Source organism: Pogona vitticeps, chromosome 4 (genome assembly GCF_051106095.1).
Source record: "Pogona vitticeps strain Pit_001003342236 chromosome 4, PviZW2.1, whole genome shotgun sequence".
NCBI lineage: Eukaryota > Metazoa > Chordata > Lepidosauria > Squamata > Agamidae > Pogona > Pogona vitticeps.
This window is the reverse complement of record NC_135786.1, coordinates 64,301,502-64,373,590: the sequence shown is the minus strand read 5'-3', so window position 1 is coordinate 64,373,590 and position 72,089 is coordinate 64,301,502. Positions and strand designations below refer to the sequence as shown.

General features: G+C 40.9%; 1 protein-coding gene and 1 long non-coding RNA gene across 2 annotated transcripts; one reads left to right on the top strand and one right to left on the bottom strand.

The window, feature by feature from the left end:
- The first annotated feature begins 30,005 nt into the window (after positions 1–30,005).
- DMBX1 (diencephalon/mesencephalon homeobox 1) lies at positions 30,006–70,029 on the top strand. Its single transcript, XM_020807512.3, has 5 exons — positions 30,006–30,120; positions 57,701–57,867; positions 59,925–60,103; positions 60,975–61,329; positions 62,662–70,029. Exons 2-5 carry the CDS (start codon positions 57,714–57,716, stop codon positions 63,060–63,062), a joined length of 1,089 nt encoding a protein of 362 aa, XP_020663171.3. The 5' UTR covers positions 30,006–30,120; positions 57,701–57,713; the 3' UTR covers positions 63,063–70,029.
- LOC144589039 (uncharacterized) lies at positions 41,828–42,941 on the bottom strand. Its single transcript, XR_013544896.1, has 2 exons — positions 42,816–42,941; positions 41,828–42,013 (listed from the first exon to the last, which is right to left on the bottom strand). It is a non-coding gene; the product is annotated as an uncharacterized LOC144589039 (long non-coding RNA).
- Positions 70,030–72,089: the final 2,060 nt, after the last annotated feature.

Genomic DNA, 72,089 nt, shown 5'->3' with positions numbered 1-72,089 from the left:
ATGCTTGGTGTGGTCATCAGAAAAAAGCAAACCATTTGTGGTGATCGACCTTGTTGTCCCTGTTTTATTTATCCCTCACCAAGGATCACGCCCTTTTTCCTTCATGCTGCCACCAGGTATTCTCCTAATACCAATTACTGTATGTTATACACGTGTGCTGCCAAAACTGAGGGTTATTGAACTTAGGAGTCAGAGGTTTAATTAACAAATATTCTTTTATTGCCAAGTAAATCATAAAGGTAAATCACGTATGAACTGTTTCAGGTGTTAACACGGTTTCGATTATGTATGCAATCCCTTTTATTCCAAACTACTATATACTTTTGATCAATATCTCTCTTATAGTATAAGTACTATACTTCATACAGTACTTCATTCCTGCTTGTTCAATATTGTTTAACCTTCTCAATTCCCTCTCCTAACACTCTCAGCTCAATTCTTTAACCCTCTCCTTCTCTCTTCTAAACCCTAACTGCCATTTCACATTCCCCTAACTCTCTCTCTAACTCCGCCCCTCCTGCCTTATCCCTGGCTCCTCCCTCTTGGGCTTCTGTGATGGACAGGCAGGGATGATGTCACATTTTGGCATTTCGCTACACCATCCCCCACCCAACCCGGAGCAAAGCAGGGACAAATACCTGTCTGATCACACCCAGAAATATAAATCAAACTTCTAAGAGCTACACACTCAAAAACTTCTGCCTGAATTCCTGACTGTTATAGTATGTTTTTTCTCAGTTTTTAAAGGAAACGATGTAATTATTTTCATTGATGTCTGAAAAGATTTTCAGACTTTTGAAAGTATTTTAAAAGGAACAATAGAAGCATTGTTCTTCACCCATAGAAGCATTTGTTCATCCCAACCTTTTGAATGTAAGAAAAATTTTGACTTATACAGATATTTTAGACAAAGATAGGAGATTAAAGCCAAAACAAGATCTTATAGACCAGGGGTTAGATGCATCGTGGTGGTCTAGAATGCAAATACAATCAAGATATGAACGGGACCTAAAAATGTATGATTTTTATAAAGAACAGACAACTTTTTGACCAAATAATGTTAACATCAGATGATAAATTAATTAGGAAAGTATATAAATTCCTTCTAAATTGGAAAATGGAGGATGAACAGGTCAAAGAAACGATGGTTCAATGGGCAAAAAATTTTGGGTACAATATTGACTTAGAAAAATGGCAAGGGCTGTGGTCTAGAAACTATAAGATGACAATGGCAACATCTTACAAAGAGAATTTATATAAAATGTTTTATAGATGGCATTTACCTTCTGATAGATTGGCTAAGATGTATTCTAACAGGTCAAGTAAATGTTGGAAATGTCATAAAAAAACTGTAACCTATTATCACCTCTGGTGGACTTGTGATAAAGCAAAAAAAAATTGGAACAAAATACATACATGGCTTGTTAAAATAATCAAAAAGCATGTAGATTTTAGGCCAGAGCTCTTTCTGTTAGGTATAATACCAGAAAGTGTTGATAGACAAAATGTATATTTAATATTGCATATTCTAACAGCGGCGAGGATTATTTATGCACAGTACTGGAAAAATGAAGGAACACCTACGGATCAAGAAATAATTAAAAAGATATTGGACTGCGCCGAAATGGACAGACTAACACTGAAAATCAAAGGAAAAGAAGATACAAAATATTATCAAACATGGGACTTATTCTATCAATGGTTAGAAGGATGTTGTATAGATTAGGAGTGTAATGTGAATAGTAGTTGTTTTACAAATTATTATAACCTGTACCCTGGTGACACGATGTTAAATCAGTATAGATGGATTTATATAATAATAATTAAAAAAAATTGAAAAAAAGGAACAAAATAAAATTATCATCCATCAATCTCAGATCCTGCAGACAGACTGTTAGCATCAGTTACTATTCATGGAATAATAATAATACAGTGGTGCCTCGCTTAGTGATGTTAATCCGTGCAGCAAAAATCGCTGCTAAGCGATTTCATCGCTAAGCGATATTAAAAAGCCCATAGAAACACATTAAAACGCCATTAATGCGTTCCTATGAGCTTAAAAACTAACCTTAAGCAAAAATCCTCCATGGGGCGGCCATTTTCGGTGCCTCTAAAGTGAGTCAACACAGCGGACGGCCATTTTGTTTACCCGGCGGCCATTTTGGAACGCTGATCAGCTGGCCAAAAATGGGGGCTTTGCGATGATCGCTTCCCTGAGATCATCGCAAAGCGAGTTTTCCCCATAGGGACCATCGCTAAGCGATCACAAAAGCGATTGCAAAAACATTGTCGCAACGCGATTTCTTCATTAAACGGAGTGATCGCTATGCGAGGCACCACTGTAGCTGATCTCTCAAATTGTTTTTATAGACATGAATGAAAGAAATACAAAGCGATTACAATTCCCTCTGCAAAAGATCTCCAAAAAGAAAATCTACCCTGAGTGCTCACTGGAAAGACAGATCCTGAAGCTGAGGCTCCAATACTCTGGCCATCTCATGAGAAGAGAAGACTCCCTGGAAAAGACCCTGATGCTGGGAAAGTGTGAAGGCAAGAGGAGAAGGGGATGACAGAGGATGAGATAGTTGGACAGTGTTATTGAAGCTACCAACATGAATTTGACCCAACTCCGGGAGGGCCTGGTGTGCTCTGGTCCATGGGGTCATGAAGAGTCAGATACGACTAAACAACAACTGCAAAAAATGTAGTACTGAGTTTTTATCTGTTATATCTCTGAATCTGACAAACTGCAGTATGCACTAAGAAAGTTTACCTGTTACTGCAAAGATCTATATATTTGGAAGCCAACCTGTTTTTGTTTATTTTACCTGTCTTTCCTCTAAGTTTCTTCTTGTCCTACTCGCATGCTTACACAGGGAGATGGGAACCTATCATTCTAATTTTTTAAATAGCAACCTAATATGGCTACTTGGCGAGCCTGGATGTCTGGGAAGCTCCTTTTTATCTGTCATCTATTGTGTCTATACAACATGAGAATAATCCTGTGCACCTCTAACACAGTAACAGGCTTGTGTAGCTCCATCCCAGCCCTGTCTATTCGGCTGGAATGGAAAAAGAAGAAAAAGATTTGTAAATATTTTAACCAGATTAACAGTGGCAGTTGAGGTGTTTCTGGGATCAGCATCTAGTGGAATCGCCACCGTCTGCTTTGACAATAAAACAGCAGCAGATTAAAGGGTGGCGGGATGTGTCACCACCCATACCAGCTAATTGGTTCACTGTGATCAGCTATGCGTGGTGGCAGACAGCATTGGAGCTGAACAGAGGAGTAAATGCATAATGGATTTTTAAAAATAGGTGGGTTAGCCAGATGGCTGGAGGAAACCACATCTTTGGTCAAGGATCTTTCTTTATATTATGCTGCAGTACATCTTCTTGCACTTGAAGAAGCAGAATACAGTCCATAAAAGATTAGACCAAACACAATTTAATAATCTTTAAGACTCCTTGGTGTTTGTGCTACAGTAGTACCCAGATCCATGGGTCAGTAAGTTATTTTGTACAAATTGTGTATTATATACTGGGCATGAACTGAAAAGCCAGCAGTATTGGCTCCGTCTACTCAACTTCTACTGCAGAAGCTGAAGGCTCTTAACCTCTTCTTCTTCCTAAGAAGAATTACAAGCCAGAGAACCTTGAGCCTGTCATTCTTTCTAAGACTGCCCTATCTCACAGTGTTATCATAAGGTTAAAATAGGGAGGAGGAGACCCATGTTTGCCCTCTTGGGCCATATGTTCTTGTGCTACAAATCCTGACCAGGGGTGGTGCTAGCTAGAACTTCTGAGAGTGGTACTGTAAGGATATCTAGGCCCTGAAATTTGGAAACTGTGGTCCAGTTGAACAGATTAAGATTATTTGACTTTGTGTTATGTATGTAATAGAATATGTTAGGCATTGTGGACCAAGAGTCTAGTGATCCTGAGCACCTCTGAACATATAAGGTATAATATCCTCCAAATAAATGAATAAATATATGTCAATGCCACATGGAAGTGGAGACAATATTCAGAAATGTTTAAAATGCACCCATATCTTCCAATTTTAGTGTTTTAATTTCGAGTGCAAATTTTCACCATCAAATTCTGATCTAATTGCTTTAAGAGACAATCCCATGTGGTTTTAATAAGCAGTTAAGTCCTGCTAAAATCTCTGGAAGTTACATTGAGTAAATATGGTTGCCCTATGTTTCATTCATTCTTTCATTCATTTGTTAGGAGGTAAGAAGTCGCCAAAGGACATTTGAACACAGAAGATTTGGAATATTCAAGATATAATCTTATGTTATGCACAGCCACCAAGGAATAAGTGTGACTAAAATTGATGGGGTTTACATCCAAGTAGACTTATGTGGGATTGCACTGTAAAAGAACCCTAAACCAATTTTTTATTAAAACAAGCAGGTATTTATGAAACTGCAATTAGTAAGACATAACTTCAGTAAAACACGTAATAATTTAGTAATATAGAAACACATTTATTTAAGAGTGTGTTCTAAATGAAAAGTGCTTATATCTTGTAAACATGTACAGTATTTAGTTGAACTGGTGAGAGGCATGACAAATAAAGAACTATTTACTGGTGCTGAAATGAAGACAATGTAGGTACAAAATGATTTGGAGGACAATCCCACAGAACATCAGTGTCAAAAAAAAAATCCCAGTCATCAGTCATTCACTCTCTGGAGGAGCGAAGCAGAACTCAAAGATCAGGGTGATTCACACGGGAGCAAATGCAACTCCCTGCTTCCAACTTGTTTTGAGCTTTGCAGTAAAATCCAACATTTAATGAGATGTAAGTTATATGATTCTTAATAAAGTTTCTGCCTGCTTTTAAGTATGACTAGGGCTCCAGCCTTAAAGCTAAGGCCTGCATTTTGAAGTATCTCTGCAAACAAATGGGTAACAGGAACAGCTCTTTTAACAGCAGTGACTTAGACATGTTCAGACTAGCCCTTCCCAGTTAGCAGTCTAGCTACCATCTCCTGAACCAGACAGTTAAAAATTTCTGAAAAATATTTGAAGGCCTATCCATCAAGTTACACTTTTCCATTTAGCCATTTATTGTTTCATACAAAAAGTTTTCTTCTGACCTTAAACAGATTCATGGGCCCTCAGAAAAATCAAGATGGTATTGGCCATTTTTCATAATGAAAAAATCTGAGTGCCCTGGTCCAAGAGAGAAGAAAAATGGTCCCAGACTCTCAGAAATTGCCAGCTATAGTAAAGTAATCTAGACATTACCAGGACATAACTAATTCCATTTGAAGAAGAGGTCTCACAACTGGCATTCCAGACTAAGCTGCTAATGTATGAGAAAGGCCTATTAGTATTCCAAGCTAGAACCTATTATTTTCAGAGACACAGACTCCAGTTCAAAAATCAGCAACCTGCCTACCACTGGTTCTTAAAATCAATAACCTGCCTACCAAGGGAATTTCTGTCTTGCCTGGATTAAATTTTAAATTAAAGTAACATATATTTGAATTTGTGAGCATTGAATAATCATGGTACCATTTGTTGCTGAATAGAACTTGAGCATGCTTATGGTCTGTCTGCAACCATAGCCAACGCCTGTCTAATCTGTTACTGCTTTTGTGCCATTTTAAAAATTTATTTCAATGGCCTTTTCATGGCACAATTGAAGTTGATTTAGGATCCTGAGTCATGCATGTGATTATTGTATATAGCAGACCATTCGCAGTTGTGGAGTGCCCTAGCATATTGCTCCGTGAAAACGCCAGGTTGCCTGACACAAGTTGGAGATCACCCCCACTGAAGCTGCTGGAGCTCAGACTTGCATAAAGGAAACTAAAAACTCCTTGTACAAATTGAAGGGACAGCTCTGGAGAAAGTAGAAGAGATTCTAGAGTGGAAGGATGTATTGCTAGAGACAAAACTCGAGATCTTCTATACTATTCCTGATTGCCGTATGCGGATGAGACAGGTGGACAGTATGGAAAATAGACAGAAAAAGAACTGGCTCATTTGAAATGTAATGTTAGGAGGAAGAGTTCTGCTATGACCTGCCAGAAGGATAAAGAGGGAAATTCTAGGGCTGGTGAAGCTTAACTCTCATCAGAGGCTAACATGATTGAACTTAAGCTATTTTACTTTACGTACATCATGAGCCACTAGAAAAGACTAACACAGGAGTCATAGAGCTGCCTGCACATAGTGGAAGGGCTTGCACTAACATATTTTGCCCTTTTTTTTCTCGTTTGAACAGTTGCCCCCACATCATGTCAAATGTTGCTTTTTGAAGATTTTCTCTCATCTCAGAAACAGTTTATTGTCATATGGTCTAAAAGAGAAACACACAAGTTGGTTATACTGAAGAATCAACTCACTAGAACCCTGGGATTGAAGTTAACCAGGATTAACTTGTCCTGCTGATCCCTGTGGATCTGCTCTATGAGTGATCAAGCCTGGATCCAGCCCATGAGTCTTTGATTCCTGGTCCAAGGAAGTGGTAGAGACATGTAGCTGTAACTGGAAAGTTCTCAAAACTGACACAAAATACAAACTTCAATGAGAAGAGGTAAGTCCAGAAGATACTCACAGCTTGGTTCATATACAGTCTTCCACTCCAGATGCAAATATGCTGTTTGAGAAGCAGCTTATAACATGGACACTCAACAGGTAAATACATATCTGAAAGAATATGCCTAGAGATTCAATATCACTATATTGATCTATTTCTTGCTGGTATCAGCAAGAAAAAAATAACAGATAAAATAAATCAGCAATTTGCAGTGCGATCCATGGCATGTTTACTGAGAAGTACTGTAAATGAGATGAAGGGAATTTATGCCCAGGTAACTGTTTGCAAGATTGTAATTTTAGCATCTGGATTAAAACGTACCATTATTTTTTTGTTGCAAGATTGTAATTTTAGCATCTGAATTAAAACGTACCATTATTTTTTTGTGCACCCATTTTATCTACCAAAGAATTTCAGATTTGATTGCACTGCAGTTAATGGTTTGGGAATGAAGTTTACTAGTTTCAATCCTGCACACTCACAAGTTACCCAGAAGAGTTTACTGTATTAATAAAGAGGTGTTCTTTAATACAATGAAATATTTTTTTTAAAATCCAACAAATTTCAATATTCTTTCTTTGTGTGTGTGTGTGTGTGTGTGTGTGTGTGTGTGTGTGTGTGTGTGTGTGTGTGTGTGTGTGTGTGTGTGTGTGTGTGTGTGTGTGTGTGTGATATGATCATTGATTTTCTTGTCTCGCCTTCCTGGGAATGATATTCCCACATTTTACTCCCTTTTTAAAGATCAAATGACATTTAGGCCTGGGTGATTTGAATCTGAGTTGGTCAGTGAATTTAATACAATAAGAGTGAGCTTAAGGGGAAAGCAGTTAAACCCTAAATATATTTCTTATTATTGCATAGAAAACCTTGAATTGAGAGGGAAGTTTGCCTCTATTTTCCCCGTTGCCTATTTTAAAGGCTGTCAGACTTGGTTAGTCTCTCTCAAAATTAGTCCTTTGGATCATCTTCTTACTAAAAACAAAATCTGAGCTTGCTTTTTTTTTTCCTTGAAGCAATAGCGGATTAGGGCGAGAAGCTTTGTTTAGCTAAAGCGAGGGATTAAAAGAGATTTGCCCCCATAAAGTTGTGGTTTGATGGTGCTTTTATCCCTGGATGTTGCTAAAGCTGTGTTGCTTCAGGATTAGGAGCATACAAAGAGTTTCCTTGTGCTTTTTCGCAGCCAAGAGGGGGAAAGCAGGGAGGGGGGAAAGAAGCAGGGAGACAGGGGTACAGAGGCAAAAGGACTGGGCTTCCTTGGTCTCACAAAGCCAAAGTTTAAATCCACTGACACAAACTTCACCAGACATGGTGTGAATATAAGAGTTCTGGGGAGGGACGGAATGCGGGATGGCGAGGCCATTGTGCTTCATGAAGACAGTGAAGGACCATGGCCTTCTTCCATGTTCATCCCTCCAGGAAGCAAACATTTTGCCTTGCTTAGAATGGGAAGGATTAAAAGGATTAAAAATATTAAACTCAAAGCAAGATCTCACGGTGACCAGTTCTGGTGATGATTCTGGTTAAGGCAGCTGTGAGTTTCTGATCTAACTGGACTAGTGGGTGGCAGAGTTGGCCGCTGTGTGTTTGTGAGCCTCTACAAGAATGAAGAAGTAGAGCAGAGCAGATATCCATTATCTCTGCTCTCATACTGCACAATAGGGTTGGTGCAAACCATATCCCAGGTTGATTTTTCAGTTGCAATATTTGTGCAAACCTAGGCCTACCACATAGGTTGTTTAGGTCAGATATGTGGAGAAACTTGATCTGGGTTAGTGGTGGAACATGGAATTTGGTGAGGATTTCTGATACCACTTGTCTAACAGTACCAGCAACAAAACAGCCCATTGCTTCAGATTACATTCCTGAATTGAAGAGGATTTGGGTTAACTAGGAGCAGATCTTTCTGTGGAAGACTGTGAGTTTTGGGCAGTTCTTTTCTTATATTCAAAACAATTTCCTGGAGTCAAAGTTCTTTAATTCTAAGTGTGTCTCTATTTGAAGGCACTGTTGCCAACACAATGCTAAAAAATTGTCAGGATCTTACTAGGGAGTTACACCAGCATAGGCGTGAGTGCAAAAACTGCAGCAGCAAATTATTGCTTATTAATGAGCTTCCATTTGCATTTCTCATTGCAAACCAAGGTACACAACTCACCTGTGACCAGGAATGCAAGCAGCTACTTGTTAATAAGCAACAATTCACCCCTATGATTTACAGAATTACACTCTCACTGATGTAGGATTCTAATCAGTGTCAGAAAATTTCAGGCATCTTTTGCTCAACAGCTTTAATACAATAAATGGAAAACATTCCAAGACATTATCTTCATTTCTGTCATGCTTTCAGTGTAACATCGGGTAGCCCCCAAACATTGTTAGACTAGAACTCCCTTTGGCCTTAGCCAGGACAGCCATTAGTGAGGATGATAGAAGTTGCTTTCTAGCAATAGCTGACAGCCATACACACATACCAATTTCTGATACCATATAGGGGTTTGGTGGGGTTGGAGACCTCACAGAAGTTGATCCTGGGCAACAGAAGGGATTCTCCACCACCTCCATAAAACCAGAAAGAACTAAGACATCCAATTACCCAATAATAATCCAGGTCTTTCTATGGGTATATTTGAAACACAATGGAAATACAGTACACATGCAAGCAATTCTGCAAAATCTGTAACAGCAAATGTAAAGAAAAAGCATAGCAAAATGTTGCTCTATGGGCAGTCTGGAGGTAGACAACTAAAGTTGTCCACATGTAGAAGACTGAATAATTTTAAGAAGCAAGGAATCTTTAATTCACTAAAATAACTAAAGAAGAAGCAGATGTCTTGTGCAAGAAAATATCAGGGAACTAGGGCTACAACACAGGACTGTTAGCATTGACATACATTCATACAGGGTAAACAAACTTGATTGTGCGTATTGGAAGGGTCACCCCAGAAAGTACACCTCATGTTTTATGCTAGAATACACACATTATGTACCTATATGAGCTTTTGGGAATTATTAAGATGTGAATCTCATCAAAGGAAAAATGTTTTGTGCATATGATTTGGAGAGGCAAAGAAATGTTTGAAGAACAAGCTAAACAATAGACATACAGAGACTTCAACCCCATTGTATGTATCTGCATGTAATACATAGTTAGGACATGAGGAATTAAAATGGGCAATGAGAATACAATGGAATGAAAAAGTTTATGTGGAGGTCTTTGACAAATTTTAGAGGCTCTGAGTTGCAGACAAAGGCGGTCTCCTGAATTACTAGTTCCTTCCAAAAGACAAAAACTGTTAAATGGAAAGTCCTATGCCACACAGCTCTTAAAATGTCTTCTGCCACTGAAAATGTATAAATGGTGGGTGATGGGTTACATCAATCCTTTCCTTAAAAACAAGAAGGATTCTTTTATTTACCAGAATGTGGCTTGGAGTCTTCTGCCTTTCTCATTGTTTCATGACTTTCTGGTCCCCTTCTCTGTGGAAAAAAATATATCATTACTCAGAGATTTGCTGCCACTGAGAGAATGCGGTACAAAAGAGGACTGTATGGCCAGTTTATAACATAGATATCTGTGTGAATTTCCTGAGTCCAATTTTGTGTGGCATTGCAAGTGATTTATCTATAATCTGGTTGGCATAATCCATGAGTGTAATTTCCTTGCAGTGCTAGCATGCATAGCCAGTGTGCTACTATATTGGTACAGAACTGGGTTCTGTACATCATGCCTGACTACTCATTTAATATAGTGCCTTTATTACAATGAATACTCTAGTTAACTTCTCTCACATCACACTGATTCAAGATAAACTTGATTGGAATGTGTGTGTGTGTGTGTGTGTGTGTGTGTGCGTGCGTGCGTGCGTGCTTGCGTGCGTGCGTGCATGCGTGTGTGTGTGTGTAAGAACTGCCAGCAAAAGCAAATAGATTCAGAAAAAACAAATACCATCTCTGGCACAGAAAATTAACTATGTTACTGGAGGATTACTTTATTTTGCAAAAGGAATGTCGTTATGCTGCCCATTACTCTCAATAATAATGTGTTACAGCTAATATTGTTACTTATCACAATTATTTCCAACCTCTGTTCATCCAAACCACATTTTATTATATGATTTTTCTCCGGTTGTTGGACCCAAACTGCCTTTTCTTTGCCTGTACAACTGGTTCTATCAGGCTACTTTGCTGCAAAATTTGACAGCATAGTATTTTTAGGAGAACCCTGTTACTTTCCATTCAGAAATTCCATTTTGCCTTTAAACCAAAGTATATAGATATGGCAAAAGGTGATCTCAGGTGGCCCCTCTTTTGTACTGCCAGATTTCCTCAGCAAATTCTGACATGTAGACCCTGCAGTGGTGAGTATGAAAATGGACGGAGAATCTTCATCCATTTTGTGGGCCATTTGTGGTGTCAGGATGGGAAAATCACTTATATTCTGTTTCTCCAGATCAATTTTTGTTTGTCAAAACTCAGGAGACATATTTTTGACTGAATGCTTTCCACTGGCAGAAACAAAAAGCATACCAACAATTTAATCTATCCTTTTCTTAGGTTTGGTTCTTTACGATATTATAGTTTCCATGTGTACATTCTCTTAGGTGATAATCTGAATGTGGTGTAGGTAATTACTAGTTCTTCTTATTAAAAGAAATGTACCCATTGTTTTCCATGTATAATCCATGTTTCCAGCACATATTTTTCACCAAACTCTCCAAAGGCTCCTTTTCTCCATCATATTATCAAAATCCCTGTTGTGAAATTTTTGTGTTGCTCACAGTTCTGAATTCTTCCTAGAATGTTTCTATGCTTTCTTCATCTTCATCAGCAATTGGATCATATACTTATATCTAGAATTTTGATTTATGTTCATTTGGATATTCATTATCCAAGCTGAATACGAAATGCACTTATATCTTTTGTTACCATGTTTGCAACTTATAATTGTCCTGTGTATTATAACTGCCCAAATAAAACATAACATACCTGGTATCCCAACCAATAAACTACATTTATTCCACTGTTCTAAGCGTCCATACTTGCAATTCTTTTTTATTATATTATACATTTTTCATTTCTATTTACAATATGTATGCCATACAGTCTCAATTCCAATTCTAATTTTCACCTGGGGATTCTTAGCACCTTCTGGCCACCTGAGCAGTTTTTATGTATCTATCTAGCCATGACAAGTTGACTTAGAAGATATATTATGGTTTTGCCATGTCCTTCCTTGTTTCAGTGCTACAACTGATTGCAATGGCAACAAACATGTCTACAGTTCTCCATATTGAAGCTTGGATCACATCCACTGGCTAATGTTCTACGGAACTTCTGTTGAATAAAGAGTCCCACCAGCATAACACAGGATTGCACAAGCACTGCTCTTGTGCAAGTGGCAGTCTTCATGAAGAAAACTAGATTTATGTTTGTATAATGAGAATATGTGTGCAAGCAGAACAATTCCTTTATTATGTTGGTCAGCCTTTCTGCTCAACAGAAGCTCAAAGGGTACTAGTCTTTATTTGTGGCTTCTGGTTGGTATTGACATTGTTGCTCCCCAATGTCAAATTAGTGGTAGGGGCTCCACAGACCTCCCAGTGAAGGTCCTCTAACCAAAACTGTTGGCTATCTCAGGGATTTATTTATATATTTATTTATTATTTAAGTTCCAATTATTTTTTGGTTACATTCCAAGGGATCCAATTAATTAACTGATTCTTGCCACTTGGTGTGGCCGTTAATGCATTATTCATCCTTATGCTCCATTCTTAAAGAAATGGCATTCAAAACTGCAAGCCTAAACTCTAGCACAGACTGCTGTCCTCTGAAGATGCCAGACACAGAGACTGGTGAAACGTTAGGAAGAACAACCTTCAGAACACGGCCAAAGAGCCTGAAAAAACCACAACAACCACTAAACTCTAGCCTTCCTTCAAACAGCAACCTCAATATGTTAGACTACAAGCCCATCATCCCCACCCAGGAAGATAGTTCTGATCATATAGTTGAGAGTAAGTGTCGTTGAGACCAAGGAGGCTTACTTTTGACTAAATTTATATACGATTACTATGCAAAAGTAGTAGAATAGAATGAAGAGATTGATGGTGGTGGTGTTTTTCTGATAGCTAGAAATGTTACCCAGTAGCTGAAGCATTTTAGACTGAACTTTGCTTGTGCCTCTTGATTTTTCTTCTCCCAAATACTCTATAATACTTGTATTTTGTCTCTTTAAAGATTATCTCTGATTGATTAAAAGCTTTGTATCAACCCCTGCTATAGCTAGCTGAAAGACTTATCAAATCCCAGATAGCAGATTCATTGTGATTTCAAGAGAATAGCACTTTTATCCTGTATAAGTCTTTGGGGCATTTCAGATTTTGTATAGAAAGAAGGATGTGAGTAAAAGCGGCTAAAACAAAGGAACAAAAAACCCAACTCAAAACAAACAAACAAACAGGAGGTGAAAGCAGCAGGAAAAAAGCCAGTTAAGATCCACAGGCAAAAGAAAATACAAATAGACAGAAAACAGATGCTCATGGACAGCAAAAATAAACCAATAAGCAATCATGTACATTGTTACAAAAATAAATACGGAGAAACTGAATCAAATGCAACTTCTCCAGGTGCATCATTTTTAATTCTCCACCACATGAGTGGAGCACTGAAATCCGGCACATATCAGAAGTTCCCTCAGGCTACCAGGGTTGTTTCACACCTGGTAACAATGAACAGGTGAACAATCAGACCATGTACTCTGAGCCTTTAATGCAAATCAGAACTCTAATATTAATTTTTAAAAATGCCTAATGTGCATACACAAATGTGAACTTTATGAATCTGTTTCTGGTGAGTTCTTTATTTATTTATTTATTTATTTATTGAATTTATATCCCGCCTATCTGGACTATAAGTCCACCAGGTAGCCACCAATGTTTTACAAATTATGCACAAAATGTTGGCAAAAGAAATGCCCCCTCCTTGGCTATTTAAAAACAACAACAACAGATGGGGTAAAATATAGCAACGAAAAATCAATTTTGTTTATGCTGAAAATTTCTGTTGCTCTGCTCATATGTGGTTCCGGCCTTTCAGCAGCATAGCCATCAAACTGTGTTTTCCAGAATAGCAACATAATTATACTAGCTTTAAGTTAACATACATGGTGATCAGTTTCTGTTATGGAGTCATATGTTATTGCACATGTATCATCAAAAACTGCCAAAGGTGCAAAGCTTACAATGTGCACTTTTCTTACAGAGCCTCCAAAATCACATCATTTACACTCAGTGATCATTTTCACATATCCTGGTTTGTGGTACAGCAAATAAGTGAAGATACACAAGTGATCAAAATCATGTTCCTGTTTAAGAATGGTCTAACACACGAAATCATATACCAGTCCTGCACTTCTCTACGAAAGTACCACATTTGCACTATTTGTATCACCATTGTTTTAGATACAGAAGCATGTGATACTGCAAATATATGCATGTGGTTAAAAAAACTCGTATAGCAATTTTAAACATTTACATAACTTTGGAGTCTTGGTGAAAAAAACAAGCACACCTTTTATTTGAGCCACTATGCTTTATGCCATGTGCAACTGGCTGCAGATGAGGATACATGTGCAATATCATATGTCTCCATATCTGAAAGGCATTGCTTTGGCTCATATCAGTCTGGTTATTTTCTGCAAAAAAGCTATGCTATTTTCACTTTTTAAATGGATTGTGTTGCTCCACCACAAACAAAATTGCCTATCTTGCTGTGCAAGATATTAGTTCTACAGAGAACCATTAAAATTGCCCAGAATATCATCGGGCTCCAGCTACCAACCCTGGATGACATCTTCACATCCCGCTGTCTAAGGAAATCACATAGCATCCTGAGAGACTCTTCCCATCCTGCTTATAACTTTTTTGAACTGTTACCATCTGGCAGAAGATATAGAATAATTAAGACTCGGACCACACGTTTTCTCAATAGTTTTTATCCCAGAGCTATAATTGCAATTAATAATGAGCTTAAAGACCACCAATAGTGAATAATTAGTTGGACTGTGTAACTTGGCCTGCGGTGTAGATGTTTGTATTTTTAGTGGGGGACTTTTAGTGGGTGGGGAGTGTTTGGGAATTTTATGTGTGTGCATGTGTCTGGTCTCTGGGTGTCTGTGAATTTCGTTGTATGTGTATATACTTACAATGACAATAAATTATTATTATTATTATTATTATTATTAGTTAACTAATATACTCCCAAAAAGTATGTGATTAGTTGTACATGGTCAAAACTGTTCTTGCTTAGTACCTAAGTCACCCAAAGAGTGTGGCAGCCAAAACACAGCAACTTTTACCAACAGGGTAACATAAGTTCTGGACTGTATGTGAGAAGCTTCCCCTCCAGTCCTCCTCCATACCAGAGTCTGTGGGTGATATGTGTTGTGCCACTTTGAATGTTCCTTTGACATAATGTGCACATCAGCAGCTGAATAACCTTTCACCTTTAATCCAGTTGCTTCATTAAGACCAGTGCTGCTTCCCGAGGGGCTGATCCAATGCCTTCCAGACTAGCAGTTTCATCTTCCAATACTATCTGTAGTTTGGATTGTCTTGGTTTCAAGGTGTAAAGCATTAGAAACTTATCAAGGAGGAAGTCCCACTGAAGAAGGCAGAAACAGGCAGAGCATTACACTTCCAGCAGTTCTTTACGTGGCAAATTAGCTTAGTTTTGTTCAGTGATTGTTTCAGCAAGAGGATTCATTTGCAAGGTGATTGTGCAGGCTTGGAAAGCAAGCAGTGTATATTTGGATAAATAAATATTTATCAGCGTCACACTCTGAACTTGCCATCTTACATGTTTCTGCCCAAAACTGAACTGTGCTCTAAAAACTCAGAGCAGAACACATGGGTGGAAGTCCCACTGAGCAGCTACACTTGTGAGCAGTCGCTCTAATTGTGCCAAAGTGGAAGTGCTATTCTTAAGGCCTTCTGCAGGCACATTGTGCAGTCCGTGCAGTCCAATGGGAATTGTGTGACCAACTGCACAGTTGAATAGCATAGTCCTTGTTGTCTGGGTTTAACACCTGGAAAATTTACTCAACCATAAATTTTTGTTCCACAAAGACAAGTGTGATTCTAGCCACTGTGTTCTGATACAGACTAAGTGGGCTGGACACAACATGGTAAATTATGTAAAACAATGCAAAGTGTGCTGCTTATATACTGCCCCATAGTGCTTAAAACTTTCTCTGGGGAGTTACAATTTAATTATTCAAGTATTGCCTGCCTCCCCCCTGTGAGCTGGGTACCCAGTTTATCGACCTTGGAAGGATGGAAGGTTGAGTCAACCTTGAGCCATTCATGAACAGAATCTTGACTGCAATATTGCAATTTAACCACTGTGCCACAAGGCTTATATCACATTTAGAATCACATCTTCTCTGTGAAGTTTAGTAGTTTTTCTTTCCTTCACTTCTAACACATTTTTTTCTCCCTCTCCCAAGTACTACTTGCATTACATTATTACTGGGCTTCAAAAATTGTATTTTTATTGCATATTACTTTGTCTATTCTTTTATTGTATTTCCTTATTTGTGTCCTGCAAAATATTTATTTATTTAAGATATTTTTATCCTGCCTTTCTCCCTAAAAGGGATGTAAGTATCAATCTTTTGACAAGAGTAGCACATTTTTAATAGATACATACACACAGTGTGTGCACATGCACATGTTTACATGCTATGCATTAGAAATCCATTGATGCATTAGAAATCCATTGTTTTCATTATACAGTAGTATAATGTTTCTATTATTGTGATCTTTTACATTCTGTAGAAGAAACCTTTGTATTAGGTATAAGGAAATGGAAGGAAGGAAATTGTAGTCATGAAAAAATGGAGTCTGTTAGGTTCTATGTAAGATGAATTTAAAAGAGATGTTTTTCAGGAGCTTGTTGTGCAGAGTTATTTGTCAAAGTCACAAGGTCGGACAGTCCAGGAAAAGAAGACAAAACAAAAGTCCAAGATGACACCTGGAGCCTGGAGCATGAGAACTTTGGGCAGTGATCAGAGTGATCTGAGTTACACCCACTTGGACTTAATTGGGTCTCAGCTTGAAAGTGTAATGAAGAAGGAGGTCTTAAGAGTTGTAAAATGAGAGGGTTTGTGTATGTGAAATAAGGTACATGAATGCTGTGGAATGTGAGACAGAGAGGCTTGTTTTTCTTTTCCAGAAGAAGGGGGGGAATAGCCCAGCCTCCAGAAGCCAACATGTAGGACATAGAGCAAAAATGATTACCTAGCTGTTTTTATTTTAATTAGAAAGGTTTAAGTTTATTTAAACATTGTAGTAGTCTGCGGATGCTCAATGCTTATGCTTTCAAGCTACAACTGTATGCTAATGAATCTACTTTATTTTCTTAATAAAACAAATATAATTTTTCAACAAGGTTCTAGTTTCTTGATACAATAAAACTATCTAAATCCAGTGTGGATAAAAGAAAATTAATAGTTGCTGCTGTAAGTTAAAAGGTCCTAGTGTCCTACTTGGTAAGGCTGCTGTGTATTCTAAGGAAACACAAAGTCTATGTCTTATTGCTTTGGAAGCAAATCAAAGGTACCTTTCAAGGTTCAGGCTTGTCTATAGGGCTTACTATAGACCCCTGAGGCCTAGAGGACATACCTCAGGAAATAAAAGTGGTAGTTTTGCACCCAGAGAGACTCCCTGACTACAATCGTTGTCTCTTAGGGAGACTGGATCATTACATTAGGGATGTGTACTTTGATCAAGTCTGCATCCCTAGATATATTTTTTTCCATTTCCATGTCCATTTGATGCCAACATTTCTCCAAATGTTGTTGTTGCTTTTCTTTTAAAGTATGACAAAAATTTCCCCTGTTTTAGGAAGGTATATTTATGAGTATATGCATCCATTACGTCATTTGACTAAAGCATGTTTGTGATTCGTGTGTTTGTTTGTTTTTTTGGTACACATTTCAATTATTTAATTATTTAATTATTTAATTATTTAATTATTATTATTATTATTATTATTATTATTATTATTATTATTATTATTATTATTATTATTATTATTATTATTATTATTATTATTATTATTATTATTATTATTATTATTATTATTATTATTATTATGCTGCTGCTGCTGCTGCTGCTGCTGCTGCTACTACTACTGATCCCTTCTGGCATTTTGGCCAATCTTACCAGAGTGAAATGCCATCTGTGAAACATTATAAGGATGTTTTCTCTAAGATTAACTGGTTTGATCAACTTATAATTATCTTTCCACATTTTTGTCCAGTCATCAATATCAATGTTATAACCAAAGTTTTGTGCCCATTTGGCCATCACCTCCTTCACCCTCTCATCATCTAGGTCATACTCTAATAGTTATGTATACATTTCTTTTATTATTTTCTGGGGGTGGGGGGTTGGTGCACGTTTCAGAAAGTGCCTCTTTCTTGTGAGCACTTTTCATCAGTTGTTTATATTTTATCAGAAGTATCCACAAAATTGTAATGTGCAGTTTCTGGAACCCAAAAGCATTCACCCAGTCCATTGAATCCAGTGATGAGAGGAGCGTCTGCATTAAAAACACACATCATCATCATTATTTGCCATAAAATAATGGCTTATGGCAACTCTTTTCTGGGTTTTCCAGGTAGAGAATACCCAGAAGTAGTTTAACCATAACTTTCTTCTGAGGGCATCCTGGACCTGTGCAGCTTGCCCAAGGCCACACAGGCTGGCTCTCCCCACAGAAGTCACAGTGGGGAATTAAATTCACTACCTCTGTCTCCACAGCCAGGTACCTAAATCTCTGAGCTATCCAGCTAGCTATCAAAAATCTGTAGGGTTGGATTTTTCATATATCCCTAACTAATGTGCACAAGGATCAGCTCACTGTCTTAAAAGGAATGGAGAGATGATCAGATGGAAATCTCTCTGTGTGTGATTGACAGCCTTTGTGCATTCTTACATGGACTCAAAAGCAGCACCTACCCCTCATCTCCCATTGGTTTCAATGGGGTTTGTGCATGAAAATTTTCAGATCAGGCTCCTGACCTTTACAGAGAACTGACCTCATCCACACATTGCCACAACTATTTTTGGAATTCTGATTCCCTCATCCTTTAGGGGAAAAAATGAAAGGAAAAGAAACAAGTTAAAAGAATGTTTTGCTCCTATAATAATACCAAGACAGCTAAGTGGTGCACTAGACTGGGCCTGAAAATCCACACATATTTAATTCCATAAATAGCTTGGAAGCAGGGAGGGAGACTAAGCTAGAGCACCATAATTCTTCATCATAGCTTTGCAGGCTTAGCAGCAGCCCCACTGCTGAAAAATGCTTCAAAAAACAAAATTAATGACCTTCTAGTTACAGAGGTATTGATTTTGACCATATCCAGTAATAAAGAGCAAGTCACCTGTAGGTAAAACTCTTGTAAAATATGCTTTATACTCCATTAGTTCTAGAGTCAGAGTTATATGCAACTGAGACAAAATGAGCAATGGAAAGATGACACATATATTCTCTGATATGGTATCTGAGACTGGATTTCTGGGATGTTTTATCTGAGGCTGTGTGGAAATCAGTGTCCTAGACCCTGCTTTACAGAATAGCAGTCAGTTTTAAAATAACACTCCCCCTGGTCCCTGGTCCATGCTATACTACAGACAAGGGCAACAAGACCACCAAAGCAGTATCAGAAGCTTTCAACCGAATATGGTACATGTCATGAATGCAGTATTAGGGAAGTGCATATCAGTCAAATCTCTGTCCTCAGTCTTCCTCTTTTACTCACTTCCACATTCAGTTGGTGACAACTTCCTTCTGGTTGTCATTACTTTTAAGAGGCTAGAATCCATTTGTGTTGGGGGGAGGTTCTTTCTTTCTTTCTTTTTGGATGGGTGAATATTTTGCATGCATTCTTTCACATCATATTGATTGCTTTAGTGAGCTGAGCCAGAGGCTGCAAAGTTAGAGGCTGGGGGGTTAAATTCCCCACTGTGCCTCCGGGGAGAAAAGCCAGCCCTATGTAGCCTTGGGCAAGCTGCACAGTCCCAGGATGCCCCCGGAAGAAGGGAATGGTAAACCACTTCTGGATACTCTAGACCTAGAAAATCTGGAAAGGGTGGCTGTTAATTGGAACCAACTTGACAGCACATAATAATTATTATGATCCACAGCATGCATGCATTCACTGTATAATAAGCATATTTGTGTAGTTGCTCTGTCCACACCTAAAAGGTGTATGTTTTGATGTACATACTTTTAAAATGTGCCCATTTGGTCAGACTATCTTGCAGCCTTTGAGCCATGTGCTTATTCAGAAAAATAAGTTCCATCCGTGTCTAACCTGGTGAAGATGAACCTGAAAAAGACTGCATTAAAAGTACACCAGATCACATCTCTACTCAGAAAGTCCTTTTATTTATTTATCTATTTAGTATATATGTGAGCCACCTTTATCCCAGAAATGGTACTCAAGATGGCTTAACAAACGTTAAAATAGGGTTGAATTCATTATATTATTGCATCTAAAACACTTTAAAATGTTTGAATAAAACTACTAACAATAATTTATTTTAAAAAGAAAGTCAGCACAATTAGAAAGTTTTTACTGATAGATGTCAAAACAATTTCCTCACGCAAGGCCTGTGATGTTTTCCAGCCAGTTTCCACATACAAGGCAGATGACATTTTCTCCAAATGTTAAAAACCACAAGATGGGGCATATCTAAGTGCATGCTTTTATTAAGTAGGTAAGTCACATACACTGCTTCATCTATCATCTTCTACACAAGCAGACAAGGGCAAGTTCATAAATTAGCCTCTTGGCATGAGCAACATAGGCAGCTAGCACTGGCAGTGGCTCTTGATATAAAGAACTGCCCCAAAGCTAGCATGCTTAGAGACTGAATATCTTATCCCCAAAATTAAGGGATCCCTTCTCCTGTCCTCACTTTAGTAGCATGCTGTGGTTGTTGCTCAAGGGTGTCACAAAAACCATGCCATAGGAATCGCCTCCAACTGAAGGGTATGGTATAGTCATCACTCTCACTGACCAAGTTTGTAACATTGACAACCCTTCCTATACACCACTAAGATAGTATACAAAATCTGATGAGTTTATCTGTTTCTTCTCACTTCACAAGCATATAGTTTAGCCCTTTTAGACTGTATCACCACAAAAAGTGAGTGAATGCAAGTTTAAACATTCACCACAACTGCTCCCTTTGCATAGGCAGGGTATTTAAAAACAAAACAGTAGAGAGATGATTAACTATGCATTTCCTCCATCTACAGCAAAAAGTGGTACATGCCCATGAGAACTAAGCTATCTGCTGAAAAGCACATAGTTTCATGTATGCATCAGTCCATCATTTACACAATCCAAGAAATCAAGATTTTTTTCATTGTGCTTTTTACCAGTGTGAGCCACCTGTGCATTGAATTCCGAGATTTCCCCCACACACCCCGCCCAGGGGAAAAGGCCTGACAACTCATACAAATGATAGGGGACTTTTGACAGAATAACTATGAGTGCATATATGTGCCCACTTGCACACACATGATGTAAGGGATCTATTATATGAAAATAACCAAGTGCTGAATATAGCAGTGGGATCAAATTCATGGTACACTTGCACAAGAATGTTATTTCTTAGATGAATTTAGCATTTTAGGGCAGGTTAATGGGACTGAAGGAAACAATCCACACAGAAGAAACAAGGCAGTCTGGAAATGAAGATAAGGTTGCCCATTCTGTCTGCCATTGCCTGCCCTTCCCCCCCCCCCATTTTTATTTACACATCTCTTAAAAATATTCATATCCCACCCTTCTCCCTCAAGGTGGTTTGTAAGCCTTATGCCACTGGGCCAGCAGGAGCTCAGCTCAGTATACTTAGTTTGCAGAAGCTGATGCAACAAACAAACAAACATCCTGATGATAGCTCATTCTTTTAGTATGGGTATTCACAGATATGCCAGTCATCTAATTCCATAATTCTTTGACCATAATAAAGTATTCATTTCATAGCATATGCATACCATTTCAATTGATCACGGCCACCAATTGTGCTTTTATGAGTTTCAACCAATTGGCTAAAACTTATGAAGATCTTTGACACATGCGTGGGTAATCTTTTGATAGCCACATGTGACTCTATTCCCATAATCTTGATGATTATAGCAGTCATCAAGATTATTCACCTGTCTTGAAAGAGGACCAGAAACTCATCAAACGTATACATTGTCTTGGCTTATGGCGTGGCCCCGTGTATACCTATTCAAAGGTAGATCCATTGTCACTCAGTTGTGTGCTTATGATGGCAGGCTGGTTTCAAAAAGCTTCCTGCAACATGTCATGTAGGTACAAAGGGAAGGGAAAGGAGGAGGACGAGGAGGGTTGTTGGTTTTCACCCAGAAATACTATACTACTGTAGTACATAGAAATTAACCGGTTCTACTTCTGACCTTCTGGTTATGTTGTGGCAAAGAAGAGGCAAAGGCAGAAAGGAACTACAGAGAACAAAACAAAACAAAAACCCAGACGCACTGGAAGAACCCGCAAACCCCCCCCCCAATGCCTCCTGACCCTGTGATCACCTTGCATTGGAAATATATAAATCACGAAACACATGATGCAGCAGCAGTCAAGGTGCCCACTTTCTGTTAAAAAGAGGGTGATCAGATGCTCATTTCGTGAATAAGAAAGAGGGCTGGAAGTGGTTCAGAGGAGGTGGGAAAGCAAAGTAGAGGGGAAAAAGCTGGCTCCTTTAAAGCAGGTACCTTGAAGAAAAGGAGGGGGAGAGACCTCTTTAAGATGAAGTCTGTGCTAATAACATGTCCAGAAGATGGCTTCTGGCAAATTGCTTTGTTATTCTTGTCAAAAGAGGGGGGGAAAGTCCCTTGGAAGCAGTCAATTTTAAACCATATATCAAAATGATTAATTGCCCTTAAATGAGCAGATGTTGAAGTACCCTTGAATAGAGGCAAAGAGGCTAAACCCTTTGGAGGGGGGGTGCGGTTTGCAAACCTAATGTATTCATCGCGTTGGCAAAAATATCATTAGGGCTATTAATTAGCTGTAAGCACCCCAGCTTTGGGAGAGTCCAGAGTGTTGGTGTTTGGGTTTCTCCCTCCCTCCCCGCTCTCTCCTGGCTTTTGAGCTCGAGGGGAAATAGGCTTCCTGGGATAAGGTTAGCAGGTATGTTCGCCTGTGGAGAGAAAGGCTTGATGTACAGGTTGCGTTTCCTTGTGTACTGGGAAGCCCGACTCCAGCCTCCCCTCCCCTCTCGGGGACCGACCACTGCGATCCTAAGCAGCGGCGCAAGGAGAACGGTCCTTTCGGCCCGGCTTACTTGCGAGCAAATGTGCGCAGATGGAACTGGCTGTGATCTGGGGAGGGGTGAATAGATCCTGTGGAATGTGGGACTGGGGAGCCTGGTGCTTAGTGGGCTTCAAAGAAAGATGCCACCTTCCCCCACGAAATGTGCATACTAGGGAAATCAAGTGTCCCCCCCAAAAGGGAAAGGAAGGAAGGAAGGAAGGAAGGAAGGAAGGAAGGAAGGAAGGAAGGAAGGAAGGAAGGAAGGAAGGAAAAGAAAGAAAGAAAGAAAGAAAGAAAGAAAGAAAGAAAGAAAGAAAGAAAGAAAGAAAGAAAGAAAGAAAGAAAGAAAGAAAGAAAGAAAGAAAGAAAGAAAGAAAGAAAGAAAGAAAAAGAAAAGCGATCGCTTTTGTAAAATTGCATCCACGTTGTCGGTGTTCAGAAATCCACCCCATCAGAACCAGAAAGGTGTCAGTGCAAACCTGACCGAGGCTAGGCGGGCAGGCGGTGGCTGTGGTGGTGGTGGGAGATGTGGCATCCACAAATCTTGGACTGTTTGTCCTAACTTCCCGAAACGGGTTTGGGGAGAAATGGAGAGAGAGAAAGAGAGAGGGGGGGGGGGATCAATCCAAAGCAGTTCAGCTTTTGGGTATCAGAAAAATCTTTAGCCCTCGCCTGCTCAGGTTTCTTTTGAAATGCGGCATCAAATATGTTTTCAATGGATTCATGGAAGTGGGGCTGGGGGTGGGGTGGGATTGGCGTGGAGAGAGGAGAGGGGGAGAAAAACTTTTTAAATCTGTTTAAGTTTATAAACAAGATTAAAGAGACAATGTCAAGAGTCTTATGGAAATGGTGATCGTGCCCCTTTAAATAACAGCAAGCGGAGATTTTCTATATCACTGTGCAGTTTAAATCTGCCTTGATGGACTGGACATTAGTCCTCCTTAAATCCTTCAGAAAGCAGCTTTAAGGAAAAAGGCTGAGAGGAATTTCTTCTCGCTTTAATTGCTTAAGAAACGGTTCCCACAATGAGCGGTGGCCTAGATTCGCCTCTCATTTAAGTTCTGATTTTTAAAAGTTCACAAGTTAATCCCCTTTCAGTCTCACACGAATGCAGTTGGCAGAGAGGACAAAGTAATGGACAATATGGAGGGGGGACACGACATTTCAAACCATTTTTTTAAGAAAAAGAACCCCAATTTCCCCTCCCCATAAAGAAAAAGAAGGGAGGGAGAGAAACGGCGTGGTATTGATTTGGTTAAGTAGATATTTTAAGACCTTGTTATCATTAGAATATGAGGTGACTTTATACTTCATGAGGAACCGTCTAATGCAGGCAAAGAGAGAGGGTCCCCCGCCCCCCTTAACTTTGGGTTTTCAGGCTGCGAGGGCGCGGAAAAGCCCTGTTTTGAGACAGAGATGCATACATATCCACACGCGAACTGCGACGTCCCTCGGAGAAGCGCATCTTGCGCCATTAGTTGGGAGATGTAAGAAACGTATACAAGAAAGACGGGTACTTGGGGAACAGCAATTTTAAACTGTTTAAAATGGAAAGAGTAAGAGGCCTCTTTTTAAAAGACAGTTTTGAAGTTGTCGATCCCCCGAAAAATAACGTCGAGCAATGAAATAGGTACTGCTTTGAATCTGAGTAATACGGGAGGCTAACTGTGGGATGAAACGAAAAATAAACTGGATTATTTCACTGAAATCTTAAATCTGTAGAAGGCAAATTTGACTTGGAAATGAGAGAGGAGAATTTAATTCTACTCAGAACGCAAACCTTTGGCGGTTTCTCATTCTCATGCAGGCACCTCGAAATCTCGAATCAACCAGGAATATGAAAGGTTTTGTTATAAAGAGGGTCTAAAGCTGGAGGGGGGAACAGAGGGAAATAACCCCTTGTTAAATCTTAGGAATAGAATAACGAAAACGCTTCGGGGTTTTAGATAACAAATGTATACCAACTCAGTACCACCTGTTTCCATACAGCAGACGGAAAGACAAGTTCAGAGAAATTTTATTTGAAAACTTTGTCATATCAGAAGAAAAAGTTTTACACTAAAAATTAAGTTTAAAATACTTTGTATTGACTTCCTTTTCATTCGTTCGTTCGTTCGTTCTTTCTTTCGTTCGTTAATTAATTAATTAATTCATTACAAAACTGTTGTCTGGAGAAAAATCGAGAGTTTGATCAAACAAATATATTATTTCAGGATAGATCTGATGGTGGAAAACAAAACGAGAAATAAGCCTTGCCAAAATAATTTTTTTAACATTCAGGAAAGGAAGTCGTGATCTGAAAAAAGAAAATGCTTCCTGTTACTCTGCCTAACGCCTAGAATCCATTCATTTATTTACAAAACCCCAAACTCCCTTGTTTTGTTGCGCTGGAACAGTTGCGTGCATCATAGCACTGTATCTGCATATTGTAATCAGAACAAATTCCTTACACACCAACCAGCAAGTTAAACCAGAATAGGGTAACCTAACTGAATATTATGGTACTATTTTATGATGAATATTATTTATTTCTGACTTATTTCTTCCAAGTTTTCAATGTTTTAAAAAAAGCTTCGCTATTCAAAGTACAACTCAGACCAGAAGAGTTATTTGGCTCATGGGTTTTCCCTCTTGGAAGTCCATTTCTCTCTCTCTCTCTCTCTCTCTCTCACACACACACACACACACACACACACACACACACAGAGAGAGAGAGAGAGAGAGAGAGAGAGAGAGAGAGAGAGAGAGAGAGACGCGAACTCAAAAGAAGACAGGTTATAAACAAAAGACGCAAATTGGCGAATGGCATGGCCGTGTTAGGGTGTCGCAACAAAAACAAGGAAGAGTCTTTTTGCCCTGAATGACTAAAAAGTTTGGTGTGGAGTCGCCCGTTTTTGCAGGTGCAAGAAGGCGGAAAGAAGTTCTACCTAAGTGGCTTCTACCCAGTCAAGACGAGTCCTGGATACTGATGCCTGCAAGTGGGCTCAGCAGAACCACCCACCACGGGCGCAGCGCGTAGTTGCTACAGGTTTTTGCTTGCAAGCAAACAGCCGTGGCTAAAGGGAGGCACCTGGAGAGGAGGGAAGAGTGGGGATATAGGCGCTCATCTTGAGGAATGGGGGGGACATGGGCGCCCACCGCAAACGAGGGAAGCTCCCAGCTCTTTCCCCTTCTCACGCCCAGTTTTAAACACCGGCAGCCTTTACTGATGTGACGTGGGTGGACGAGGGACGTTAACACAAAGCACTACGCATTTCCTTTTAACTCCCTTGCTTTCAGCCATCTCGACTTCTCTATACCTGTTCTGCTTTGAATGATGGCGTGTGTTTTTTTCCCGGGAAAGGGTGTCGAGGGGGTGGGGAGGTGATGGATCATGCGTGCCCGGAAGTTTCCCGCATCCGCTCCCGACTCCAGTGCATTCTGATGATCTTAAAAAGTGCTTCCACAGAATACGAGGGGAGAAAGGTTCAAGGTGAAACTCAAGAGACTTTTTCAGGCTACGGCTCCTTTCGACCACTTGGTTTTATCCCCCCGCCCGCTCCCCTTCCCATGCTGGGAAAATCTGCAACGTGCGTATAGCACGGGTGGAAATATATGGTTCTGCATCTGGCCTGAGCTCCAGGTGACAAAAAACTTATCGGGAGGGTGCAGAAGAGAGAGAGGAATGTGATCACATGGCAGAGCAAAACGGAGTTGGAAGGGGCCCATTAAAGGCTATGGAGTCCAACCCCCTGCTCAATGCAGAAATCCAAGTCAAAGAAGATCTGACAGATGGCTGTCCAAATTTCTCTTGAATGCCTCCAGCGTTGGAGTGCTCACCACTTCCCCTGGTAATTTGTTCCATTGTCATACTGCTCTAACAGTTAAGAAGTTTTTCCTTATACAAAATATACAAAATTATACCTGGCTTCCTGCAACTTGAACTCATTATAATGTGTCCTGCACTTTGTGATAACTGAGAATAGATCCCACTCCTCCTCTATAGGATAACCTTTCAAGAATTTGAAGAGTGCTATCCTATCTTCCTTCACTCTTTTCTCCCCTCAAGGATAAACATGGCCAGTTCTTTGTCTTTCTTCATAGGGCATGGTTTCCAGTCTCTCAAACATCCTTGTCCTCCTCCTCTGAATTTGTTTCAGCTTTTCTTCATGCTTCTTAAAATGTGGTGTCCAGAACTGCACACAGTATTCTAGATGAAGCCTAACCAATGCTGAATAGAGAGGAACTAGCACTTCAGAGGATTTGGAGGCTATACTTCTGTTAATGCAGCCTAAGTGAGCATTTGCCTTTTTTGCAGCCGCATTGCACTGTTGGCTCACATTTGGCTTATGATCTACTACAATTCCACAATCTTTCTCTCTTATAGTATTACTGAGCCAAGTAGCCCGCATCTTGTAATTGTGTGCTTGTTTTTCCCTCCCCCGGGTTGTAGAACTTTGCACTTATCCCGGTTCAATGCCATTCTATTGTTTTCAGCTCAGTGCTCGAACCTATCAAGAACTTTTTGAATTTTGTTTTTGTTATCCATCCAATTTTGTGTAATTTGCAAATTTGATGAGTACTCCTTGCACCCCCTTATCCAACTCATTAATAAAAATGTTGACGTGTGCTGGGTCCAGGACTGAGCCTTGTGGTGCCCCACTTGTTACCCCCTCCCAGTTTGAGAAGTAGATCCACCAGCGCTCTTGCATTAGTTTTCTTCCTTTACTCTTATTTGTCGGAAATACAGTTCAACAGACCTGCGTTTTTTGTTTGCTTGTTTGTTTTTTGGGGGAAACATGCTCAGGCCACCTCTAGTTCCCTAAATCTTAATTTCGCATGTTTTTGTAGCCCAACATTGCACCAATTGAAGATCTCCAGGGACTCCGCCCCCACCCCATTTTTTTCCATCAAAACTTAGTACAAAAATAAATAAATATGCAAGCGTCAATTAAAAGTTACAGCTTCTCCCTCCCCTGCTTCCCGCAACTTTCAGCCTTTCTTGTTCCCTTAATTCCTGCCTAAACGGTTTTGCTCTGGGAGAAGAAATCTTTTCTAGAGGAAGGGGGGGGAGAGAAACCCTCAAGAAAAGAAGGGTATTATTGTTTTAATCCTCTTATCCGCAGTCATTTTAAAACAGGGTGTTTTGGAACCTGAAATGGCGTCTTGTCCTCCCCAATCCCACCCTAAATCCTTCTGGGATGGGAGAGATTCCTAGGGGCTAGGGACCCCTGGCTTCTATTAGCAATCGCTGCAAAAGGCTTTCCACAACGGCACCGTTCGACTGCAAAGGCATGACAAAGCCGAAAAGCAAATAAAACCAACGCTGCAGTGAGTCGAGGCTGCCGGTTTTGGCAAGGGGGGGGGGGAGGCAAGCCCTCTCCTGCCTACAGAGGTAAAGCAGAGAGACCCACAGGCTTGCTTCTCTGTGTGAGAAAGAGTAAAAAAAGAATTATTATTTTTTTCAAAAAAATGTATCTTTTAAAAAAAGAGGGTCCTATTCCTCCACATAGCCCCATTGTGTCTCTTTTACTTCCCCCGCCCCACTTTAATCCTGCCGGATTAGGGAGGAATCAAAATTTTAATCCCACCCGCCGCCTTCTCCTAAACCACGGCAAGGGGGGCAAAACTGTGAGAGGCCACCTTTTGTCCGCGATCACGATATCGGGTCGGCTTCTCAAATAATTCCCGGTGCCTTTTAGGGCCCAGGATATTTTCCTTAGCCTTTCTGTCTTGCGGTTCTATTCAACCCACTCCTTTCCGGAGGAAAGTGTTTACATCTGAGTAGACAGGTAAAAGGTTGCACCCCTAGGCCTGTTGAGGTTATTCACAGAGAAAGATGGATAGGCAATGGGGGCGGGGGTTGACGGAGGGGCAGAGTGCAGGACTGAGATCATCATTTTGAAAGTGATTCAGAAGTTGAAGAGTCGGAAATGTATAGCAGGTAGCACAAATTGGGGCTACAGCTGCCCCAGGTATGTGAAAACTGGACAAAAGTAGGAGGGTGTCCCCCTCTGATGGGTAAGATGCCTTTCCGTCTCTATCAGGAGAGAACTGGTATAGGATACTAGTGATAACTCCTCAACCCCAATAGCTTTACATGGAGTTATTCCTCCCTTTCAACTAGTGGCGGTACCCATCCAGCTGAAGACCAGAACAGAAATGATGGGAAGAGGTCAAGATTTCATTGCATTGCATGAGCAAAAAGCTGAGAATTGGGCGGATGGCAGCGATCTCAGTGAGTTGACCAGCATTTCCTGGAAACGTTTCCAAGCATCCCGCAGGACGAAAACTTTGCTCTTACAGACACGGAAAGACTCAAGTGGCAACTTTAGAACTTCTGCCAAGGCTCTGATCTGGACATTGACCTCCCCGACAGGAAAGGCGTCATGAAACTATTCAACTGTGCTTAAAACAGAAGGACCAGGAGATCAACCAGCAGTGGGGAGCAGACACCCATTCACACTTTGGAGGGGAAGGTGAAGGATAGGGATGATAACAACTATTTGGGGAATCAGGAGCGGTAGGGTTTGGAGGTTAGTAGGCCCCGTCTTTGTAAATAAGGCCAGTCCTCGCCAGAGTGGCCAAGAGATGCCTCTGCTTTGAAGAGCCCCATGGAAATCTGGGGCCCCTTTTGCCTGCCTGCCTCCCTCACCCACCACCGTCTCCAATTCTCCTAGGCCAGCTTGGCTGGCGGGCTAGCGGTTATTATTATCTCCCAGGGATTCAATTAGACTTATACACCTGACTAGGCTTGGAGTAAATGACCGGAATGCGAGGATGGAGGCGGGCGGGCGGAACAGTCACAAAACGGCCCCTTCTCGACTTGCGATCAGAGAGGGCGGGAGATGTGGCGGCGGCAGGAGGGAGGGAGGGGAGGAGACCAGCGAGCCTCCCGATTGATTGACAGGGCGATGGGCCACTGAAAGCCGCGCAGGGGAGCTCCTAAGTCTGTGGGAAGCTCCTTTTAAAACTCCTTCCTGAAGCCTCCTCCCCCAGTAGATGGCAGCTTGGCAGGGCCGGGAGACAAGCCCGGGAAGGAAAGAGGCGGGAGGAGGAGGAGGAGAGGCTGGAGTAAAGCGCGCGAGCCCCGTCCCCCCCTGTCTGGAGGGTTGGCAGGCGCGCCAGACGGAGGAGAGCCTGAAATCCTGCCAGGCCGCCGGCAGGCAACCCAGGAGGAGAGGGAAGCCGCCGCCGCCCCCCCTGCCCAGCTGGAAAGGTAGGCTGCGTCCTCTCGCCGCGGGACAGGAGGAGCCTCTCGGCCCCGAGGCTTTCCTCCCCCCCAGGAGGGGCGCGCGCGGGGCTGGGGCGAGGCAGAGGGGAGCGAAGGAGGCGCCGCTCCGCGCCGGCAACTCCGAGAGGAGGGATCGCGGCGCCAGCGGGGTGGCGGTTGGGGAGCATGGGTCGGGTTGTCCTCCTGGCAGAAGTTTCCAGAGCCCAGTCCCGGGGCGCTTGGTGACAGCGCTTTCGGATCTGGCACCCACCTGTATCTCCTCTCTTCGTCCAAGAGGGAGGGGGGCGCCTCCGGCTCGCCTCCTCTTTGCCTCTGGAGGAGTCCGCTGCTCTCGTTTGGGCCGCCTTGGCTTCATTCGAGAGGTACTAGTGTTCGCCAGAAATGTTTTCTCCCCTTTCTTTGACTTCGAGACCATTCAAATGTAATTTTGAGCAGATGGTTGAAGGAATAACATTCAGGCGCACAGATTCGTTTGGTCAATGAGTTTTTCCTAGTTTAGGAGGCGGCAACCCCAAATCGTTTCAATCCCCTGGGGGTGGAAATGTTCAAATTTGTCAACGTCTCCAGCTCTTCTCTTTGAACCCTTGAGCTGTTGCGGGAAAACGAAGAAGGTCAAAGTTTAGTCTTGGCTTTTGTTCAGTTACCTTTCTTTAATCTTTTAGCCACACACAACCGTCCCGTCGATGTTTCTGGTCCTCCGTCTGCTCTGCTTTCTCACTATCCCAAATAATTTGCCGAAGGGCATGTAGTGTTAACAACGCATCTCTTCATTTGTAAAGGTCGTAGACGGTAAATTTCACCCCTATTTACATAATGATGTTTTAATAAGTTAAACGGTCTTGGGAGGCTCATGGAGAGCGATCGGCGCGGCGCTGGGAGGGGGAAGAGCTGAAGGCAGAGCAATGAGGATCCAGGCAAATCCCACTCAAAGCAGAAGCGGCAGTGCCGGGCCAGCGGCTACTCCGATGTTGTGTTTTGTGTGGGCTAACAAGAATTTAAACAGCTGGGCGTCGGAAAGGGTGTCAGAGATTTCCGGGCTAGACTAGATGTTCTCGAGGTGTCCCAAGTTCCACTCTTAAGACAAATTAACTTTAAACTCCAGCGATTCAGTGCAGCACAAACGGCCTAAGGATCTAGAGCAGTAGGAGCCCTATGTAATTTGTTAACCACATAATTTGCATGTATGAAAATATTTACTGTAAAGCAAGTCAAGCTGTGTTCAGCGGGAGTTTATTCCCCAAGTAAGTTTACACGAGCTGGCTGGATAGCTCAGTGAGTTAGGTGTCCGGCTGTGGAGCCAGAGGTCCCCTCACCCCAAGAAGAGCCAGCCTGTGTGGCCTTGGGCAAGCTGCACAATCCCAGGATGCCCCCAGAAGAAGGAAATGGTAAATAACTTCTGGGTACTCTTTACCTAGAAAACTCTGAGGACAGTCACCGTAAGTCAAATTGACTCGACGACACACGATTATTGTTAAATTTACACGCGACTAACCGGGCTCTGGCCCAGCCAATCTGTCTTTTTTGTTTTCTTCTGCTCCGTCCATCTCACCCTCCGTCCCCCCCCCCCTTCTGCGCTCGCCGGGCGCCGAGATGCAAGTTAGTAAGCTATGGTGATAAATCCGCAGCTGGACCGTTCAAACCTATCTGCGCCGTCGCCCGGCTGCGAACTCCAATGAAGATCAGTCGGCGCCCTTTTATGTCAAGAGGAGACTTCGATAATCTGAGGCCGAGTCTTCCTCGTGACCCGGGAATAACGGATAGGCGAGGGAAGGAGAAGGATGAACGCGGATTTGGGGCAGGACAGTGTGCCTTGGGTCTTTTTAAGGAGAAAGGCGGAGTACGAATATTTTACGTAAATAAAGAATGCGTAAGGGCAATCAGTTTGTTCCAGGCCACCCAAAAATGTTAGTGTTTGATTAAGGAATATTTCTCTCCTTTTTCCTGATAATCGAGCCACAAACAGAAAAAGCAATTCTACAACCCCAACTCAATTGCGCTGGATCCAAAGTGTGTGCAGGATGTTGTTCCAAAATCTGCGCGTCTACTTTGGATCGAGGCAGATGTATATTTGCATGGCACCTACGTTTCTTTCTGCCAGGCGGATCCTGTACGTAGGTTTTATAACTTTACTTTTGAAGCCCGTAAAATTTGATGAGTTTCACATGCATATCTTAACGCATTCTGCTTTGGAGGCAATCCCATTGGTATTACGCTTCCGCGTAAATCTTTCTACCTACCATCTACGGAGTAAGACCTGCTGCAAATGAGTCGGTTTCGCAATCCTAAAGGTACTTAAGCAGTAAATTCCCCGGAATCGGGCTGAACTTCCCAGTGAACCCTGCACAGGATCGCACTTCTTTACCCCACCCCCACCCCCGCGACGATCGTGGTGCAGGAAATTTCTAACGAGTTAACTGAAGATCAGAACCTTTTATCCTCCACAAGGATTTAAAAGATTCAAATGAGTCGGGGGAAACTGGGTACGTGAGGGGATGTTGCAAAATAAAAAGAAAAAAAATAGTTTTAGAACTTTTTGGTTTGCTTGGGTTTTTTTTTTATCAGTACCAGTAATTTTGGTTTTGGATTCGCTTATCTTCCGGTTTCTGAGCGGTTCAAACAATGCCTTCGGGACGGTGGGGGGTGGGGAAGTTAGAGAAACTTTAGGAAGTAGTTTTCCAAAACTGATTTGGGAGCGGGGGAAGGAAATTTGGAAACCACGAGGGAAGCGGGGGCACCTGAAAATATTTATCAGTGCTTTCAATGGTTACTGATGTCGCCTTACATATTTTGGTTGCTGTCGTTTAGTTCGACGTTCCGTTGAAATCGATGGGACTTACCGACGTTGTCTAGGACGGTTAGTGCCACCAGTGTTTTCCTTCAGGTCTGTTAAGCAGATACATCGTGTAGCTTTATGGGCAACTAGTCTCATCCGTCTATTATTTTAGTCTTAAAATAATTTTAAAGATTCAACGAGTGCATTTACCTAAGAGTAAGTCCTTTGGATAAGTCCCTGATCTCCATTAAACTGGAATTCAAAAGCTTGGGCAGCCATGTCAAGTATAGCGGGCCTAACAAAAAAAAAAAGTCCGTAGGTTTCAACAGATAAATGTCTGAGCAGAGCAGCCCTGAGATAAGGAAGCAGAGGTTCCCAATTCTGCACCGCTAGGTCAGGAATGAAGGAAAGTCTCTTTGAAACAACAGATGTCCCAAAAAGCTGCACTCACTCATTCAAAGAATCAATCAATCAAGAACTGAACTCGAAACAGTTCACTTTTAAACTATCAAGGTTTCACCCTCAAGCATGCAGGGCAGACACGGTTTTAACGCGCCAGAGGCTCTGTGCTATGCTATATTATTTGGGTTGTGAAGAGAGTTATCCCTAGCCTAGTTAAGCCGGGGTAATTGATGTAAACCCAATTGGTTGCGTTGGTGTGTGAAAGGAAGCCTTTTAAACTTGATTCTTTCTTGGAAACGGCAAATGGAAAGCAATTTCGTAGAATTATTATTATTTTTTAAGGTGGGCTTATTTTGATTGGGACCAGTTTGGGGATTTAACGATATGTCCGTTACCAGACTAGTGCTGTTGCAGATAAACGCCCTGGCTCAAAGGATCTCATTTTCCAAGAACTGAGATCTGGTGTATTTTCCGGTGTCTTTAAGGGAATGAGTACAAATATTATTAATAATAATCATCATCAAGGGACGTGGTGGTGCTGCGAGTTAAACCGCAGAAGCCTCTGTGCTGCAAGGTCAGAAGACCAAGCAGTCCTCAGATCGAATCCACCCCACCGGGTGAGCTCCCGTCGCTTGTCGCAGCTCCTGCCAGCCTAGCTATTCGAAAGCATGTACTGTAAATGCAAGTAGATAAGTAGGGACCACCACGGTGGGAAGGTAACGGGAAGGTAACGGAGTTAGGTGTCTAGTTGCGCTGGCCACGTGATCACGGAAATTGTCTAGGGACAAACGCTGTCTGTATGGTTTGGAGATGGGGATGAGCACCGGGCCCTAGAGTCGGACACGACTGAACTAAATGTCAAGGGGAACCTTTACCTTTACAAATAATGTCTTGTACATAGACGGTATATAAACAAGGGTGTGTGTCTTACGTTGTTTCTACGTTTTGCATCGATCTTTTCCAAAATCCTAATAGAAAACAGATCACATTCTTTCCGGGTTATTTAATCCCGGTGACCAAACAGATCCCCCGATTCACCCTCTGTATTTGCCTCAAATAAGAAGGAACGCACAAGGGGGGAGCTATTCCCCCCCCCTCTCTCTCTCTCTCTCTCTCTCTCTCTCTCTCACACACACACACACACACACACACACACACACACACACACACACACACACACACACACACACACACACACGTGTATGTATCGGTCGCTGCCCCGTAAAACGGATCTTTCAAAATTCTATTGCAAGAAAATATACAGTATATAGATGTCCAAAATATGAACTCTCATCTGATCCCGAGAGTGTTTGGAAGGTGTGTTCACCGGACCACAAGGAGAACTCCTTTTGAAGAAACTGCCATTTGCCAACATTATTCTTCCCGTCCCTTCGTCTCTCACAAATCTTCTCTTTAAAAATAAGAACACAATCAAGTCGTGCCGTCGCCATCTTAATGCAGGTTTACTCACTAGGAAGTCTCACTGACTGCAGTGGGGCTTTCCCCCCTCGGTAAGCATGCTTTGGCAGTGGAAGACGGGAGGGCCTGGCGTGCTCTGGTCCATGGGGTCACGAAGAGTCGGACACGACTGAACGACTAAACAACAACAACAAGCATGTTTAGGATTTCCGCTTTAATGAATTAGATCAGAAGGCTGAAGTTTTTGCTTTTTTTTAAGAGAGAGAGAGGCAGGTTGAATAAGGTGACGTTTGATTTTGTTTGCTTGTTTTTAAGTGTTGCCCTGGAATGACAACTGGTCAACACGCACACCTCAGTGTGGCGCGTTCTTTGAGGGCGACCTCAAAGGGCCTTTGCCCACAAGCGCCGTTGATTCCGCGAGCTCACGGTTTTGTTCCGCTGTAAAACTTCGGTGTATTTTGTTTCGCGGAACTTCACGCTGTTCCTCTTTCTTAAGCCCAGCTGTCTGAATAAACAACACGAGGACGTGTGCCGGAGGTTGGCTCTGCTTTCCATTGTAGATAGATCGCCAAACATCTCTCCCCCCCCCCGGCGCTTTCCCTTTCGGTTCCACTTGGTTGACTCTTCAAATTTTCCATGTAAATGACAGTAATAAATATCTAATCATGTCCCGCAGCTATCTACGGCTTTCTGAGCGGCCCTCATTAATGAAACATCAAGCCAAGAGGGGAGGAGGGATTTTTTCCACCCCGCTCCACCCTTTCCCCCTCCCTTTCTCAGGAGTTGTAGAAAAAACGGGGTTGAGAGTCCCACAAAATTCATTAAACAGCCCCGGAAAGCTTCGGCTTTAAAAAAAAACACCACACCAAGCACCAAAAGCATCTGCCGGGGGATTCTGCTTCACGGCGAGTTTCCTCTCCTAGACAGAAGGGCTTCTGGTCTTGACTGCATGAAAGGGAGCGGCGGATGAGGGGCTCAGCTAAAGTCGCCATTAGAAAGACTTGAGCTGGCGGGGCCGGGTGTCGGGAGGAAGTTTTCATTTTCCTGAATGGGCTTCTTCGAATTGCACCGGAACGGCGAAGGAAGTGGCTCTTGCACAGCCTTGGCTTCTTTCCGGCGTCTTTGCAAGAGAACTAGCGCAAAGTTTTCCATGGGGAGAAAAACGGGCATAGGAATGTAAATAAATAAATAAACTTCTCTGGTGAATTCTGCCTGTTGTAATGCTAAGACAGGGAGTAGTGAGAATCAATAGATTCTCCTGCGCAAGCTCCTTCAAAATACATGGGAGTGGCGAGTGTGTAATTCTTGCGCATCCCCGGCCCCTTGCAGTGGGTCTTGCGCAAAATAACTTTCCGAGGGGTCCTGCCTCTGTCACTCGCCACGGTTTTAATCGACGTTGGTGCAACGCTGATCCCACCAAGAGCCTCCGAAGTCCGAAAAAGTTAAGAAATGCAACGGAGTTTCCTTTTAGAAGGGAATCCTCAGTCTGAGAGCTGACCAACGGCCAATTAAGAGGCAATGGAATGAAAATAAAGGGTACATTCATCCTTTAATCCACTGGCTGCCGGTGTAAAACAGTGCAAGCTTTGGAGGTCACGCAGATCTGTTCGTCGGGATGCCGTAATCGCTTCGCAACAGGAAGCTACCACATCAACATTGGCGTGAAGGGGGGGCATTATTTGCTGACAGAAGAAAATGTAGAAAGTTGAGAAAGCAGAGAATGATAAGAAAAAAACAAACTGTCGAAAGCAAAATGTGTAAAATGAGCAGACAACAAACATTTTAAAAAGCGAACGAAAGCAATGAAAGGGAAATATTTCTCCCGTTTTTTGTAACCAATAAAAAACACACACCCTAATCCTTAACTTGTCTCTATGAAATATTAAAAAGCAGACCCTTAAAGTGAAGTTTTTCAAACAATTCTGTTCAGCTTTTCGATCAGGGCAGGAAATCTGCTTCCCCGGGGACTATTTCTTGCTGCCCGAGAAAACTGACATATGCCCATCAATGGCATGACTCCCCAAACAATTAATTGGGCCCACAAAGCGCTCTTAATGCCAAAAGGAGAGGGGGAGGGGAGATAAGTCTGAAATTAAAGCATGCGAGTTGGATATTGTTCTCCTAAAGCTAAACAAATGGAGTGATTACATTCTCTCCAAACGCATCAGTCACACTACATTAAGCAGCAGAGAGCTAATTATCCCAATTAGGAGGCTGATTTATAATTAATGGCTTGGACCAAGTGATAATTGGATGTTAATGGATAACAGTTTTGTCTGGAAGTAGCCCCTAGCTTCCCCAAAGGCCTTTTCCTTCTCCGGCACCTCTCCCTTGGCTCACAGAAAACGCAGGGGAGGGTGGGGGTGTGTGGAATTAAAGCGCTCTTAGTTGAACGGGAGGGAACAGGAGGGAAAGGAAGGGAAGGCTGGGGTTTTTTTTTTAATTATTCTGGGCAGTGTTAAGGGGATAAGACTGGAAACAAGGGTTTTCGATAGTATGAAATTCTTGGTTAGAAAGAACTGTAAGTTATCTGGTTTATATCCCGATTTATTTATTTATTTATTTATTTATTTATTTATTTATTTATTTATTTATTTATTTATTTATTCCATTTATATCCCGCCTATCTGGTCATATTGACCACTCTGATTCAGGGTATCTACTTTAGTGGAGACTAGTAATTGAATTTAGAGCTATGTATCTAAGGCTGCTCAGCCTCAGTGAACTAAATTCCTTTCTTTTCCATTTAAAATTGAGGATGCATTGCAAAATTAAAAAAAAATCCAATGGAGTTCTTAGAACAATTTTTTTAAAAAAATGCTAGCATGCAATAACACCAGCACACAACATTAACATTCACAAGAAATCCAGACAACCCATTGCAAAAGCCACTGGTAAAATGCCAAGATTGCAAATGGAGCTGGCTTCTGAGCATCCCTGCGTAGGACTGCCTTCTGCATGGCTAAAACTACATCTAATCCAGAGATGGTTTCTCGACCTGCCTGCCTACCTGCCTTGTCTGCCTGTCCATTAATTGCAAGTACAGAACTGGTTTCGCAGCCTTGATAGCATTTTCTAAACGTCTTGGAAACTTTTACACTGGCAGCAGGTGAGAAAGGAGAGGAGAATAAAAGGCAGTTGTATACATTGCATCCTAATGGAGAAAACATGAGAAATTCACTGTAATTATGTAATTAACAGAAATGAAGCAAATATGGAACGGGGGCAGTTAGCGAATCCATGCTCTTTGCACTGCTGCCCGATACACGACTAGGAGCATCATGCTGAGAGCCACAAGATGAAGCCACTTGCTACAGCAGCTGGGTGTGTAGGTCGAAAGAAATGGGGAGAAAACAAGAACAGAAGATGGCATAGGAATGCGCTTCTGAATGGTGCATGGTATTGGCCAGATAGCCAAATATCTTGTGCTGGCACAGATCATGTTCATTTCAGGTATAATAATGGCTATAATAATGAGGTCTGTGGGATTTTGAAGTTTTAACTTGTAAGCCACCCCAAGTAGTGCTTGCACTAATAGGGCAGTATATGAATCAAATAAACAAATAAATAATCCCAATTTTATTGTGCCAGATGTTACAGAGCGCATCACAGCTTGATGCAATGCCTTGATGCAATGGCCAATATCCCATTTGGTATTTAAGTATGTAGAACTATGGCTGTGGCAGCTGCTGCAGCAGTCTAACAAGATGCTGGTTGTGCAGCTGTTCATTGGCAAACAGCACCTTGTTGCCACTAATTTTGCAGTTGGTGCTCTGCGTGCATGTGGATAATTGAACTGGATACTGGCTACTTTGTGTTCTGTATCTGAGAACAGACCTTGATGGGGTTCAAAGAAAACACCAAACAGAGCAATGGAGAATTGTTTGGAATTCTCTAATGTAGCGTTCCAGGGAAATGCGCAGTTCTGCAGCCTTCTTCCAGATGTGTTGGCTGATAATGCCCATCATGCCCAGCCTATGGGGATCTTGGAACCATGTTGTCTGGGCGCGATGGATACCTGAGGAACCAACTGAGGAAGGCTTAAGTAATCACTCAGACTATCAATATCAGTCATACTGGAGATACATGGCTATATGTCAGATAGTGGAGATATAATGTCAGTTGTACCAATTACTGTTGACATTACGTACATACCTCTAGATATGGTTTGGGTCACACAGAGCACCAGATTATGGTCTTGGGTGATTTTGAGTGGATTCTAACATTACTATTTTGAACTAAGGAATTGACATTCGTATATAAGAATCTGTTCATTCCATACAATGGAAGAACATCCAGGTATTCATAGATACTTGGGGGGTCCTTCTGGATATGCTCTGTGGTTATGCTATGGAGTATTATTGTTTGCTCCTACATTGCCTTTCAGTTAAAAAGGCCACTTGGAGCAACTCCCATTCTTTCCATTACATCTTTAAAACATAGTTGGAATTCAATGACATTTTTGCCCTGCCTCAGAGAAAAACATCTCTCTGAGATATGAGTAGTAACCTCTATGCAGAGGTGCCGGCCTTTAGGCAACCATACACAAATATCACTTCTCAAACAGCTGTTTCTTAAGAGGGCCTTAGCTAGCTTATGAAGAGCATCTCTTCCCATGCTGGCTGGGCGAGTCCAGGAGTTATAGTCCCAAACAGTGATGTTTCCGAATTTAGGACTGGACAGAGCAGGTGGGAAAGCCAGTCTCTGAGAGTTCCATATAGAGGTGACTGTACCCAAGTGACATACATGCACAAAAATACAACATATGCATCTGCTCTTGCATGCGCCTGTCCCAGGTTAACAAAAATGGCCTGCCCTTAGCATCAAATCTTGTAGAAAATCCAGTGAGATTAATCCTGGGTATCCTCTGTGTGAAAGCAGTCACACAACATTGGCTGTTATCTCTGAGAATATATATTCACAGGAGGTAACTGTTAACTCAGTGCTACTGCCTGTTAGAGCATGCTACAAGATATAGAGAACAGAGTTCTGTCTGCTGCCCCACCGCCTTTGCAGACCATATCTGTCTGTCGTGGCATAGGGCCTATTAGCTGTGCCCTCAAGGGACAATATTAAAGACTATAAGAAAAAGGCTCCTTCTGGGTCACAAGCAGTGGACATTGGCAGAAGAGGCCAGGAATATATATATACCCCCCTCCCCAATTTCCTTTCCTTTCCTTGGTTCTTTTTTCTTTTTCTACACAGTATTGGTCTCTGTAGCCTGTGGATAACTGTAATGGGTTTTGTCCCTGGAGTCATCAATCTCTTCCTAAACACCAGACACAAAAGCCAGAGAAACAAATTCAGCGGTGCCCAAACCAAAATGACGACTTCTGGCCGATAGCAGCTAGGCACATTGCGGGAGAGTCGGCGTCAAATTGATCAAAGGCAAAACAAGCAAACATACCCGTCTGAATATGACTGGAGAAACAAACTTTCAGATGAGTGGCCTGAAGTTAGGTGCTTTGCTTAGCTTTGCTAAGATACCTAATCGTATGTGGTGAGGCCGCGGCTATTTATCGCTTCTTTAAGCATGGTCGGTGTTGCTTATATTAGGATTTTGAAAACTGCATGGAGCACATTTGTACATACCATTGCAAAAAAAAAAAAAAAAAAAAAAAGCTAAAATGTTATTAATTATATATACTTTCTGTTAATAAATTACTTTTGAAAGGAATATTCACCTCTTAGAAATCTTTAAATCCCTGCATTTCTGTTTTCTTGGGACAAATATCTTACAATTATGTAATTTTTAAATGGCTAGATCTCATAGTTCTATTGTTAATTAAAATAAATAGCAAAGTAATTAAAATAGCTTGATCAAAGTTGAATCAATTTATTGCTATGGAATAACATGGATTTTTCCCAAGTGTACAAGTTTTTTAGGCTTATTTGATTATTTTGGGAACATAACAATAATGCCATTTCTTTAAGGCTAACAGTTTGATCCACAGCCTAAATACATAGACCTATGGCTGATTTATATCAACTGAAGATATCCCAGTCCTAAAAAAAATATGGAGGTGGCTTCACAGATGCATGTAATATGTCACTATGTTTTCTTTCTGCATATTGTTTTGCTATCATGTAGAGTGTCAGATGTTGTCATGTCCAATATATACCATTCTGTAAGTTAAGTATATGGCTGTGGTGCCAACAGTGAGGTGTTTGATTTCCCATTGTGCCACAGCCTCTGTAGCCCTGGGCAAGCTGCAGTCAATGAGTATCCCCCTCAAAAAAAGGGGGGAATGGTAAACTGTTTCTGAATACTCTCCGCATAGGAAAACCTGGAAAGGCTTGACAAAAATTGGAATCAACTTGATTGCACAGATTATGACTATACATGCAGGGAAAAAATGTTATATAAAGAATGTTTTCACCAGCTCAGTGAGTGGAGGGAGACATGTTACATACACTGCACACATTTTTCTTTGATGGGCATTACTATGTAAAGAGAGAAATAGCAGCTAAAGGTACAGCCAATGGGCATGGTGGCTGAGGATGATGGGAGACTGTAGTTCAACATGATTTGTTGGACTACAGCTCAGGGAAGGTTGTTAAGTTGTTAACTGATAGTAACTGGAATTGTGAACCAGGGCATAAACAGAATACGGTTTAACAACAGAACCAAATGAAAAGTGATACTCCTGAACCTATACAAACATGAATGGGCAAAGTGCAGCCCTGCTGATGTTGTTGGACAGCAACCCCCAGATTAAAATAAGTGGCCAGAGTAAGCATTTTGTACAAATTGTTGATGCACAGAAATTTGAGTACTCCGTTACTGAGCACATCACTATCAATTGGTGAATTTTAAATTGGCTGTCTGGCGCTTTGGTTTGTGGGTGTTTCCATTTGCTGGGGGGGGTGAGGTCATCCATGTCGTGTTTTTGACAACATGAAGAAGAATTGTGTTGTCTATTATTGTGCACAGTTCATTGGTCCGATTCAGTTATAGTTGGCTATTTCTTATGACTGAAATGAAATTTCAGTTAGCAAAAGATGAGTCGGTTTAAATGAGATTTATTTATAACTAACCTCTGCTAGATCATTCTTTCAGAACATACTACATAAGCAGTGGTCTTATTTCTCCAATAATTTTCTTTTTGTGAACAGTAGAAAAGAACACACATCTTCCCAGCCATCTGGACTATAGTTGCAGGAGAGCAACACATCTATAGCACAATCCAGGCACAATTCCTTGAAAGTAGTTCTGTGTCTGCTTGGTGGGACACACTTGCTGTCATACCCTCTGGCTCAGTCCATAATGTTAATTTCTTTACCCTGGGAAAAAAAACATGAATTGAGAGGAATGCTGTTTCATTTCTGAAAAAGTACACAGCATTTCTGCAATGAAAAAAAAAAGCTTGAAGGGCTGCAGTTAACCGTCTCATCATTTTTTCCTCACCATTTCTATTTCCTTCTTCCTTTTTTAAAAAAAGAGGAGATCTGTTGAGCTTTTCCCAGGTAAAGATGCAAAAGATTGCAGTCTCCTTTATTACTGGATAGCTCAATGGTTTAGGTATCTGCTTGTGGAACCAGAGGCTTAGGAGTCTGATTCCCCACTGTGTCTCCTAGGAGCAAAGCCAGCCTATGTGGCCTTGGGCAAGCTGCACAGCCCTAGGATGCCTTGAGCTGTCTGCGAGAAAAGCATGGCAGAGATCGAACAATAACAGAGATATAACATGAGATCACAATTACTTACTTGAAGTTGGCCAGAATACTATTGGTGTCTGTGGAAGCTTGCCAGAGCTAATTGGATCCAATTGTTCAGGAACTGGGGTAAATCTTGGTCTCATGCATGGCCATGTGCCTAATTGCACAATTGGGCTGTGTCCAAGCACATTGTCAGTTAGTTGTGACAAGTTATGTAAGCTTTCTGTCAACACTAATAGTATTAAGTCTCCGGCTGCGTAGCCAGAGGTTGGGAGTTCAATTCCCCACTGCGTCTCCCTGAAAGGGGCTGGACTTGATGAATCCATAGGGTCCCTGCCAGCTCTACAGTTCTAAGATTCCAACCAAGAAGTTCCAAGGAGGAACAATGATGTCTGTTTTTGAACAGAAGCATAAGATAGATGTTACATACCTGGTTTTAAGTCTCACTGAGCTTGGTAGAGCCTGTGCTTCAGCAGACATCCAGCTAATTCAGCCAGCATAACCAGGGGATGCCTCTCTTACAGGAGCTTCATTGGCTTTGGAAATAATAACAGAATTACAGGTCTGAAAAAATAATGGTTCAGCAAAATAATATATCTTTAGTTATTCAAACATTTTCAAATTGTAATGATAGTCATAAGAAGTACTATAAAAAAAGTCCATCCTTTTCTGAAGAATTTCAGTATAATGGTACCACATAACTCTAACCATTTGAATAAAATACCAGCAAAGATTATGATGCAATGTCAAGAATAATTTGTAATGTCTATAAAATGTATGTCCATCTACATCTCATTTACAATCCATTTAGAATTTAGATTTCAAATCCAACACAGCCAAAGAAGGACCAAATATCTAGTGAGGATTAACAGCACTACAGGTCACAACCTGAGTTTTCCACTGAAACTTTATTTAGAAATTGTAAAGATAATCTTCTGAGCCCTTAATATATGCAGTCAACAGTTCTCTGAATTAATCTAAGGGAGACGTTATGGTATTTCTCTTCCTATAAATTATATAAATGGGAGGAATGTTCTGATAGATATCTAGATTATTCCCAGGAACCATAAAATAGGTTTAGAGCTCAAAGTTCATTTTATTGATTGATTGATTGATTGATTGATTGATTGATTGATATACTGCCCTATTAGTACTCTCGGCAATGTACAGGTTAAAACTGGAGCCACACATATGTTATAGATATTTTGGACTCTTTGCATCTGAAAGATTTAAGAAAAATATGAAAGGAAGATTTTGTATAAATCATTAATCTAGAGCTGTCCTGGATAGGCGCAGGTACCACATAAATATAATAAACCAGATATATTTATATGGATGGAATATGATTTTTACTTACAAGTAAGCAGAATGATGTCTTAAAAGACAGGCAACTTCTCTGAGAGGTAATTTGTCAGTGGCCATTTTTGGTTGGAGGGTGATTCTAGAGCCAGACATGAGTGAAGGGCTTCGAAATTTTCTCTTTCTGCTGCTTCCTTTATTTCTCTCCCCCTTTTCTTCTATCTGGTTGGCTGCCATAGGATGTCTTCTGCCTGAGGACTGAACTGATTATAGAGAACTTGCCCTTCATTCATTTTATTGATACTCTGCTTTTCCACCAATGCATGAAAGGACTCACATCAGCTAGCAAAATTTTAAAAAGCAAAGACAGAAACAAGTGCAATCAAAATACAATAACTCACCATATTGAAAATCAATTAAACATCATAATATTAAAACAATCACATACACCCATTTACAACAATGTAAAACATTAAACAAGGTAAAACTGACACCACTGCCCTACCATTGAAAGCTCTTCTTTGGCAGCTACTCACTTGCCAAATCTTGCCTGAACAGAAAAATCGAGAGCTGCAGAAGGAAGGACAGAAGGGAGAGGACCAACCTGGCTTCTTTAGGGAGTTAATTTCACTGTTAGGGAGCAGCTACTAAAAAAGCCCCATCTAGTATCATCTCCTGTTAGTCCAGGGCCAGCCCATGACCCACAGATGAGCAGCCTTCGACTCCATCAGTCTTGAAAGCACTGTGCTAGAATACGGGCTGATTCCAATCAAGGGAGGAAAGGGAACTGTGGTCTCTTTCCTGCAAATAGCAAAAGGGTTACATCTGTACCCCTTGCTCTCACAAGACTCTCTGCGATTCTACTTTACAGGAGCAATGGAGACTTCCTTTGGTGTCCTGTATGTGCCAGAGAAGGGAAACAGAAAGAAGCCAATGAGTGGAAGTCATGGTGGCGATGATGGGAGAAAAGCTGCATATACATATCGTATAATGACATGTATAATACTGTATAAGGCTGCCAGAAAACTGATTCAAGTGATCTGTGCTGATGTGCAGGTTGTATTTTCAGCCTTCAGGAGCAGACAACAGTTTTCAGGAGGGAGAGAGAGAGAGAGTAGATTCATAACAGTTCAAATGCCTGGTGTTGAATATATTGGCATTAAACAGCAAGGAAGCACATGTTGAAGACATTTGTTGCAGTTATTTGTGTAACCTGTAATCATTAGTTCTGTTGATAATAATTATGTTGTTTTGGCCAGTGGGACAGTAAGTGTCTGTGCCTTTCTAAAATAGTGAATCAAGGATGTGGATCTTTGGCTGAGAAGGAAATCACAAAGGAAGTGATCAGAACTAGTGCCATAGAAAGAGAAGCAGACGTGTGGAATTAAGGAATGGTGTGACATACCAGAGTCTGTGGAATAATGGGAAGTAAGGTGCCTCCAGCCTGGAAGAAAGCATGAGTAGGGACAGAAGAAAATTTTCTCAATTTTTTAAAAAAATAAGAATACATCCAGACATTTCTTTATCAATATGATGGAAAATACCTGAAGGTTTTGTGTGTGTTTTTCAGAATTGATATGGTCGAAAGTAGAACTGATACATTCATTATTCCCTAAGATTGGCATGCTGAGTATTAGTGCCTCACTGGACTCTGTATACCTGGCTTAGCTTCAAGGACAGGAGCCAAAGGTCGTGTTTTAAACTTAAAATCAAGTGAAGAGTTGACTGAAAGAGAGAGGGGGGAAAAACCTTAAGAGAATTACAGGAAGGAAAATATGAAAGGCTACAACTGGTAAGTACAACAGAACTGTGTAAAGACATAAAATTGAATTAAGGCTGTGGCTCTTTCCCCCAGGATACCAAAATTTAGAGAGCTTTTGGAGAGGAGTCTGCTGGTGAGTGTTTGGAAAATGAGTGGCACCATCTCCTATCCCTCTCCCTTTAAAAACAACATCATTCTTTTTGGGGATGCAACATTTTGCTCATTCTCTTTGGGAGGTGGGGGCTCACACCTGAGCCAGAATAGCTGGTTACAGCTCTGAGCTTGATCCAAAGGATCCAAAGCCTTTTCAACACACAGGAAGGCTTTTTTCCAACTTGCCAAGAGTACAGCTAGAAAGGTATGATCTTACATTCAGAAAAGCTCTCCCATTTGCTCAGGACTCACATGCAGATTTCTTCTCAATTTGTTTTAATAGCCTGTCAGAGTCAAGGTTGATGGCCTCCAAGCAGCATTAGTTCCACCCACCAGCATTTCTCAAAATGCAATAACCCAGAAGAGCCACCATACTGTGTCATTGTGGGTGAAAGCTATGGCATCTGCTACTGTTTCTTTCTTTTTTAATTTTTATTAATTTTTTTTTGTTATCTCTTTGTAGTGTCATGGGAAGCTAGTAGGTATGGGATACTAAATGAAGGTGCAGTGTTTTGTCTACAGTATGGTCATTGAGGCAAAGGCCCTGACATGCACCCTGATTAGTGGTGGGCCCCCACTGGCTGTAATGATACCAATACTGACTGGAGTTTGTGCTTTATTGTGTGTGGTCTTTTTCTTGTATGGTAACACAGCCACAGGTACGCTGTGGTGATATACTGAGAGGAGTCCTCTGTAAGGGTTCATGGAACTGTCCCAATGTGTTTTTTCCATCTACTCCACAATTCCTGGATCCCAATCCATACTCAAGGAAATGGAGTACACAGCTCAGAACAACAAGAGAAAGAACACTTAACTATATGGAAGGCTTGAGCTTCCCTCTCCTGGTACAGGATCCAGCAGTTCCTGTCTTCATATTTATAGAAGGCGCTTTAGTCAGAAACAATTCCTTTTAAAAAGTAACTTTTCAAGTTGAACTAGATTTTTGACAGACACCATTGGCTGAGCCACACACTCTCCTCACACTTTGGTTAATAGTTCTGTCATGTTAAGCAGGGTATCTAGTATTCTCCCAATATGACAGTGCTTTCACCAAATCTTATAACCTGGCCTCCAGGTGAAAGGGTTGTCTGGGTTACATTTCTTGAGACCCATATAAGGGCAGTGTTTCCTTGTGTTAATTTGAAGCTTTGTTCCTTGGTTTTCCTAAGATAGGGTGAAAACAAAGATCTCTTATTTATATCAGGTAGAGTTAAAATGGCCACCTTGCGGTTCAGAGTTTGTTCTTTCTCGTCATGGATTTCCTTGAAATCTCTACCATTACTTCCAGGCTAGTTCAGCGTACTGGAAATTCATACAGCTTAAAAGTATTTCTTCCCTAGGCAGTGATTTCTAGAAGTGAAATGAAACATTTTTATTTCCATTTTGTCATTAATATTTATACCTAACTCCCTGTGGAGCCTTCAGGTTTATGCTTTATCCTCTTGAGAAGTCTTCCTTGATTCATTTTGTACAACATGCCTTGATTAGTTTCCTGCCAAATCAATGAGCATGTGGTTGGAGCGGCAATTCAGTCATCTCAGTGGATCTCACTGGTGATTCTTTGGGTCAATATCCGCACAAACCTATCTTAGAGATTCAGATATGGTTTTGGACCAGGGCTTTTATTCCCATTTGGCCAATGTGCACGGCACATAAAGATGAATCTGGAAGTCTCCACTTAGAACAAAACAGAACAGAGCAACCGAATTTGGAATTTAGAAAATTTGGAAAATAATCATTTTTGTTGGGGGGGGGGCGGCGGAATGAATTGTTTTCCAGAATTGGGTCTTTGCAATTCAAGAGATGGGGTTGGAGATGATACCTGTAGGTCCCTGGTATGTAGTCATGTAAGACACTAAAGGGGAAAAGAAAAGAATAGCTTTGGAGCAAGGGTGGCTGGCAATTTTAATCTTGGAGGTGATGTGAATCCACTCCAGGTTTTAGTTTGCCCTTTACAGGAGTTATGCAAGGTGCTGAACCTAATTTGGGGATGAGATTCAGCGTCTTGGACAGCTCTAGTAAATGACAGACTAAAACCCAAACTGGATTAGCAACACCTCTGAAATTGGGAGGCACCAGCCACCCTTGCTTTGAAGGGTGAACAATTCCTACTTCCATGACTTCTGAGTTTGCTTTTTCAGTTTCCGAGTTCCTATGCCCATTGGTTTTAGAGGAAAATAATCACACAGCTCTAATCTAATTCTTTCTAGTACATTGCTATATTTCATGAATCATGCTAAGACTGTGATCATGCTGAGCCTAAAATGACAAAGCAGATCAAATACTGCTCCCAAACTGTACACCCTTTCTTTGACAGATACTGCAACTCCGTCAAAAAGGATGCACACCAATTTCTCTGACATCAAACACACACACACACACAGAGAGAGAGAGAGAGAGAGAGAGAGAATGGGACTTCTATCTCTACTCCCAGAAGGCCAGTCTCTTGCTGGGATTCACCTTCAGTTCATTGGTTTTGGTCCAGTCTGTGACCATACTCAGACACTATTTCAGCAACCTGCCCATTCCCACCTGAATCAAGCGACAAAGGCAAATTGAACTGGGTGAACTGAACTTATTAAGGAAATCTCATTCTAAATGTCCAAGTGAAGTCATCCAATAGTTACAGATAGATGTTTCAGAGCATGGCTGTTTAAGAGGGACTCTTCTAGATCCCACAGAAAAAATGCCATTGTAATATGTCATCTGCTACCAGAAGGTGGATGTTATCACAGCTATACTGATTTTGGAAGTGGCACTTTTAAACAACGTGTTACAGAAACTAGGATCCCATGTGTTTCAGCCAATAAATTATTTTCCCTCCTACTCAACTTTTTGCATTCACTTTACCTTGAGTGATCAGCTGTAACACTTGCCACTTGTTTCCTATTGTGTGACAGAAATATTATAACTTTCTGCATTTTATTTGTTATAATTTCTCAGTCTTGCATTCATTTCCCCTAATATTTCTTCTTTGCCTACCCTTTCAATACAGTAGATCCTTAGTATTGAACAACCCGTCCACATTTCAACTACTTCTATTTCTTTTTATAGACTCATGCATCCACAGGTTCATGCTGTACAGTAGAAATAATAATCCATAACAGGATACAACATACATTCTGAAAACTAGTTTTAAATTTTTGTTGCATACTGCATCATAATGAATATCACCATTTCTACTCTGACATGTATTGCACAGCTATGATCCTACTACTAAATTATAAATTAGTTATACTGTATTTGTAAATGTGTTCTGAAGTTTCACATTGGATCCCTAACTGAATTTTTGGGCAGCTTGCTTTTTACCGATTACCATGGACTTGATTTTCTTAACATTCATATTTTCACCATGTTCATTACTTACGACACTGACTTTACTGAACAACCTTTGCAGACCATTTAAATTATCATTTAGTAATTCTGTCTTGTCTGCCCATCAGATGCTGTTGGCAACCACTACATCATTTGAACTTGAACTTGCAACTCTAAAACTATTCTCAGAAAACAAATCAAAAAGCAATGGAAAAAGTATACATCTTCACCAATGCCTATAACTTCTGTCATCAGATCTTCTACAAGTGTTTATTGTTGATACAGGTTGCCCATTATGGCAATTATTTCTTGAATCCAGACCTTTGTTTATCAACAGTTCCCATCCGTTTGCCATGGTGGACTCCATAAAAGGCATATATACTTACGTTCCTACTTTTGTCACACTGAAAGATAGTAATGTAAAGGCATCTCTCTCTCAATACATGTATGCAGAATCATGCTTCCCTAGTTTTGAAAGTGCATTTCTCCAGTCCATTTTTCAGAATGCTTTTAAATTATGCCATGCATATTTTTAGAAAATCTTAGGCAAATGGCTAATTGATGTTATTGTTCTGTAGTGTGAGAGCATTGCCCCTGGTGCTCCTGACGGGCTGTCTGCTCTTGCCCCCTGCCCCTTGGAGAGCCCATTGGAATCACCTTCTCCAGGGCCTTGGGCAGGTGCTAAAGCTGGTTGACTGACTCAGGACTGAGAAGGAGAGATGGTTGATGAGGGTAATGGGGTGGAGGTATGTCCCAACTGGAGAGAATAAAGATGGAGGAAGAGCAAGGACTAGAGAAGGAAAGTAGCCATAGGGACTCAAGAGACAGCTGGAAGTAAGGAGGCTGGAGCAGGCTTATCAGGACTGGAGGAAGAAGGCATCTGGGACAATGCAGTGGAGGAGCAGGTGGAGGCTTGATATCAGCGATGGCGAACCTATGGCATGTGTGCCACAGCTGGCATGCAGAGCCTTCTCTGCTGGCACACAAGCCCAAAGTCACCAGATTGCTACTCCTCCCCCCCCCCCGCACAGCCAAATCTGAGTTGGTGGCAGCAGCCACAGTACTGGCACTTCGCGAGGTGGCAGGCCAGGATCCGGAGCTGCTGGCGCTGGCGGCGGATCCAGAGTGGGGTCTCGAGTCACCCCCATGCCCAGGATTCCACCTTCTTCTGCCATTTCCAGTTCCGCCGCCACCACTTCCGGTTCCGTTGCCACCACAGCCTGCTGCCCGCTGGTTTTGTTGTTGTTGTTGTTTTCAGTTTGGGCACTCGGGCCCAAAAAGGTTCACCGTCACTGCTCTCTCTATAGAGAGAATCCCCAGTTATTCCATGGTTGTGGACCTCTGGACCCCTATCCTCATAGAGCTCCATCTCATGCATGGCAGAGGACATGGAATGAGCTTTGAACTGATTCCATGTCAGTTTTGGCCCAGGGCCCGGCACTGCAGATGCCTAGCTCCCTTCCAACTACAAGATCCTGACTCCAACCCAGAAGTGGCAGATGTGGTGTATGTGCCAGAAGGCCAGACACTAACACTTCCAGAAGGGCTTGGGAGGATTCAGGTGAATCTTGAGGAGAATGAGCTGTGCAATCTAGATGATTGGATTTTACTGGAGTTTGCTGGCTGACTGGGACCTCTCTCACGTTGCCTTAGGCTGACCTGCTTCTCAGGGTAGTTATAAGCATAAAATGGGAAGGAGGCGTCATATACACCACCTGCAGCTCACTTAACAAAGGCGCACTATGTAACAAACAAGCAATGCATAGGCAAATTAAGGTGGCATCTACTCAACTGACTTATTAATCTTATTTATTTATTATTATTTATTTGATTTATATCCCGCTCATCTGGTCGGATTGACCAGTCTGAGCGGCTTCATCAATAAGATATAAAGTAATTGATTTAATTAAACAGGCAAAATTACTGACTAATTAAATTCTAGATTTGTTATCAGACATCACAGAAGCAACAGTGCCTCCCACCCCAATTTTGCTCTTCTGTATGAATTGGCCACTATTTCCTCCAAATGCTCCTGCTTCTCACACAGGGAACAATAGAACTCGTCACTTACTTCCAGTCTTGTTAAAAGCTATTCTCCAGGATGAACTTTTGGTCACCTAAAGGCTGGGGTGGTTTGTGATAAAAGTGGGTGGGTGGGTGACCTTATCCTAAAATTTCAGGGTGAAGTACCTCTCTTTGGTCATCTGGACCTTAAAGGGCTTATCAAAGGAGATTAACTATCAACTGTAACCTGTTGCCTGCTCACAAGCCATGAAGGCAAATTCCCTGCAGAGATGGTATGACGGATAAATCTTACCCTTGCTGAGAAAAGATACTACCTGAACTCTCCCACTAGTGACTCTTCTCTGTTATGGAACCATCTCCTCACCACCAGCTGTCTGGCATGCTTTATACAGGGGATCATTTAGGACCTGGGTACAAAATGTTAAACATAAAAGATTTCCCAGCTCCTGAGTATTTAACCAACATCATGGTGTTGATTATAATCAAACTAGCATTAATTGTCAGAGCTACACATTTCCTTTTAATGTCCTTTTCACAAACATTCCTTTAATTCTAGAACAAAGGGCATGCTGTAGCTACAACCGTTATTAATAAGAGAGGTGGAAGTTCAGTCCCCTTATGTATCAAGGACATCTTAAGATATGCTGTTTTCACTGAACAATGTTAATTTGTGTAATATACCAGCTAATCAAACTCCACTGCTTATTCTCCAATTGGCTGCAGCATTACCCATGCCCTCCAGCCACCAAATGACATAAAAGATGCATTTGCAGATTTTGAAAATTAAAGCCATCTATACAGCCAGTGGGGAAGATCAGCTTATTTGGTTGCTTAATGAAATATAAAGATTATTTTAACCAATGTAAGCACAATTCGACAGCTTGCAAAACACTGCTGCAGCTTGACAAATGGCCTCCACCATTTACCAAAGAAAATTGCTGCATACTGTCTTTTAAATATTTAATTTATTCTACTAGGAATGTGCAGGGAGCTAAGGAGGAAGTTAACTGTGCCCGAGTATGATTCTCTTAGCCTACATGCTTTTCTAACTGTAATTTTAGACAAGATGCCTGTGTTAGTCTGCACTAACATATCAGGCCAAAACAATACAAATAAAATTAAAAAATAAACAAGATAATAAATAATGAACAAAATAAAAGCATTGTGGCACATTGAAGTGTAATGGCTATATTTTAATGTGAGCTTTCATGGACAAGTCCACTTCCTCCGACATAAAAGTGGGACTACATGGCAAATATTTAAACATGTATACATGGAGACTGTTTCCTAGGTATAAGCAGTTGATAGTACAGTATTTCACAGCTGGCAGTGACCTTTAAGACCCCTATCGATACCCAATTCTCCTCACTGGAAGCATTGTTCTCTAAACAATGACAATGATGGGCTATAGATAACAAAGCAGGAACAACAAGGTAATGAGTATTTTTAATCTCCAATGGGGGCCTGTATGGTTGCATTGGTTATTTAGGAGGAAGTATGGCTAGGAATTACACAATAATTGCCCTGTTTTACATTTGATAATGCCCAAAGAAACCTTGGCTTATACTGAGTCCACTGAGATGGGTTTTAAACACATGTATATATTTTATCTCAAATGACTCTGGATTCTTGTCCTGTAATCTTTCTTCTCCAGCATGGCAACTTTCAGATCTTGTGCTGAGTGTCCAAGTAAATTAAAATGATTCGAAACAGGTTTCTCTGTGTTGCCATTCCCGGTGTCCAATGTGTCAATTTATTCTTTTGCCCAGAGATTGTCCTGTTTGTCCTATGTAGAGTTCAAAGGAGCATTGCTGGCAAAAGATGGTATAGATAATATTGACAGAGGAATAGTTAAAAGTACCTCTGATGTGTTTGACATTGTTGCATCCTGAAATGGTGTTGCCAGAATAAATGTGGGGGCAGAGCTGGCATCTTGGTTTGTAGCCGATTTTAGGGCCCATCTCTCTGTCAGTGTTGTATGTCAGTAGTTGCTTGAGAGTGGGAGGGTAGTCAATAAGCAAGTATAGGACTGCTACCAAGGGCTTGCGAGAGTGAAGTATTTTTGTCAAGGATGGGCTGGAGATAACCTAAGATGTGTGATAGTGATCTCAGTTGTGGACCAAAAGTGAAAACTAGTTCGGCCATTTTCTCTTCTGGGTTTGTCTTGCAGTAGGTTACTTCTGAGTATTCATCTTGCTCTGTTAATTTGTTCCTTAGTCATATTGGGGGGGGGGCTATTGTACTCTGAGGAATGCATTTTGTAGATCCTTGAGTCCTAAGTCTCTATCTTGTGAATCTGAGCAGATGTGATTTTATCTGAAGGCTTGACTGTAAACAACAGGTGTGTGTGTGTGTGTGTGTGTGTGTGTGTGTGTGTGTGTGTGTGTTCAATATGGAAGCATGCAAGTAGGTATATTGATCAGTGGGTTTTTTTGTGCAGTGTGGTACTAAGATATCCATTTTATAGTTTTATGGTGGTGTCTAGAAAATGCATCTCTTGTGTAGATTGCCCAGGCTGAGGTTGATGTTTGGATGAAAGTTATTGAAATCCCAGTGGAATTTCTTTAGAGATTCCTTTCCTTGGGTCCAGATGAGAAAAAAAATGTAATCAATGTACCTCAAATAGAGGAGTGGTTTGGGGTGCAACAGTTAAGAAAGTGTTGATCTTGGTCAGCCATGAATATGTTTGCATATTGTGGGGCCATGGGAGTGCTCATGGCAGTTCCGTTGATTTGGGGCAATTTTTTTAAAAATCCTTACAGCTAGAATAACAGATGTATAAACAGTAGAGGAGTTCCTGGTAAGAATGTCATACTTGATATTTTCTGGCATCATAGTGCCTTTTTCATAGCACAGAGACTAACATGAGTTGTCACAGGAGGGATCCCTATGTTCTAATAAGATTTCCTTTATTATAGCAGCTTGTGCAAACATGCCAGAGAGAGTTGCAGTGGTATTTGTGAGAAGTACCTTTGGTGGCACGAGGAGAAATGGCGTTGTTTATTCAGGATTTCAGATTCCAGAGGAATTTACACTACTACTTTTTGTATTGTTACTGGTCATCTCTTACACCAGCCAGCATGATACAACTTTTGCAACGACAATAGCCATCACTACTGTCCCAGAACTATGTATTTTTTTTAAAAAAATCACTGGATAAGCCAATCTTGGACCCAGATCATCATTCTCAAAATTAAGATTTGATTGAAGCTGGCATTTGTTGTTTATTTTTGCTGGTATCCATTAAAGAGGCTATCATGTCTTGAAGAAGCTTCATCTCTAGAGATGGACATGACTTAAAAACAAACAAACCAGGGGATCTGTTAAAAACTGATGTTTCATTGATTCAGGTTGGATTGGTTTAATCACAACCAATGATACTGAACCACCCAGGAACATGAGGTGTTTGTGTTTTTTTTTTTTTGTTTGTTTGTTTTTGGCAATTTCATGAACTTTCTGGTTTTTCCCCTACCTTCACCCCTTTCCTGTTGCCCTCGTCAGCTCCCTACCAGGTCCTGTTGCCTCCCCCTCTTTGTCCTCTGCCTTCACCACCATCTTGAGACACAGCAGGTCTGGCTTTCCTTCCAGGAGCTGGGCCTGCAGTCTATGCATAGGACCCCAACCCCGCCTATCAGCTGATGGGTGGGGCATGTGCAGAGACTGCGGGCCTGGCTTTTGGAAGGGAAGCTCAGCCTGTCGCTCAAAATGTCAGCAGTTGTGGTAGAGAAGCAAGAGGCAATAAGACCAGTTAAGGAGGTGATGGGGGCAGTGGGCAAGCTGTGGGGCTGCAAATGGATGACCCAGCACCACCTTGTTCATTTGCAGTGATGTAGTAGTAGTAGTAATAGGTGGTGGCAGAACTAAGGTAGGTGATGGGGGCAGTAGTGACGTATTTTACTTGGCTGCAAAAGGGTCTATTATTTTAGATTGCTTGTAATTTATTTTAAATCATTTTAGTAAATGTAGGTGCCTCTGCTGGTATAAATCATTTCTGTGGGGTTTGTCATTAAAAAGTAGTTATGGTTTGTGGTTCATGGGTAGCCATGAACCAAGAACCACCATTTTTACAGTTCATGTTCATCTCTACTCATCACTTCATTTCATATTCATTACCATTGGAGGTGAATGTGAGTAGTCTTCATCTTTCCTTCTCAGCCATGATGTATCTGAATACAAAAGATCAATTTGTAGGTCACCATGCCCCCAGAAACTATTACACTATTTTCCTCATAGATGCCACCTTTCTTTCAATGGAGAAACATTTCCAACTTCTTTATCTGAGCACACAAAAATATGGTGTTTTGGGAACTGCAGTGGTATATATAGAGTTGATAATTTCTTGTTATATATTAGTAATTAGAGAATGTAGAATTGCTGTCTCAATACATACATATTATCTTATTTCAGACATACAGGGCATACAACCAAATACTATAATGAGGAGTGTTAATACTGTATTCAGGACATTCTGTTCCATTCTCTCTCCCTGCTGACTTTCTGTTTTTCTGCTACACTTCCTTGACTATGAGGGAAACCCCAGCTATAAGCAGAATGAGGTAGTTAGGTAGCAGGGCAATGGTGATAGAAGCAGGTTCAGCACCTTGGATAACTCCTGTAAAGTGCAGGCTAAAATCTGAATTCTGAGCTAAAGTTCAAATGCTCTTGGGATGGTCCAACAGACTCTACTCCATGCAAACTGAGGGTGCTCAATGAGCAGTTTGGGTTCCTCCCTCTTTGCATTTTTCTCTAAAAAATTTTTGTACTTCCATAAACTTTAGAGCTTCCTCCCTCCCTCTTTGGACAGTGGTCTGTAACCATCTCTGTTGCAAATGCTTCTAATCGGAGTTTTCATTCATTTTATAACTTTCCCTGCACACCACCACGGCACTCACAGTAAAAATGTGCTAGCTATAAAAATACAAGGCAGGGAATAAGAGTTTGATGCTTTAAATCTGCAGAGGGAATCAAAGCAAAAATGAAAGGGCAAAGAGCAGTGCAGTTCCTCACTCACAACAAGGTTCTCACATTGTGTGTTTATATGGGATGTATTGCATTTTAATCGTTAAATAGCAGGAGAAATATCTGAAGGCTAACGTGGCAGGAGGAGTGCCTGCTGAATGGCAGAAGATGGCCTCTTTCGCCCAATGTAGTAAGTCCCAAAATGATGGGAATTTTAAAAATGTGAAAATGAAGATCGAAAGAATAATAAAATTTTGAAGGGTAAAAGATATGGATTCTCTTCTGGTTAGAAGTGATAGCTGGGAATGAAATATACCATCCTCCTTCCTGGTCAAAGCTTCTCATGAAAGTCAACTTTCTCGGCCAGTAGTCCACTGATGAGCTTCAACATTTGTTGGCAGACCACAGCAACAGACCAGTTGTGTACTGCTTTATTCTGTTTGTTCATTTGTTGAAACCACAAGTCATAAAATTACTTTAAAAAATAGTGCAGTAAAATTTTGGGGATAGTTGTAGGCTGCAGGGCAGGTTTCTACCATTTAACACCAAAATCCCCAGCCAATTTTTATAAAAACATCCAAGCACTTAAAGTTTCATAGTTTGGTTGGGGACAGTGTTCTTGGTGGTCTGGGTAGATACTGAAAGCTCCCTGAGGCAGAAAACTACCCTCCCCGACTCACCAAAGCAACTCACCCCTTTGTTAAGTTGACCCAAGTTTATCTGAGGGTTTGACTACATGTGGAAAAAAACCTTGTTTTTAATTGGATTTAGCATGCTGAAAATCGCTTTTAGACATTCCAACTGCACGACAAACAGGGAAACATGGATTTTCTTTCTTCTGGGAAGCTGATTTTAGTTGGAAAGTGAGGTATTTTACTTGGCTACAAAAGGGTCATTTATTTTAGATTGCTTGTGATTTCTTTTTAATCATTTTGGTAAGTGTAGATGCCTGTGCTGATGTAAATCAATTCTGTGGGGTTTGTCAAGTAATTGTAGGATCAACGTTTTCGGGGCTGCAGGAAAACCTTGCAGTTTGATGTGCAAAGAGCCAGCAGAGAGAAAAAGGTTTGAGAGGGGATATTGCTCCCTGCTTCACAAGCCTAGAAGCTGCTGACCTTGTCAAGTATCTTCCCTCCCTCCATCCTGGCTGCTGAATCCGTTGCTCCCTCTGGGTGTATGTCTGTGTCTGTGTGTCTGTGCCTGTGTGTTTTCTGTCATGCACATCTGTCATGAACATGCATCAGGCTGCAAGCAAAGTTTTCAGTCCAATCTGTTTTAATTATTTTCTGTCTGTTAAGTTGACCTAGTGCTATGTCAGATTCCAAGAAATAAAAAATAAAGTATTTCAAAATGACATCACTACAGCGGTTTGTAGCTGTGAGAGGCAGCTATTGAAAGAGCAGATATGTTTAAGACAAAGCCTCACATGTAATGAATCTAAAGCCCGAGTAGCCACCGCAACCAATATATAACACAGTTTAAAAATGGATCACAAGTTTTCCCAAGAGGATGCACATACTGACCCAAAAACCATGTGACTACCACATGACTTTAAACCATCTTCAAAAACCACAATCCATCTTCCTATTCATTTTCATAGTGTAACTGCATCCTGATGTAGAACAGTGATTTAAAATTAAGTGCACATCCTGCAAACTCAAACAAGTACAAATGGCATCTGACTGAATTCCATGTGAGGCAAGCATTCCTGTCTTCAACACATTTTTGTTTGTTTCATACTGAAGTTTTAATTCTGCTTCAAAACTCTTCACAGCCTTCTCCTCATCTCTCCTTTGCTGCAGGTCTTATGCCACCATGCAGCATTATGGAGTGAACGGTTATTCTCTTCATGCTATGAATTCGCTGAGCGCCATGTACAACCTGCACCAACAGGCAGCACAGCAAGCTCAGCATGCTCCAGACTACAGGCCATCCGTGCATGCCCTCACTCTGGCAGAGAGATTGGCTGGTAAGAACAACTTATAGATCCTGTGCTTGCACTGGACGTATGTACAGTACTGCAGTCTGGATGTTGCTGAAATGGGAAATACATTGTCAATAGACCTGCGTGTTAGCACTTGGCAAGGAAAGGAATGGGTGGGAAAACCAACTCCAGTCTTCCTCTCTCCTTTGGTTACTCTGGATCTAGTCCCCTTTTAAAGAAACCTTGCATGTCTTTTCCTCTTACAATATCTTTTAGTCTGGTCATTAAAAGCACATACTTAAAAATGGAAAACAATTTTATTTTGATTTTTGGAAAGCAGGGTATATGTTTATGGGCTTGTTAATAATAATAATAATCTTAGAACTAACTGCAGATCTGGAAGGAGCCCTATTTTCCTGGGGTTCTGTTTTTTTATTTTTTGTTTGTTTGTTTTTGAGTGTGTGTGGGTGTGGGTGTGTAGTTCTATGGGGCTTTCTCCTAGGTATTGCACACTGCAGGAGTGGGTAACTTTAGCGAGTATGGAACCCAGTTTTCTCCTCCAAGGTGTCCTCTTGATAGTTGAAAATGCCCAACTCAAAACAGAACAAAACTGGATATCCACTTCCCGCTTTGAAAAAAAAGTTTTGTTTGTTTCATTTTTATACTGCCCATCTGGCCATAAACCACTCTGGGCGGCTTACAGCAAGAAACATACAATAAACACGGATAAAATACAGAATAGGTAAAGGTTCCCCTTGCCATTTAGTCCAGTCGTGACCGACTCTAGGGCGTAGTGCTCATCCCCGTTTCCGAGCCATAGAACCAGCATTGTCTGAAGACAGTTTCTGTGGTCATGTGGCTGGCACGACTAGACACGGAATGCTGTTACCTTCCCACTAAGGTGGTACCTATTTATCTACTTACATTTTTACATGCTTTTGAACTGCTAGGTTGGCAGGAGCTGGGACAAGTGACAGGAGCTCACTCCATCGCATGGATTCAGTCTTACAACTGCTGGTCTTCTGACCTTGCAGCACAGAGGCTAATGCAGTTTAATTCGCAGCGACACCACGGCCCCTAAAATACAGAATACAACCAATCTAAAAATAATAATAGTAAAATAAAAATAAAAAATACAATTAAAGTACTTTGAAATACAATTAATATGAACAGACAATTAAAATAGTGGAATTAAATCATGGTAGACTAAAAAGGTTCAGTGGGCTCCATCCGTGTGATATTTCGAAATGCCTGACTAAATAACAAGGTTTTCAAAGATTTCTTTAAAAATCAACAGCGAGGGAGCTGGGTGAATTGCAGGAGGCAATTCATTCCACAGTCGAGGAGCAACTGCCGAGAAAGCCTGGTTTCTCTTTTTTTCCTCTCTCTCCAGGCCTCTCTGAGAGTTAGAGTCCTCAGCTGGCCTGCTTGGTGTTAAATGGTGAGGGAAGTTGGCACCTATTTAGAAGATAACGCACACTTCATGAAGGCTTCCAGAAAGGCCTAGAAAAGGAACTGTGGGAGTCTGGGAGAGGGGCCACCAAACAGCCTTGTTGGCTTTCAAATGCCTCTACAACCACACTTTGCTCATCTCTGAATGAAAGGATTGGGCCCTCAGTATATCTTGGGTGTTTTCCTTCCTTTAAATGCCTATTTCAACACCTAAGTTTCAAAGGGCACAATGAGCAGGGTAAAAGAATGGGTTTCTGTCCACCATTTATTTGTTAACAGAAAAAACTAATGTCATGTTTTTAAAACTCTGAGGTTTTAAAAAATACACAGCAAAGTAATCCCATTTACTAAAAATCTGAAAGTTCTCTATATGCCCTTCATCTCTACTGCCTGAAAAATTATTATCTCTGTTTTCTATAGATTCTCAGTGCCAGAGTTATAGCTCATGACTTACCACAGTGTTTTCTTACCTCAACCCAGATGGAGGGGCTTCTTCTAAAGCTAATCTAGTCCCTGTATTAAAAGCCTTCCCATTTAGGATTTGTCTAGGGTTTTTAGCAGCCTCAGCTGACCTTCTTTGCCTGATGCACACAAATTACCCTAATTAAATTGGCCACTTCTTTTGTCTTCCAACGGCTGTACGTTTCAAGACATCATCTTGGAGGCCCGTTATGGCTCCCAGCACCGCAAACAGAGAAGAAGCCGGACAGCTTTCACAGCCCAACAACTGGAAGCCTTAGAGAAAACTTTCCAGAAGACTCACTATCCAGATGTGGTGATGAGGGAGAGACTGGCAATGTGTACTAATTTGCCAGAAGCCAGAGTACAGGTAATTGAGCTGGAGTACTTCTTATGTTAATATTCTGGGGCTGAAGAAAGATGCAGTAAATATTCAAATATTTTTTTGTCCTCAGCAAAAAAAGAAAAAAGAAAAGGTGTTTCAAACTATGTCCAATAATGATATTTGTAAAAAATAACATCCATCCAACCTTTGAACCCTCTACCTTTATATTCTTGAAACTTTAACAGTATTGTGTTAATCTTTTGTGCACTCATACTCCCGTAATATGCAGTAAAGTTTTGGGGATTATTCTGTATCTTGACTTCACGATCACTTTCCAAATGCAGATATTGCTTGCAAAAAGTGAACATGTAATGACCCTCAGGCCCTTCATACTCTTTGATGATGATGCTAGATGATAGAGTTAGCACATCTTTAGAAAAGGTGCTCCCTCAAGTGGTGAAAAATGTCTATCTGTCATAGTATGTTTTTTCCTCACATGTAGCTTGCACTTCACACACTTTACTTTTGAATTCATCGTGGAAGTTAAACACAGGCTTAACTTGCAACTCTGATTCCTGAAGTGTGCATCTATCTGTAGATTCTTTGTGGGTAAGGGGGGGGGAACGAATTGGAGAGAATAAACTTTCCCTTGACATCCAGTTCAACCATCAAAGTGACATCTGCATTAATTTGTTTCGAAATGGTTTTTAGCTCTTAACAGTTCTGTGTTTTTCACAGAATCCTTATCTGAAACCGAGGAGTTCATTGGTGGCAGTTTCTGAACAAGATGTATTAGTTATTAAAGTGCCTAACAATGTTGAAATTTTAGTTTTAATTCTAAAATACCTTTTTAAAAAGAAAATCCTAATCTATGGTATTGTTCCATGATTCTCCCCAACCCCTCCCCCCCATGAAGGTTTGGTTTAAAAACCGAAGAGCTAAGTTTCGAAAGAAGCAGCGCAGCCTGCAAAAGGAGCAGCTCCAGAAACAGAAGGACTCCGAAGCTAACCACAGCGAGGGCAAACCCGATACCCCCGTCTTGGAAGCACAGACTCCAACTCCAGAGGCAGAGAAATCTTTGCACTTGCCGAGCGAGGTAAACACAGAGCTCAGTCTGACTATGTCTGAGCAGTCAGCAAGTGAATCCGCTGCTGAGGACCAGACAGACAGAGAAGAGGAATTCAAGATCTCCCTGGAAGAGAGCAAAGCAGAGAAGAGCCCTGGAGCTGAAAACAAGCCTTTGAACAGCAAGAGGGCGAGCCCAAAAGCAGGTGAGTGAGGAAGGACACCGACATGCTCTTCGGGCTGGGGGAGGGGCCTCGGGGCTCCACGGTAAAAGTTCTGATCTAAAGGAATCCAAGGAGGAGTAGAGAGAAATAGTGGCCCCTCAGCATAATCTGAACTGCGTCCAAATAAACTCTCATTGAGATCAAACAATTTTTTTCTCTCTCTCCAATGGACAAAACACAAAAACAAGCCCAAGCGTTCCCACAAACCCACAAAATGTGGCTGGCTAGGCATGCGGATCCTACCTTGGAACATTTGTGTGACCCCACTGGTGGCTCTCACAGCCCTTTATCCCCTGGTGTTGTTGAGTTATTTTAATAGAGCTTTGCCTTGATCAGGGATTTTGGAGGGAGCTTCCTCCCAGTTGGGGGATTCGACCCTGTCACTTCTCTTGGTTTCCTGACATTGCACAACACAGCGAACAGGCCACCCATCCGCTGACTGGGGCAAAGCTCTGTTTTTGTTTTTGTTTCATTTTTAATTGTTGCCACCCAGTGCAGTGCTGTACCAGACATTTTTTTAAAAAAAATTAAACGAACACCCTCACAACAGGGGATGAATGGCTGTGAGAGCCAATCAGTGGGAGGATCATTCACACATGTGAAATTGATTTCAATGATTCGATTCCACACCCACCATAAAATAAATGGACCTCTGGCAGAGGGCCAGGAAACTTGCTGCTGCACAGAAAAAAAAATACAGTACCCTGTCAAATTAATTAATGCTTGCAAATACATTGTGTAATCACCAGGATTTAAACTCAGTTCAAACATACTAAACGTGATTTAAATAAGGGTGTGTTTTTGTTGTTGTTTTGTGTTTGTTTTTGTTTTACTAGTAGGATCAGGGCTCATAAGCAACTATTGGGTGATTTCTGGTTATTTAATTCTACCCAAAATTTTAAAAGTCCAAATCCCAGAGATAAGAATACTCTCCCTTCCCCTGTATCCCCTCCCCATGATCTCCCCCTATAATGTGTAGGGAAATGTGGCTGTCCTTCATTGGCCTAGGCATCCTTGCATGTATCTAACACTTGATTGGGATTTACACAGATGTGTGAGAAATAACAATCCATAAGGAGAAGTAAACCATTGGTGCGTCCCCCTTACACCTTTCTGTATTTCCACATTCCCTTGCGTGATGTACCAAAAGCTGCCTGCGTTTAGCATAACCTGGACATGAAGGTTGCGAATTGAATTAACTTTTGGTACTTCAAATGCAGTTCAAATCTCATTTTGAATTTGCATCCTGCTACAGTTAGTGGGTTAAAAGAAAGAAAGAAAACTGACTTGACTTTGCTATGTTTACAAATGCAGATTCCCCCATCAATGCTACGGCCACACCATCTTCCAGCAGCAGTCTGTCTCAGACTCACTCCTACTCATCCTCACCCCTCAGCCTCTTCCGCCTGCAAGAGCAGTTCCGCCAGCACATGGCCGCCACCAATAACTTGGTCCATTACTCATCTTTTGAAATGGGGACACCTTCTGCCATGCCGTATTTGGGCATGAATGTCAACATGGCCCCCCTGAGTTCGCTGCACTGCCAGTCCTATTACCAGTCCCTTTCCCATGCCCAGCAGGTGTGGTCCTCTCCTATCCTGCAAGCATCCTCTTCTCTCCCGAGCCTGAACAGTAAAACAACCAGTATCGAGAACCTACGGCTGCGAGCAAAGCAACACGCCGCCTCTCTGGGGTTGGACACATTACCAAACTGAACACCAGGCTGGAAAGAAAAGGCAGGGGGAACACCCAACACCATTCAAAGAGCCCGAACAACAGATGACTTAAAGGAACCGCCACACATCTTTGCCACAGCTTGGGTTGGTCTTTGACATGCACTCGGTTTTATTGTGGTTCTGGTTTCCACGTCAGGCATTGCTCTGGCCTGCTTTTGCTGGCCCATTAAAATAAATAAATAAATAAAGAATAAAACCCTGGAGAAAGGGAAGATGTTTTAAATGTGAATTTGTCTTCAGAACTGTGAGTCAAATATGTAATATTGGAAAGATTCTTTAGATAATACTATGATAAATGTCTTGATGGCTTTGTTTCTCTGAGGGAGTGGGGAATCCCTGCTTCATACTGTATATAGTTTATATGATCTTGGAAATGTTCCCTCGCCTGTGTGTTAATGTCAGTGTTGCCTTATGCAGAACTGTGAAGCACCTCCTTTCCCTTTTCTTTTGCCATTATAGAATCAGTAGAACCAACACTGTAATCAAAGAAAGAAAAAGGTAATGAAAATGTTTTTATTTCATATGGTCAGTGTTCCAAGTACAATTTAAGAGAAAGCTATTTTGCAAAAGAAGGAGAAGATCGGTGCTGTCTTCCACTTCAGTTCTCCATAAGCACCATATGTTGTGTGATCATTTAAGGTTCTGTTCCTGTTTAAGCACTTCCAGTAGAGTAATATTGATCTCCCAACACACTTCAAATAGAATGAGTGAGAAGGTATTAGAATGTCTTCCTTAGAAATCTCTCTTGCAGTTTTTAAATTCACATTTCATTCCAATCTGCCGAAGGGTAGACTTTGCTATTTCTAAAGTTTTTCATCATCATCATCATCTTAGAACTGCAGAGCTGGAAAGGACCATATGGATCATCACATCCAGCTTCTATCAAGGAGGAATACTGGGGAATCAAACTCCCAACCTCAGGCCCTGCAGGCAGATACTTAAACCACTGAGCTGTGTGACAGTTGTGTAAAGCATCTGAGGACAAGTCCAGGACCTTTTGCCACTTTTAGGTGCAACAGGAAAGTGGCACTCCCCCGGCCCTGAATTTTAAAATGCACTGTATTCATGTTAGTTTGATACCTATGATATAAAGTTCCAGAAGTACCTCTCCTCCTCCCTAGCAATAAAAATACAATGGTAATTGTAAGTTCAGTAACAAAGTGGATCCCTTTTCTTAATACCCAATAGTGTCAAGAATATATTTCTTCACAGTCTCCTACTACTCTCTCCTTTGCTGTTTAATTTATTTCTAAATGATCTTGCCCTTTCCTTTGATGAATCTTGTCATCCACCAAAATTGGCCCAATGAATCAATTACAGTCTCCTCCTTCATGATGAGACGGCTGACACGCTTGGTACCAGGTCTCCTCATGAACAGAGTCGTAGATTCAAATAGCTATTCAGCAGCAGCAACCAAGGCAGAATTCAGCATTCCAAATTCATTTTAATATGCAGATGTCTTACAACTGCAGAACAGAAGAGAATTTATTTGGTCACCTCTGCAAAACTGAAGTGAGAGGTACGTGTATGCAAAAGGTTGCATCATTATTTTGTTTTGGTCTGGTTTTGAAGAAACCACACAAAATTATATGCTTACTATTACCAGACTCTGAAGTTGGATAAGAACAATCCCAAAATGGATTGGAGTATTCATTGTAACCTGTAATGTTATGAGGCTAATTTAGAAGGACTGGATTTTTTCCCTAATATGAATTTATCTCACTGTGCAACATTCTCTTATGTCCATCAACTAAAAGAATGGCATTTGCCAGTTGATTTCCCTTCCCCTCTCCAGTCTTATCTCTCCCATGTCAGTTGTTTCAGATCTGGGAACCTCATGACAGGCCTCAGTGGATATATCGAGGGGTTGCGGGAAGGAAAAGGAAGACAGAGAGGATGGGAACAGTTCCATAGGGCAAGGAGAAGTCCAGTTATGCAACAGTGTATGTAGTGCTTGGATTCCAGCTCAGCATAATAAGCTGAGCCGACATGGCTGTAGGCTGAACTATTGCCATCACCATAACTTATGGGACACAAGACCTCACAGACGTATCCACTCTGCATATAGGCAAGACGGAAGTGCTTGTAGATACTTAATGTCTTGTAAAACAATTTGTCTTTTGCAAAGTCAGGTTTAATAGATGCTCCTTATTTGAGAAGACATGCCTCTCTTTAGAGACATGGCAGTTCCTCAGAGTTCATTTCAGCCGTCATTCTTCATTTAAAATGGAGCTGGACACCTTTTTCAAAAATAATTATTTAAAACTAATTTCAAACTGTTCTAGAAATATATTTCATAAGGGGTTCAGCAGCAAGCTGTGAATTGCAGAACTCAATTCATGTTCATCACATTCAGTTCAGTTCAGTGGGGCTTACTCAAAGGCAAATAAATGTAGAATTACAGCCTAATTTTTATAATTATGGGAATGTGACTACCAGAGTGTATATGTCTCAAATTGCACTCTACTTTAGACATGCCAACTCTGAGTAAGATTTGGTTCAACTGACATTAATGTAGCAAACCCTAGAATAATTTGGACAACATTAAAACTATTTTATCAAAAGGTGCAATTTTACAACTCATTTAACTGTATAATTTTGTATTTTGGGTCACCTTTTGAAAAAATTAGCATCACTTAGGTCATGGCTTGGTGTTTTACTAGAGTTTAGAGCTGGAAAAAGATAAGAAAAATTGAAGTCTTTCAACTTATCCTTTTCTATTAACTTTTTCCTAATAGCAGGATGATGTATTATTTACCTTGAAATGTTCAAATGTCACCCATCACCTAGCTCCTTCTTTTCAAATGGTTTTGTATGTCTATATACTGAGAGCACAGCTCATCACCTTGAAAATGAAATAAGGATGATTCTGTTTCTCTTTTGGTTTTTTTGAGGGTGGTCATAATCTAAAGTAAATTTCTCTGTATCATACTGCTTCTACTAAGTGGTTTTGAAAATAAGGAATCTTAATAACCATGTGAGTATATTCAAATATTCTTGTCCCTCTGCCCACATATGTGCTAATTCAGACATAAAGGTAAAGGTTCCCCTTGACAATTTGTCCAGTCGTGTTCGACTCTAAGGGGCGGTGCTCATCCCTGTTTCCAAGCTATAGAGCCAGCGTTTGTCCGACGACAATCTTCCGTGGTCACATGGCCAGTGCGACTTAGACACGGAACGCCGTTACCTTTCCACCGTAGTGGTATCTATTTATCTACTTGCATTTTTACATGCTTTCAAACTGCTAGGTTGGCGGGAGCTGGGACAAGCGACAGTTGCTCACTCCGTCACGTGGATTTGATCTTACAGCTGCAGATCTACAGACCTTACAGCACAGAGGCTTCTGCGGTTTAAGCCGCAGCGCCACCATGTCAGACATACCAATGGTCATACTGAAACAACTATACCAATTTTTTTGTGAAAAGGATCAACCACTACACCTGATTAACCAAGAAATAAATGTACCTGTGGGTTTATTTATATGCTTATTTTCTTGTTAGTATTGTTCTGTACTCTTGCACCTTGAAATTCTTTTGCCTACAATTCTGCATAAATTAACCTGATTATTCTAAAGCAAACTCAGTGTCTCACCAAGTATGAGCCCCATCACACCTGTGTTTTTACCTAAGTGTCTCAAAGTATCTTCTGAAAACCTTATGGTTGGTCTAATCCATAACTGGCTTTGTGATATATAAACACACTTCTTGTATTTTGTGCAAAATGTCCATTATCGGCATTATATTTTGTGCAATACATACATGTATCTTCAAAATAAGTACTATAATACTTCTTAAGAAAAATGCAAATTGGAAATACTGCATCAGTAATTCCCCATCTTCCAAATTTAAAGCTTGGAAGCAAATAATGCTGGGTCTCAAGAATATACATTGTTTTTCTATCTTATAATTATTAGTGTTTTATCCTCTCCTATTGTTGAGATCTTTTTGACCAAAGCAGACAAAAATTCTTTTGCTACAAAACTTTTCATGGAATCAAAAATGGCCAGAAACTTGGTTAGGAAAGAAATTTCCAAACTGAAAAAAAGTCTATGGCTTAATAGAATTATATATAAACTTATCAAATCATTTCTGTATTATTTTGATTTTAAGAGAGGGAGAGAATTAAAGTCCTCAATTCTAAAGGAAGGGTTTCCCATGAAATTAAGGCATGTGGAGACTTAAGCCACTAGAGACAGAGATAATTATGAATAAAGTGAACAGGAGTAACAATTATCATCATATCCACCATACTGATTTTCCAGCATGTCTTACCTGGTTATATGTTACATCCTTTGTATATACAACGTAAAATGTACAAGGAACTGCTGCGTTAGTAACTGGAAGCAGGTACAGCTTATACAATTTTACGCAGTGCCAGTTTTTTCTGTCCTTTTTTTGGATGATGCATAGATGTCATCCTGGATTGAAGCTGAGCTCAACTGAGGAGCAGATGGAGACCTCAGTAGAGTATATCCCCTTCTATTCATCTCAAGACAATAGCTCTAAAATTACTTTCTCTAAGGCATGCATCTTACTAAAACCAGGTTGTAGCAATATAAATCTGCTGTTGGACAACATGCTCCTTCAGACTATATGCATAAGAGCTCTCATGATTGAAAGCTTTACCGTAACAGCCTGAAGGCCACAGTCTTTTGTGGCTAACTTTCTAGAAGGTGTGTTTTGGAGGTAGGAGGGCATCTAGCAAAAACAGGTAGGGCCCAGAAGCGGAATCCCTCCCATATGCTAATGTACACATCAATTCTTCATATACATAAATGTCCATTTATACATTAATATACATGCACATATGTGCACACATGCTCTCTCTCTCTCTCTCACACACACACACACACACACACACACACACACACACCAATTGCACTAGCTCCAAGGGAAGGCTTTACTCAAGCCTAATTGGTACTGCTATGTGTGTGTAGGGGGATGAGTCTAGTATGTGAGGAGGTGTGCTGAATGACCCCACTTTCCATGCTGTAATGGTTCCCCGTTGCTTCCCATGTCGCAGTTAGACTGGGTGGTGGTGGTGGGGAACATTTCCATTGGAATTAAATCATGTAGGAGTAGGAAAAGTGGTGAGACTGTGGGCCACATCCCACCTCAAGGTTCCCAAGCCCTGTACTATTCAAAATGCCTCTCTATATCACAGAAAGCCAGATATTGGAGCAAAGTCTACGTATATATCTTTTCCCTTGGGCTGCTAATTTTTTCGCAAAGAAAATGCAGAAGATCATTCTGTCATATCAACCCTGCTGTGCAGTCTAAAGTGATACAATGAATATGCAACTGTATCGCCTTCTTTGTATGAGGATTAGGCCTTCTTTCTAAGAAAATGTGCCAAGGTCAGGATGAGGGCAAAAAAATTTTTAGTGCCCTCCTGACAGAAGATAGAATCTATAAAAACTAAAATGAACTTCTGTTATATTTATACAGATTCCCAGTGTGGTGTAGTGAACAGAGTGACAGATTACGACTCTGGAGAACAGGGTTTGAATCCCTCCATGGCCACAGAAACTGGGAGAGAGGAACTTGTAAAACCACTCCTTAAATCAGTTCTGATTTAATGGCACAAAACACAAACACACACTTTTATACAGTGCTGTGGCTAAAAAATAAAATATCTTGTCTTCAGAAAGGCAAAACCCTATTCAAAGCATCCTGAGTAAGAAGACATTTGAGGGAGCGCTTTGTGAAACATGCAGATGTGTAGATATTTTGACATGGCTATTAAAGATGCATTTGTTGTGGAAACTAACCATGCATAGACTAAATTAGTTGGGTACAGATTTGTGATGCAAGCTTATTTATAAAGTTGCCACTTGGGATGAAAATCTTTCTTGCAAGAGAAAATTAAATATTTTCTTTCTGCTGGGCAAGACTACAAGTGGTTTTGTGCATTTTTTACATTTTCCATTTGAAAAATTTGCAGAAGTGGGCTTTGTGTAAATACCCCTGTATTTCGCTGCTACTGACAGACAAAAGTGTTGGTCTTTACACTCTTATGCAGGAGCAAACAAAACAAAACAAAAACCCTCTTAGCAATCAACACATTTTTGAAGGGATGTCCTGATGTGTTGAGACACACCCTTTCACTATACATATAGTGGAAATGGAGACATATACATATGTTATACACATGTACTTCAGACTCTGAAGGGGGAAACCAGTTCATGAATTTCTAAATTGGCTGGTAGACTGGAAGTAGTAGAATATTTAGGCTGTAATCCCAAAAAGACATTACGCCCTCTTGAACACAGTGGGATTTGCTTGGAACTGCAGTAAAAAGAGTAGAGCTACAAATATTTGTTCTCAATGCAGATAACATAACGACAGTAAAAGTGAAGTTCAAGGCATATTGCTGCCAGAGGCAAAGCAGGAAATGGCAATTATTGCTGATCAAGGTGCATAGTATCTAAAACTAGCCAAGACATTTTGGTATATGAGACAGACTATCTCACGAGCCGTTCTTCTCTTACACTTTTTTAAAGAAGCCCAGAAAGAAAAATGACTAAACATTTCCTGCACTTTCGTAGTACCATGAATATGCCCCCTGAAGCAGTTGGGTCATGCTGACTAATGGTAGAGCCAGACCAGACAGCCTGGGATTAGTGACAAGCTTTCTGTTATTTGGGCCATGAAAAGCAAGAGTAAAATCACTTCTAAGGGGCTGTTGTAATTCAACTGGGATACTGTATACGGTATTCCATCAACAGTGCACCTGGCAACACATTGTCTTTTGATACCTTACTAGCAACAAAGAGGAGGAGTGAAGAATTTAGATAGCTCTTGGGACTTTAATAATTTTTTAGACTCTGAGTGAAGTCATTTCATGTTGATAACCCTATTTGACTAGCAGAGCTCTTAACCACAAACATGCATGTCAACCATATTTGGATAAGGAACAAAGAGTTTTGAAGAGGGAAAACATCAAAGTTATATGCTGTATAATTTTCTGTAAAAAAAAAAAAAACCCAAAAACCACACACCCTGTAACGTAACAGTTTTGTGCTGTATGATTCACTAACTGGCAATGCAAAATGTATAATATTTATTTATTCTGATAGTTTAAAAAGAAACACAATTGTACTCATTTAAAGCAGGCTGCAGCATGATGCCATGTACCCAAATAGTGTCCATCTTACTTTATGTAAAATTGCCTGTTTTCATATTCGGATAATAAAAATGTGAGGCAAAATGGTCTGTGTGTTGTTCATTAGGGCATGTTTTTTGTCCTTCAGTGGAATGAGTTGCTCCTTGTTTTGACTAAAGAATGAAAAAGTTGTCTTGTGCTCAGGACACAGCTGGAGGACATCTTCTCATCTAAACAAGAAAAAAGGAATCTCCCAATTCATGGCCAAACTAGATGCAACATTATTCACATCACTAGCTCTTGCATAGATTTAAATCAATCTTTCAATCAATAGCAATTTCTGACAGAGCCAGATCAGGCAGGAACAGGGCATAGAGTGAGGAGGGTTAACATCTTTACCTTGAACACAATCATTACTGGGATTATACAACATCACTGCCTGTGTTTGATAGTTTATATATTTTTTTTTGTACAAGGACTAAAAATATTAAGTCCATGTGTGTTAAATCTTGTTTGGCTCTTGAGTTTGTGAATAATGTTTTAAACTGTCTATTCTCTCTCTCTTTTTCTTTTTAAAAACAACTTGCAGTTTAGAGAAACATTTGAGTTAGTCATACTTTTTTAAATTATTTTTTTAAAAATTCCTTTGAGAAGGTTGCTCTGAAAAAGTTCAGTATTTTCAAGTTTAAATGCAAGTTCATCTAAAGGAATTCCTCTGATTTTGTCTGATCTCCCTCCAGAACAGCTACCATGTACTCAGGAAATATCCAGTTGGAACGCTAGACCACACAGCCCATGGGACCATGCTCATTGGGAAGAAGTGTCATAAAATATTGTGTCCAGAGTCAGCGGAGTCTTGCTGGTCCTAGAAAACAGACCCAGAAATTAGATTTCTGTTGATTCCACTTTCTCTCCCTAGATGCTACCAGTGTCTCATGAAAAGGTGCTCTAGAAGGGCTGAAAGAGCCTACAAATATTTTGGGAAGGAGCAGCTGGACAGGTGTTACAGGGGGAAATTGCAACATTTACAACTCACCCCATTCTTCACCAGTGGATTCTGGTTACATCCACACATGGATCCAACCTCATACCTAACAATGTAATCCTAAGATGTCTTCTCAAAGTTCACTCCAAGTGAATTCAATGAAGCTGACTCCCAGGTAAGTGGTACAGGACTGTAACCTTAAAGTCTTTTTTATAGCATCAGCTGAACATAACAGGAAAGCATCCATTTGTTTTGGCACAGTGTATCATGTTATCTTTGGCTCTTGCCATTGTGAAAAGCTACCAAAATGTCTACCAAAATCAAAACTAATCCTACAAGACAGAAATGGGGTGGGGGAGATGCTATGAGGAATTGGACGTAGCTTAAAATCAACAGCAGGTACATATAATTTTATATAAATAAAGATGATCTGAAGAAAAAAATGTATATAGTAGGTAGGGTATGGGGAAAAAATAAGCATTAATACTTTTCAGTGTACATTTCTCTTGAGATTACGCCAGAAACTGTGTAATTGGCTGTCCTTGGCAACATTATGAAATGTGCCATAAATGTCAAAAAAAACATACTCGGTGCTGTATTAAATCTACTTTTCATAAGCTTCTCTCATTTCCAGACCTGAGATGCTTTTATTCAATTTTTCCTGACTAACTTGATATGTAAAGCTATATAAACATAGAAATGCACCAGACCCAGAAAAACACATTTACTACTGATGTTTCTGTCTGATGGGTAAGTTCTTGGTGCAATTTAGAATGGTTCCACCAACTTGATAAAATGTTTCATTCTTTCTAAGAAATTCTTAGTCGGTTTTTGCTGCAAATTTATTTTTAACTGCCAGGCCTGATGCATCATTTTTCACTCTTTTTTTGCACCATCAGATCCATTAAGCTTTTGCT

Bases quoted from the DNA above. Each gene is read 5' to 3' on its own strand.
- DMBX1 (XM_020807512.3), top strand. From the start codon at position 57,714: ATGCAGCATTATGGAGTGAACGGTTATTCTCTTCATGCTATGAATTCG. The intron at 57,868-59,924 runs GTAAGAACAACT...GTACGTTTCAAG, and splicing joins TCTGGCAGAGAGATTGGCTG to ACATCATCTTGGAGGCCCGT. The intron at 61,330-62,661 runs GTGAGTGAGGAA...TTACAAATGCAG, and splicing joins GAGGGCGAGCCCAAAAGCAG to ATTCCCCCATCAATGCTACG.